The sequence below is a fragment of the Pipistrellus kuhlii genome, unplaced genomic scaffold, assembly GCF_014108245.1.
Source record: "Pipistrellus kuhlii isolate mPipKuh1 unplaced genomic scaffold, mPipKuh1.p scaffold_m20_p_22, whole genome shotgun sequence".
Classification (NCBI taxonomy): domain Eukaryota; kingdom Metazoa; phylum Chordata; class Mammalia; order Chiroptera; family Vespertilionidae; genus Pipistrellus; species Pipistrellus kuhlii.
In genome coordinates this window covers 4,603,650-4,673,679 of record NW_023425521.1, presented here as the reverse complement: position 1 = coordinate 4,673,679, position 70,030 = coordinate 4,603,650, and the positions used below count along the sequence as shown (strand labels likewise).

Here is a 70,030-nt window from a genome sequence, read left to right as displayed (position 1 = left end):
CTTTCTGGACGTCTCCCAGAAAGCCTGAAACAGGAGGCCCAGGACTCAGCTGCCAGTCAGAGATGCCAGGAGTAGAAATGAGGAGTCAGGGCTTCCGCTTGATTTTCTCCTTCTGAGACTTCTGACTGTAAAGGATACTAGGACCCAGTCCCTTCCCTCGAACCAGGCCCAAATCCCAGCCACAACGTCAGGCAGGATCTCACCCCCTGCCCTAACCCATGAGGACACCTCCTATGCCAACCATCTCTATAGCTGCCCCATCCCCTTCCACACGCAGAACTGTTTTTTTCTATCGTTTTTTATTTTTAGTTAGTTATTTACTACATATATAGTTTTATTCCTTTAAGGAAGAGGGAGAGAGAGAGGAAGAAACATCAATGATGAGAGAGAATCATTGATCGGCTGCCTCCTGCATGCTCCGCACTGGAGATTGAGCCTGCAACCTGGGCATGTGCCCGATCAGGAATCGAACCGTGACCTCCTGGTCCATAGGGCCGAAGCTCAAACCACTGAGCCATACCGGCCGGGCTTTTCTATAATTTTTTTTAAATAAACAGCCTTTCTCCATGCCTTTGCTCATGGAGGAACTAGGGAAGCGCTCTCTTAGCAGTCCCATAGTTCCGTCTTTGCTGGTCGATACCCAAATAATCCATTCAAGGCCAAGTTCAAACGTGTCCACCTCTGTGTAGGTCAGAGCCTCGTTGGGCTCCTATAGGGCAGCAACATGATGGCCTGTTATGTTAGTTCACATGGGTTTGGTTCCAGCCCCAGAAGTCTCGTTCGTTCCTCTCCCTCTGTGCTCCGGCCCGGCACCTGCTCCTCTTGGAGTGCACGCTGGTGAGGGGGGTCGGCTTGGGGCACCTCTCCCACTTTAATGGCCAGGGCTGCTTGGTTGAGCAAGGGGTTTCCTCCCCCAGCCCCGATTCCAGGGGTGTCCCTGTCTAGCCACATACTCTGCTGAAAGGGATAACAGGTTGGGGTGGAGGGGGACAGTGCCCAGGGGCTGGTGTGGCTCAGAGAGCAGGGACTCCCGAGTCCAGTGGGAGAGCTGGAAGCCTGGTCCGCTTCTTACCACCTGGGTCCACTTAAGCTATTTGTTATCACTGAGACTCAGTTTTTTGTTCTGTAAAATGGGGATAATAACAATAACCCTCCTTCCAAGGCCGTTGTAAGGAATAAAGAAGATAACGTATGCTGCTGGGTTTTGGGCACAGGCCTAGGCATGGCTGCCTCCCCCCCCCCCCCACCAGAGCATCGGGACAGGCCCTGACGCTTCTCTTTGTAAGCCCCGAAGCGGTCAGCAGCCGGAGAGGGGCGTCTTTCAAGGCTGGAAGTGAGCTATCTCGCTCAGGCTGATTTCAGCTGGAAAACCAGGCCTCAGACAGGAGGGAGGAAAAATTATTAAAGGATTAAATCCAGAATAATCCTATAAGCCCCAGGGGGCTCAGAAAGCAATAAGCCACAGACTTAAAATCTGATCTGTGAAGCCGTGGGGGCGGAATCAGCATCTGAAGGCTGGGGAGTGGGTTTCCAGTGAGCAATGCGGTCAGATAGTTTCTAACAAGTGGCCTCATTTTCGCTGCTCGGACAGCTTTCCTTTTCTTTCTTTTTCTCTCCCCCTCATCTGGTCATGGTTTTTAATAACAATGAGTGAGCTGCAGGACGGGGGGAACTTTAACTAAAATTCCATAAACATAAAAATTTAATTAAAATGCACAAGTTGTGAAATTCCATCCTTGTAAAGTGAGATGTCTTGGGACTGGGCCCTGAGCCCCTGGCTGACACTGGCTTCTCCGTGGGCCCTGATAGATGACCTGCGGCCGGGACTGCGCTGCCAGCTGAGGGAGGCGGTGTGTCCCCCCTCCTCCCGCACAGCCCGCTCCTGGATGAAGCAGGTCCCCAGAGCCTGGCCCAGAAAGGCCGGGAGAGCCACCGGGCTATCGTGGGGGGCGTTTCTCAGGATGAGAGCCAGGCCCCTGTGTGTGGGCCTGGGAGGGACCGAGGACTCTGAAGTTTGGGGGCAGAAAGTGTGGTTTTCACATTTTCCCCAGGCAGAGGGAAGAGCACGGATCTGGCCATGGCAGGCTGGGGTCTTACATTCGAGTCCTGATGATATCACAGCTAGTTGGACAACTTGAGCAGCTCACGTCTTTGTGGGCCTCAGTTTCCCCATCTGTGAAGTTAGTTGTTTAGGTTGGATCGGAGGGAGGGGTGTGGGGAGAGAAGCGGATTTCGCAAAGAGTCTTTTTTTTCTTTTTCTTTCTTCTTTTTAATATATCTTTATTGGTTTCAGAGAGGAAGGGAGAGGGGGAGATAGAAACGCCAATGATGAGAGAGAATTATGGATTGGCTGCCTCCTGCATGCTCCCTACTGGGCATCGAGCACTCAACCTGGGCATGCGCCCTGACCAGGAATTGAAGTGTGACCTCCTGGTTCACAGGTCGATGCTCAGCCACTGAGCCATGCCATTTGGGCTACGGTGAGGGGTCTTAAGGCTTTCACTTGGGGTCTTTGAGGGTAAGGCTCCCTCCCCCACCCCCATCACCTTCCCTGCCTCCTTTAGTCTGTTTTCCTATGAGATTTTGTTTGGACACAGGGTGCCAAGGCTGAACGTGTTTGAGAACCCCTCGGGACACTTCTGGCTGGAATGGGGTGTGAGCTGCTTACACGGTCTGACTCCAGCTTTCCTTGGCAGGTGCCCCTCCCTCCGCTGTATAAGGACCCCCCCTCTCCCCTTCCCCCATCCCATCACCATTTTTTTTTTTCTATCCTGTTGTTTTGAATCATGGAACTCTCCGCTTCATTTTCTTTCTTGGAGAGAGACCTCTTTTACAGACTCGGGAAGATGTCCCCATAAGCCCCAGGCTACCTCTCATCTGCCCAGTCACCCAGTCTCTGGGTGCTGGGATGGGATTGGGCCAGGCCTGGGTCAATGGCTCAGTGGTGGTGGGCTGGAATATTGTACATGGCAATGCTTCAGAAATATGGCACTGGGAAAAGGCAATTCTCTATCTGTACCAAATGTGAAATGGACACCACTGGGCAGATGAAAAACAAACACACAAATACAACAGCATCAAAACAAAGTCAATGCCTGCCTCACTGGTCCTCGAACCGCTAGCCCAGTCTGCAGCATGACTTGATCACAGCATGAGTGATCTCGCCTGTGTGTGTTGAAGCCACAGAGAGGGGCGCATTTCCGGGTCCGGGTCAGTCCAGAGCATAACAGTAGCACCTACAGCGAGCGGGGTGAGGTGGTCCTCAAACGGAACCAGCTCAGAAGACAGCAGGGCCCATGATAATGAGGAAAGTCAGTCAGATCCCCAAGTCCTGGAGGGGCTGGAAGGGGTGCACTGATGTTATTGGAACTAAGGACCGGGTGTCTTAGCTGACATCTGGATCATACACATGAACTATAGGGGTGTCGAACTCAATCAGAGAAGGGGCCAAAATCTAAAATCCAGCCTAAATCGCGGGCCGAATGGTTTACTGAACAGTCATAAACTGTCATTGTGATGGAAACGCAGCGGAGTGCAGTGATGACAGTGTGGTGCAGGCCACATTGCAAGGCCTGGCGGGACGGATTTGGCCCGCGGGCCTTGTGTTTGACACATGTGAACTATAGCGTATAATCCGGGGAATTCGGGGTCCCCTGAAACCCATCTACTGGGGGGCCTCCACCTTGGACTCTGCCTACCTCTTCATCCAGTATTTTCTTTCTTTCTCTCTCTCTCTCTCTCTCTCTCTCTCTCTCTCTCTCTCTCTCTCTCTCTCTCTCCCTCCCTCCCTCCCTTCCTTCCTTCCTTCCTTCCTTCCTTCCTTCCTTCCTTCCTTCCTTCCTTCCTTCCTAAAAATAATTTTTTTATTGATTTCAGAGAGAAAGGGAAAGGGAAAGAGAGGTAGAAACATCAGTGAGAGAGAATCAATGGTCAGCTGCCTCCTGCACATCCCCTACTGGGGACAGAGCCAACAAACCAGGCATGTGCCCTTGCCTGGAATTGAACCCGTGACCCTTCAGTCCACAGGCCAGCGCTCTACCCTGTGAGCCAACCAGCTAGGGCCATCATTTACTTTCTTTCTCTGCACTCATTCACACACTTTCTCCCATGCAGCGGATCCCCAGGCCGAGCCCCCAACCCTAATACTCGGCTGCCTCTAGCTCCTCTGAGATGCAATACACATGCCCCTGGGAGTTCTCTGGACTGTCCTCAAAGCACTGCTGGGCAAGCCTGCCTGCTGCGTGGGTATCAGTTTTCCTCCCCCTCAGGATGAGGTAGCAATCCCGAGAGATAAGAAGTCCGGCTACTGCCACCCCTCCTGGCCTGGCTGCCGAGAGCCCATCCTTCCCGGTGAGGTCATGGCTGGCACACGGGCTCCGCGCGAATGTGCAGCTGTGCGTCGCCCAGCAGGGCAGCTGCCACGATGTGGTCCGGGCCTCAGCCGCCGTGGCGTTTACAGCTGCCTGTCTTTTGGAACCTGACAACCGCAGAAAGGGTGGAGAAAGGGTTTTGAATTTGTCCCAAGGAAATAATTCAGAAAAAAGAAAACAGGCAACAGGCAAGAAGGTGTCCATCGGTATGGTAGTGACATGCCAATCAGCAAAACCAAAAAGAGCAGTAATTCACACAGCCAGCGTTTGCCCTGCACCTGTCCCCGCACCCCACCTGGCGGGCACGTGGCCCAGGTTCACACACTGAGCAGGAAGGAGGCAGAGCTGGGCGTTAAGCCTGAGCTCTTTGGACTGCCTCCTGCAGCCCCACACCCTCCCTCTGGAGGTACCACTTGCCTCGTACCAGTTAGGTGAGCTAAGGATGCTGTCTTGTTTTTTATTTTTATTTTTATCAAATCTTTCCCAAACCCTGGGAGATGGATGTTATTTGAAAGAAGATGAGGACATGGAGGCTCAGAATGGGGATTTGCCCAGAGTCACAGATGTACTTTTAGGTTGGGTCTGATTATTATAATAATAACTATCTGATTATTATAATAATAACTGTAAGTTTTTTTCTTATATATTTTTTATTGATTTCAGAAAGGAAAAGAGAGGGAAAGGAAGAGATAGAAACATAAATGATGAGAGAGAATTACTGATTGACTGCCTTCTGCACACCCCCTATTGGGGATCAAGCCCGCAACCCGGACATGTGCCTTTGACCAAAATTGAACCCAGGACCCTTCAGTCTGCAGGCCGATACTCTATCCGCTGAGCCAAACCAGGTAAGGCGGGTCTGATGATTATCACCACTTGTCTGCTGAGTGGCCTCCGCAGGAGACGGTGTCTTTCTCTGGAGCTGTAGCCCCTATAAGTGCTTAGTATGTATTGTGGTTGCTGTGGAAGTTCAGTAACTGATTCACAGCGGTTTCTGTAACACTTTCCCGGGTCTAACTCTCACTCCGGACCAGGCCTCAAGTTTCTGGATGGGATGGGTGGGGGCTGGGAGCAAAAGGAAGTGAAGGAGAGCTGTACTTCTGTTTGAGGCAGCATCTTCTTTGTGTCTTAACCCCAACAAGGTCATTTGCTTGTGGTCCCATTGTCACCTTTCCCCCACTCTAGGCCCTCGGATCCATCCTTTGTCCCTCAGTCACCAAAGTTTGGACCCAAATCCCTTTTCTTAATTTTCCTTAGCAAAACAGAGATAGCATTGGAGTTTTAAAAAAATATTTCATGAGCCAAAACCGATGTGGTTCAGTGGATAGAGCGTCGGCCTGCAGACTCTGGTCAAGGGCATGTCTCTTGGTTGCAGGAACATCCCCAGTAGGGGGTATGCAAGAGGCAGCTGATCGATGTTTCTCTCTCATCAATGTTTCTAACTCTATCCCTCTCTCTTTCTCGCTGTAAAAAATAAATCAATAAATCAATAAATCAATAAAATATATTTAAAAAAATATTTCATGAGTTACCAAGAGAAGTCAAAGGAGAAGTAAAACCCAGGAAGCTAAGCATAAACCTGTTCTGTTTCTATCCTGGAGATACCTCGCCCCATCACAGCCACGACCAGGCCGGGCTGACTGGGCATTTCGCCCACAGGGCTGGAAATTTAGAGGCTGTGAAATTTCAAAAGAGAATTCCAGAAAGTGATAAAATTACAAATGTTGCAAAATTTACATACTGATGATAGAAACAAAGGGATTTGGCTCTCCCATAGGAAGCTTCCAGAGGCCCGTTGTTAATAACACCCTCTTCATGACTCACAGATGGAAAGTCGAAGTTGGCTGGAGGGTGTGTTCCAGGCCCTCGCCCGAGGCAGGCCGCCAGAATGCCAGTTCAGGGCTCCGCGTCCTACCATGCTGCCACCAGTGACTCACTCCTCACCTCACCTTTCAGAGCTTCCAACTGGTACAGTCTGTGGCCACTTCATGGAGTCTCTTGCTCCCCAACCCTCTGACTGCGTCTGTCCAACTAGAATCATCTTGTTTCCTGCCCTCTCTGGCCTGGGCTCCTGGCCACACCATTTCTCTTTTGTCCAAGACCAGAGACGTTTCTCTGGTTCCCTGGAACCCTCCTTCTTAATTCCAGTCAGTTCAGACTGACGCGTGTCAGCGAGAGGCCGGGCCAGGACTCTGGTGACGCGCACAACAAATTACCTGTGACCCCATATTTCCCAGCGTCCTGTGGGATTTTGACATTTATAAATCCCAAAGTCTTACAACTGCTTCATTACACAATGTCCTTTGCTTCCACAGGAAGGAAATACTAAATGAGCATCTGCTGTGCCCTGGGTATTTCCCCATTTGCTTTCTAATCTAGCTGTAAGATCTAACATAATAATAGAGCAATATGCAAATTAAGCACCACTCCGCTACACAAGCCCTGCCCACCAGCCAATCAGAGCGAGTATGCAAACCAACACAACAAATATGGCAGTTAATTTGCATACACGGAGGAAGGGAGGAGTGAAGACTGAAGACAGCATAGAAGGAAGAGGGAGGGAGAGTGGAAAGCAAGGTGGCTGCAGCTGCTGGAGGGAAAGCACTGGCAGCGGGTGTGGGGCGGGGCAGGGTGAGGTGCGCAGAGGCAGAGGCAGGAGGCAGCGGGGGCAGCGGGGGCAGCGGGCACAGCGGGTCGGGTCGGGTGGGCGGGTCGAGGCGTGCTGTGGTGGTGGCAGCACACGGCCATGGAGATGGTGTGGAGGTGGCCTCGGGCGCAGTGGGGTGGGCGGGAGAGGTGGGGGTGACGGGACAGAAGCCAGCCGGAAGTCTTGCAGGAATATTCCTGCAACAGGTGCCTAGTAATATGATAACAGATGAGACAGCAGAGACCAGAGAGGCCGAGGCCCTTGTCCAACACCACACAGCCAGTAATCGGTGGGGCTGGGATTTGAATGGAGGCTTCTCGGACTCCAAAGCCTAGGCTCCTCCCTTCACGCAGTCTCCAAACGAACACGCACAGACACTCGAGCGTCTCCAGGAGGAGGATTTGGTCAGAGATGAGAGAAGATGGAAAGGTCAGATGGGAATGGACTCCGATCAGGGAGGGGCGAGAAGGTGGAGCAGGCAGGTGACGGATGACCTCGCTGATGGAGGAGGGAGGTGATGGGAGGGTCAAAGGGTTTTGCTTGGACAAGGGATTTGGGATTCCAAGCCTGGAGCCTTTTTCCACTCGGGGCCTTGCTGGAAACACCTCATCTCCCCACATGGGATGAGCTCACTCTTCTATTGGCACTGACTCGCCTCCTCTTAGCCCTGGCCGGGACACACCAGCATTTCTGCAGGAGGAATAAGCAATAACAGGAATCTCATTTTTCTCCCTAAAATAATACCTCTCTGTTCTGCCAGCAAGCAGAGCGCTGCTCCCGCCAGCCGTGCTCTGGAAGCCTGTTCCCCACCCTCCGGTGACCTTGCAGGGTCACCCCTCTCCACGCCCCCACCAGCCTTGCCAGGGCACAGGGGCACTGCTGTCACCAGGGGGGCCGCGGGCTCCTGTAGCTGGTGGCTTCCTTGGCATTTCTCCCTAGGACCTAAGCAATTTCCTACAAGGAAACGAACATTGGAAAAACTATTTTGAACAGGAAGAATTTAATTTTTCTGCAACAGGCTTCTCTCCCCTAAAAAAAAAAAAAAAAAAAGCTTCTTCATTTACCTAAAGGTCTAAACGCCTGGAAATTTCTTCCCTCTGCGCACATTACCCACTTCCTGGCTGCAGAGATGGAAGGACTCAGAGAATTCAGAGGATATTAAACAGATTCATAATGGACCCAGCAGTATAAACATGTCTCAAGTGCAGACAGAAACGCCACCAGTTCCTATTTGGTTTAATGTAAAACATACACCCGTTGTGTCTGCGTTCCCATTTTACAAATAAACAAGGTGAGGAGATGGGCTCTGGAATCGTCCTCGGGGAGCCAGGTGCCTTCATTCCTTACAGTTTCCAGTCTTCTCCTGCCCACAAACAGCTCAGCAAAGAACGCTTAATGTGGCCGTGCAGCCCGCTGCCAAAAGGCAGAGCAAACGGGGGAGGCCCAGCCAAATGGTCTGCAGCCACTCCCGCCCTCCAGGCCCCTAAGAGGGTGTTACCAGCAGAAGAGTCCAGGCAGCGGGAGCCCTGGGTTCAAATCCCACCTCTGCCTCCACCACCAGCAGGCTGTATGAACCCAGGCCACTGGGGGCACCTCTCTGTTCTCAGCTGGGTTTCTTCATCTGTGTATCTCTTTAAATTTTTATTTAAAAAATTTAAAATCAATTTCAGAGAGGCAGGGAGAGGGAGGGAGAGATAGAAACATCAATGATGAGTGAGAATCATTGATTGGCTGCCTCCTGCATGCCCCCTACTGGGGATTGAACCCAAAACCCAGGCCTGTGCCCTGACTGGGAATCAAACTGTGACCTTCTGGTTCATAGATCGATACTCAACCACTGAGCCATGCCAGCCCGGCTGCGTATCGCTCTGGGTGATGGCAAGTACCATGAGACAAGGTGGGTCAACGTTCTTGGTCAAGACGATGCAAGCGGTCTCAGGAACAGCCGCTTTTCCGTTTTAATTCAAAATCAGTATTTCCTACCGCTGGTTCTTTCAGACCCAGAGGCAGAGGGACGTGTCCCTGTCAGTAAATCTAAACACGCCGAGGCAGGATCATTGACTCCGGTGCCAAAATGACTAACCTGGCCCCATAACTAGTTCCGCGTGGGGAAATCAGTGGGTTGACCCCAGGGTTCAATCACAATGCACCGCCTGGCGCTTCCAGCAGGGGCTCAGCCGGCTGGGGAGAGAAGGATGATGATGAGACATCGGAGGATGCACTGCACAGCCAGACTGCCTGGGCCGTGCCGTGTGACATGTGGCAAATCTCCAGCCTCCTGTGGCCCAGGTTCTTCGTCAGCCAAATGCAGAATAACAGAAGGTTCTCAAAGGGGCCTGGGAGGATGACATGCGGTCATCTGTGTGAAGTGCTGAGGACAGCGCCCAGCCCCCCACACGTGGGCTGCAAGTAAGTTCTCAGGGGAACTCTGTGACAGTGAAATGTTTCTAGAGAATAAGAGAAATTCTTCAGATGAGAAAACTGAGACCCTTAAATGTGACAGGATCCCCTGAAGGTCATACAAGTTCAACCAGCATTTGACTGACAGTTTCCAGGCACCATGGTCATAGTAACATTGCATGGTTAGCATTTATTGATCCTTTCCTCCATTCTGGGCACCGTGCTAAGCGTATCTCAAATTTTATCTAATTAAGTCATTGCAGCTCTTCTGTGAGAAAAACACCATTATTCCCATTTTACAGATGAGTAAGTTGAGGCTCGGAGAGGGAAGGGACTTTGCCTGAACTCAGATAGCTGGCATCTGGGATTAGTAGAGCTGGTCATAGGTCTGGGATCCTGGAGTCTACATTCTTCATCCCTAAATGCTCACCACCCTAGGAGTCCCATTCTTTTTATTTTTAAAAAAATATTCGTATTGATTTCAGGGAGGAAGGAAGAAGGAGAGAGAGATAAAGACATCAATGAAGAGATGAAATCGTTGTCTCCTGCAGGCTCCCTACTGGGGATTGAGCCCACAACTGGGAATTACCTGGTTCATAGGTAGACGCTCAGCCACTGAGCCATGCTGGCCGGGGGCAAGACTGCTCCTGATCTCAGTTCAGACTCCAGTCCTCTCTCATTGCTCCCTGCGACCTCTTTCTGTCCTCCGGGCTCACCAGGGCCTGGGCGTGCTATGTCACCGGGTGTGGGAATGGGACAGGACAGCTCTGAGTCTGGCCTTGGGCCAGTACCTCCTGTCCAGGTGGGCATCGCCAGGTCTCTCCAGATGTCCTTTCCCGCTTCTCATTGTGCTTGGTGCATTCTCCCCTCGTCAGGTTCCTGGTCATGTTCTTGTCTAAGGCCCTAAGGTTCTCTGTTTTCAGACAACAAATTACAAGCCTCCGAGTCTTCCAGGGATGTGGGAAGGGAGATGCTTAGCAGCACTGAAGCGTGTGTGTGTGTGTGTGTGTGTGTGCGCACGCGCGCTGTTAGGTGGGATGTCCTTGTGTGTCTGCATTGAAGCCCTTCTATGCAGAGAGAAGCTGGCGGGGGGAGGAGAAGAGGGAAGGTGCTGTGGGTACGAGGGCCAGAGGCCGGTTTCCCAACAAGGAGTCCAGGAACCCTGATGCAGACCTGGCCTTCCAGGTTGTCATTATAGAATGCCTGTCAAGGCTGGAAGGTAAAACACTAGTTAGATTACTAGTGAAACTTGATTTTTAGTTCTTCAATGTTGAGACACCTGCAGGTGGGCCTCCATTCTTGCCCAAGGCCCCACAACCGACAGGAGTGGGCCTGCTTTCCAAAGGCCCTCGTAGCCCCTAACTGACCTGGCCTTGTCAGGTCATCACCGTGACCCCACCAGCTGGGTCTGATGGTTTTCACTCACAGGAGAGGTCTCTGAGGCCCAGGGAGACGAAGGCGCCTGCCTGAGTCGGCATCACTGGCGAGGGGCGGAACTTGGACATGAAATCAAACCCTCCGAAACCCCTTGTTTGGCTTGTCCGACCCCTGGACCCCTGCCTGCTGTGGGGAGCCCCTTCTCCGTGGGGAGGTGACGGCCTGCTCCTCGGGGTGCCCAGGCCGGTGGTCAGCAGGCGGAAGGGGGCCCGCAAGAGGCTGGGACTATAATGGGACACACTCACCCCCACAGAGAAGGCTCTCAACAGGCCAACCAAGAAGAGCGTCTACGTAGAAGGAAGAAATAGGAGAACCTTGTCGCCTGTCAGATTGGTGGTTCCAGACGGCTCCTGTTTCAAAACCATAACCTCACCGAGCCTCCTCTGCCCCCCTAAAGCCCCCCTCTCCCAGCTAACCGAGAGTTTTCCATTGTGGAGGAGGGAAGAAATGCAGCTCGAATCCCCTTTGTTCCATGATTTCATCTCCTTCTCTCTCTTCCCCAGGGGCTCCAGGAAAGCAGTTGGAGGAGGGAAGGTGGGGCAGGGAGAGGGCCAGCACTCTTTTCATGGTCTGGGTTTGGGGCAGGAGGGGGGCGGGCCCAGGAGGGATAACCCGCCCCCCCCCCTCCCCCCCCCCCCCCCCCCCCCCCCCCCCCCCCCCCCCCGGCAGCCAACGAGAGCTGGAAACCTGGGAGACTTCCACCAGGCCACTCGCCTCAGCCCTTCGCCCAGCCCTTCGCCCAGCCCACGGCTTCCCGCCCTACTGAGTTCACCTCCTTGACTGTGTCCCCAGTGATCCGCCATGAATACACTCGCTGCCTGAGTGCAGGCCTCCTGGCTCCTCACGGGACTTTGCAGAGGTTCACAGTGATTGCCTGAGTGAGTGGTCGGCAAACTGCGGCACGAGAGCCACATGCGGCTCTTTGGACCCTTGAGTGTGGCTCTTCCACAAAATACCACGACCTGGGCGAGTCTGTGTTGAAGAAGTGGCGTTAGAAGAAGTTTGAGTTTAAAAAATCTGGCTCTCCAAAGAAATTTAAATCGCTGTACTGTTGACGTTTGGCTCTGTTGACCAATGAGTTTGCCGACCCCTGGCCTACGGGGTCTCCCAGTCTCCATCACTGTCTGCCTTGGGCCCATCCTCCACGCAGCTGCCCACGTGAGCTCTGCATCACCCACGGGATAAAGCCAAAGCTCCCGTGTGGTACTCAAGGACTTCTAGCCCTTTCCTTGCCTCCTCTCCATCCTCGGTTGTCACGGTGTCTGCTTGACACGGCACTGCTCAGCCACCCTGCCCTCCTCAGGGTGCTGTCCTTCACCCTCACCCCACCCAGCAGCCTCACATTCTCTCTCTTTCTCTGTGGCCGCACCACCACTTCTCGTAGGGGCTCCTACAGTCCTTCGTGCTTATCTCGATCCCGTACTTATGCCTTAAAAAAAAAAAATAAGTCACTTATTTCTCACCCATTAAGACCCTGGAGGGAGGAACCTTTTCCATATTTTTACCTTTTGCTTTTCCGGCCCTAGCAAAGTTCTTGGCCATCAGCCCTACTCCCATCCCATGTGCTTTAGGGAAGAAAGGCAAGCAATCTCCTTCCAACCCCGTGGTCTCTCACTTACCTTCTCCAGCCCTTCCTGCTGCCTGATATGATCCCACTTTTCTCCCATTTATAGATGAATGCACACACATCAACTTTTACTTCTTCCCAAACCAAAATCCCCATGAAAAAAACATTTTTTTTTAAAGCATAAACCCACAAGAACAAGGAGACCAGGAGAGGCAACACAAACAACTCAGTCTTACACCCGCGATGAGGAAAACTGAGAGCCGATCAGCTTTTCATTGCTCAGACGCTGGGAATGGTGGCGCTGGGGACCTGGGGAGCCTCTGGGGAGACGGGTGAGTGCTAAGGCAGATGGAAGATCAGAGAAGCAGCCCGTTCCTCTCACACTCTGAAATGCTAGTGGCATAAGGCTTCTGAAGGCCTTTAACCAGCCGATGTGCGGTGCATATTGAACACAGGAAAGGGATTTGCTAGGCAGCAGCTTATAAACATATTTACCCTCAAAACATTTTCTTCCCGCCTTTTAACAGTTCAAGGGAGTAGCGTGGACCATGCTTTTAAAGCTTGCCAGTGGCTGGAGCACATACAGGAGGTTATTCCAAATCTCCACTCAGGTCTGTGTAAGTTCAAGGTAGTGCACAGACAAATAACTCGACTTCCATACATTGTGGAATGATTACTACGATAAGTTGAGCTAGTGTCCATCATTTCTTATAGATACAAAAAAAAGAAACAAATATATATTTTCCTTGTGATGTGGAAACGTTTAGGATCTAATCTCTTCTGTGTGTGTGTGTGTGTGTGTGTGTGTGTGTGGTGTATTATATGTGTGTGTGTGTGTGTGTGTGTGTGGTGTATGTGTGTGTATGTGTGTGTGTGTGGTGGTGGTGGTGTGTGTGTGTGTGTGTGTGTGTGTGTGGTGGTGGTGTATGTGTGTGTGTGTGTGTGTGTTACATGTCATTGAGTTGGCTTTGACTTCTGGCAACCCTATAAGTGAGCGATGTTCACCATGCCCTGTCCTCAACAGTCCTCCTGAGCACCTGTGGACGCATGCCCATGACTTCTTTTATGGAGTCAATCCATCTCATCTTTGGTCTTCCTCTTTTCCTGCTGCCTTCCATGTTCCCAGCATTATTTCCCCCCCACCCCTCAAAGAGCCCTGCCTTCCCATGATGTACCCGAAGTAGGACAGCGTCAGTTTTGTCATTTCTGCTTCCAGCGATGCTTCAGGTGTAATTTGCTCCAGGAGCCATTTGTTCATCTTCCTGGCGGTCTAAGAATCCACAGAGCTCTCCTCCAGCCCCAGCTTTCTAATGTACCCCACGGCAGCGATAGCTATAGCTATCACATTGTAGGTTTTAACACGATCATTGTTAGACTTATCGCTGTTTTCAGAAACAGAGCTCGGCATTGGAGTTTCGGGGGGATAGCCCTGAGGCATGCTCTCTGCTATCTCTGACCAACGAAAGCGGAGCCACATGCAATTCTACATTTTTTAGTTTCCACATTCAAAAAATAAAACTAAACTGGATGCATTCATGATAACAATATATTTTATGGAACACAATATATCTAAAATGTAATGCGTAGTCAAGAAAACACATTTTAATGAGATATTAAACATTCTTTTTTTTTTCTTTCTTTTCTTATTTAGCCTTTGAATTGCTGTGTATTTCACATGTGCATCTCTGTTCAAATACACGTGGCCAGTGGCACCACATAGAACAGAGCCATCCAGACAGTCCCTCAGGGACCCTTGTGCAATTGTGGGTGGTGGGGGGGGGCTCCCTCAAAGGGAGATGGGGAAAGAGTACCCCTGGATCTCCTCTGCAAGAGGAGCAAACCAGATCTCCTGGAAGGAGAGGGGGGAAAGGCAAAAATCTCTCTCATCTGTTGAGTATTAACCTCTGAACCATTTAGCCAAACATTGGCTTCTCTTGTCATTCGATAAGGTGTATCCAGCAAAGGGAGATGGGAAAATTGGGAGGCTGTTCCTTTAAATGACATCAGCAGGGGGTTTGTTTCTGCCGCGGGGGCTCGGAGGGCCCCGTCGGGGCCATCACATCGCAGCAGCACACTCAAGGACAGATTTGCGTGCTTTCCTCCGCCTGGGCGTCCAGGCGTTCCCGGGGATAGAAAAAAAAAAAAAAAAAGCAAGAGGGATTTGAAAATAAAGCCCGTGCACGGCAGACTGTCTGCCCTGAGCCGGGGCTGCAGCAAGGGTGATTACGGGGGAAGGCATGGTTTGTGTCACCGTCACACGGAAACGTCCGTCGGCTTTTCTGCAGAGACACCTCTCAGTCTTCTGGAGGCCCTGTGTGCAGACTTCCGGAGCTGTCGGGGACCCGCGAGGCCATCCTGACTGCCCCGGACCCCCTTGAAGTCAAGTCTCTTGGCGAGATGGACCAGGGAGCAGTCTAGACAGATAGGGACTTCTACAGTGGCCAGCAGGCTTCCGCTGGCAGGTCTGACCTGTTGAGAGGGCGTCAGACCCGGGGCAGACGGGTGGGGACCCAGGATTTGGCTGCTGTTTCTGGTCCAGCCCTCCTTCCTGCCGTCCTTCTGACCTCCCACTGGTGGGAGCAGGTCTTCTCCCCAGGCCCCAGGCCTTCCCGGGCCCCACCCGGGGTGAACTGAGGCTGGAAGGAGTCAGTCTGTCAGGAAAGAATGCCTTGTATGGTCTCGAACTAGTCCCCTCTCTCTGGGCAGCAGCTTCTTCATGGATCAAAGGAGCTGGATGAAATGGTCTCTAAGATCCTGTCCACTCTGCCCGGGGGGGTGTTTGGTCATAGGATTCCTCCAACGGGGAGGGAACAGGCCCTCTCTGCTCCTCCCCGTGACTCACAGCTGACGCATCAGGAACCTTCTCTGCCATCTTGTCTGGACGCATCTTGCCAAAGCTTCAGTCCTTTGCTCCAGTCTCCGTGGTTCCAGATCCAGTGTGGTCTCCCCTGTCTCCTCCCCGACTCAGGAGTCTTGTATCTCATATGTCACGTCTTCCCTGGGGACCCCCTCTCCCCGAGCACGGATGAAGCCCAGGTCCTGGGCTGGGCTCTTTCATGCCTGTTAGCTTATTTAATCTTCCTAACAGCTCAGAGCGATGACAAGTCCCATTGCAGGCGAGGAAACTGAGGCTCAGGAACTCCGGCTTGGCCAAGCTCCCACACCAGGAGGAGGCAGAGCCAGGATTCAGACCAGATCGGTTTGACTCTAAAGGCCAGATTCTTTTCATGGAGCCTTTTAAACACCTCCCTGTGTCACTCAGCCATCTGGGTTCTGCCTGGATGAGGCTCCAGGCTCCTTGAGGACAGGGGAGGCAGGTTGGCAGAGCAGACAGCGCCTGGAATCTGACTCCAAAGACTGAACCTTTTGGCAGACGGGGGAAGAGGAAGGGAAGTGCTTAGGGCTCAAAACTGGTTCGGATGTGATAATAACTCCCGTCCAAGGCTTTCTGCATGTCACTTCACACCAGTCCCATGCCCCATCTCAGGTCATGCCCAGTATGGCTGACCAGCCTGGCTTGTCAGAGAGAGCCCACAGGACACAATGCCCAACAAAAGGTGCCATAATTTCCAACACAGAGAAGATGCATGACCTTGGGCGAGGTCCTCCAGCTCTCAGAACTTGGCTTTCCTCATCTGCATAATGTGCATAAGATCCCCGTCCAGGTCAACAGGCAGCAACAGTGAAAAGACTTCACTGGAATAAATCGATTTTTATTTAATATATTTTATTGATTTTTTTTACAGAGAGGAAGAGAGAGGGATAGAGAGTTAGAAACATCGATGAGAGAATCATCGATCAGCTGTCTCTTTCACACCCCCACTGGGATGTGCCCACAACCAAGGTACATGCCCTTGACCGGATTTGAACCTGGGACCTTCCAGTCCGCAGGTCAACACTCTATCCACTGAGCCAAACCGGTTTTGGCAACAAATTGTTTTTTTCTTACTCTCTCATAGCGCCCATCCCACTGTCACCTGTAGCACATGCCTGGCAGGTATTTGTTGGGCATATACTAGTCACCAAACTCTGGGCAGCCCTTTACTGAATATGTCCACACTTTATGTTACTATTATTTATTTACTTTAAAAAATTGGTTTCAGAGAGGAAGGAAGAGGGGGAGAGAGACAGAAACATCAACAATGAGGGAGAATAATTGATCAGCTGTCTCCTGTACACCCCCCATTGGGGATCGAGCCTGCAACCCAGTATGTGCCCTGACCGGGAATCGAACCGTGACCTCCTGGTCGATGCTCAACCACTGAACCACATCGCCTGGACTATTATTATTCTTTAATTCTCCCAGTAGACCTCTCAGAAGGCAGGGCTGCCCTTGATCTTGGCTCTAGTGTACAGACGGGGAAACCGAGTCCCATTTTTTACGGCTCCCGGCTGGCTGAGGGGTTGGGGTGCTTTTTGCTGACAGCTCTCTGTCTTCTTGTCATGTAGAGGGAGCGGGCCCGTCTGGGCGGCTCAGCGGCCAGCTGTGGCCCAGATGTGCGGCCGGGATGGCCACAGAGGAGGTGGGTGGGAACATCCTCCCGTTTCCTCCCTGGAAGACAAACGGCCGTGGGGCCGCTGGAGGCCCTGAGGCCTCGGCTGCTGAGGAACCGCCGGAGCCTCTGGGAGGCAGCGGGCGCTGTGCTCCTCCGGAGGACAGTCCTCCATGGGAGGCGGCTACTGGGAAGATGAAGCCAGAGGCGGGGGCCCCGTCAGCCGCCTCCCTGCCCGCACAGCGTAGTCCTCTAAATAAGCTTGTTCAGCGCGAGGGCCTTCATCTGGGTTTGAGCAAAGGCAGGCCTGAGAGAAGAGGGAGCCACCCTGGCCAGCATTTTGGAGGCAGCATTAAAAAAATAATAATAATAAAAAAAATATATATATATATATAATTGATTTCTTACAGAGAGGAAGGGAGAAGGATAAAAAGTTAGAAACATTGATGAGAGAGAAACATCGATCAGCTGCCTCCTGCACACCCGCTACTAGGGATGTGCCCGCAACCAAGGTACATGCCCTTGTCCGGAATCGAACCCCAGACTCTTGAGTCGCCAGGCCAACACTCTATCCACTGAGCCAAACCTGTTTCGGCATGGAGGCAGCATTTTGAATGCTCTCCCTGGCCATGGTGTGAACACACACACACACACACACACACACACACACACACAGCAAAGACGCTCATGCAACCAAACCCACGTGGACATGCATGCATATGACCCACATACCCGTGCACACATGCCTACAAACATGCAGGTACATCCTCACCTCCCAGGAGCGACCATGAGCTCCCTTAAGCGCGGGGCGGGCGGGGTGGGGGGTGGGGGGAAGGAAGCTGGGTGTCATATATCACTTCTCTCCAAATAGGCAGTGTCCTCTGCCCAGAGCGGGGGTGGGGGGACGGCCGCCGTGAACTGGCCTCAGGAAGGAGCCCCTCTGGCCCATATTTCACAGACACCGCAGACAGAGCCTGCTGTCAGGAGCGCTGCCTGATTTCCTCCCCTGACCGCCGGCCCAATCCCCCCGACAAAGAGGGGCATTGTGTCCGCCGCCCCACCCTGGCATCTGCTCCGCAGAGGTCCGCCTGGGACGCACAGAGGAGATTTGGGGGCTGAAGGTGCATCCTGCACCACCACCCCCAGAAGGGCCACAAATCCCTGAGCTTACGGAGTCTGGGCCGGGCTGAGGGTCCCCCGGTGTTGCAGACCTCAGCTGCCCCAGCAACCCCCCTCTTCCCAACAATGCTCTCAGGTCCCCAAAGCTCTGGGAAGGGGAGAGGTGGGTGAGGAAAACATTTAGCACGCAGAGGCGGAGGGAGAGGAGGCATTTTAGGGGGAACTGTGCCGCCTCACCCGCTCCCAGAAGAAACACGGCCCCGTCCTTGGCTTCGCCTTCTGTGGGCAACTTCAGGACAGCTGCTGGGAAGAGGCGGTTGTGCCTGGTTTTCCCTGCTTTGGATTGTCCACAGGTTGGGGTGGGAACGCGGGGTGCAGGGGTAGTGCTGAGGGCAGAGAAGGAAGGGAGAGTGGGCTGACCAGAGAGGACTGAGGGTTGAGAACCACTGCAAGACTTCCTGGAAGGACGCTGTCTAGCAGTGTCCTGGGCAGCCCCCTCGGAAGCAGCAGCTCCTCCCCATGGAGGGGTGTGTGTTGGGGTGGGAGGAGGATGCTTTCGGCAGCTGGACTGCCATCATAGGTGTGCTGCAGGCTGCTGCGTGAGGCCACGGTGTGGGAGTAGATGGGAGTTCTGCTCTGGGCCACCACATGAGAAGCAAGTCTGAATCTAGCATCCCCCAAGACCTTGATCTTCATCACTACCCCTACTGCTTCTCGTCAGTGCTGCTTATCTGGACAGTTTGGTGCTTTGAAAACATTTTGCCCATAGTGTCTGCTTATTTTTTGTAATCAAGGTAGAGGAAGGCGTTAGAATGCTTTGTTTTTGTACACCAAGAAATTGGCCCAGAGAGGGTAAGTGGTCTGCTTAAAGTCACACAGCAAATGAGTAAGAGAGCAGATATTGAAACCCAGGTCTCCTCCCCCTTGCTCTGTGCTTTTGTTGTCACTGGGTTGCAGCCTCCCTGAGGAAAGAGAAGAAAACGCTGTCTAGAACATGGCGTGTGTGTGTGTGAGAGAGAGAGAGAGAGGGAGGGAGAGAGACTCTCACCCTACCAAGAGTCCACTCTGAGCCAGGTACTGTGCTAGGCACTCTGCAGATCTGACCCCATTGTCCTGGCGGGGCTGGCTCTGTCTCCACTCATCATGCCCAAAACTTAACACATAGTTGGCACTCAAGAAATATTTTTTGTGGAATGAATGAATGAATAAATGAATGAATAAATCTAAGCCATCAGCCTATGAACAAATACAATCTATTTTTTAGGAGCATTTTTCAACTACTGTTTTTAAGCACCACAACTTCTGCAGGCCACTGGGATAAGAAAACTAAGGCTCAGAGAAATTAATTGACTTGACCAAAACCACATGGCCAGTTCGTGGCAGAGCCTGGGTCAGAACCTCAGTCCGTCAGTCCCTGAAGTGTGTGTGTGTGTGTGTGGTAGGAGCTGGGGGCGGGAAGGTGATAAGGAGTAAGGGATTTCTCTTCCTCCTGTGAAGAGTATATTAAAAGAAAACAACCGAAGACAGCACAGTCCCACCGGGCAGGCGTTCAGCTCAGACACAGGCATTCAGCTCTAGCCAGGTGTGCTGGGTGCTTTAGACAGGATTTGTGCTCTTGGAAAACTGGTTTTAAATCATTTTTTAAACACAAATAAAACCATCCTTTGCAGGCCTAGGGAAGCCTGCTGGCCGATGAGAGGAATTCTTTAGAGACTTTGAGTTTGCCCTACTGGATTTTCTCAAAGCATGGCCAATCAGCGGGATGGTAGGGAAAACTGGCGGACGGGCTCTGGCCATAATCAGCACAGTCTCGATGGTGGCCACCCTTCACGGGGGCTCACAGACCCAGCTGAGCCTGCTCCCTTCCCAATAACGCTGGAGTTGAGCCCGGCAGTGGGCCCCAGCTCTGGCGACAGGCTGGAGTCCTGAGCCAGCAGCCCCAGTTAGAAAATTAATAAAGAATGAGAAGCTCTTGCAGCCAGGCCCATGGTGAGAGACGAGTTAGGTCATGTCTCTTTCTGTTCAATCGGATATTAGTCCCAACCCTGATGTCACCTTTAAGTTATTAAGCATCACCCTCAGAGACTCACATAAGCGGCTCACAAGCCTCTTATCAGGGCAGCCAGGCCTTGGATGCTGTTTCTTTGCAACTGCAGGTCAAAGGGAAGAGGCTCATTCAGGCTCCAGACAGAGCCCAGGCCTCAGAGTGGGGGAGTGAATGACAGATAATCTCAGTCCTGTGGCCAGAATCTGAGATAGTTCCCTTGGGCTACCAGGGCAAGTGTCCAGTGCACCCTTTTTGGGCAAGAACACAGCTTGCCAGACCCAGTGGGCTCTAAAGGCCTGTCTAGCTTCAAGCCAGCTAGTCTAACCAGCTTCTGGGCGAGAGCTTCCCTGTGTGGTCCATGTGGCCTGCAACGGGCACTTGTGACCTGAGAAGCCAGGCAATACCACTAATTTAACAAGTCCCTTATCCACCCATCCATCCAACATCCATCATCCATCATCCATCCATCCATCCATCATCTAACCATCATCCATCCATCCATCATCCATCCATCCATCCATCATCTAACCATCATCCATCCATCCATCATCCATCCATCAATCCATCCAACATCCATCCATCCATCCATCCATCCATCATCTAACCATCATCCATCCATCCATCATCCATCCATCCATCCATCCATCCATCCATCCATCATCTAACCATCATCCATCCATCCATCATCCATCCATCAATCCATCCAACATCCATCCATCCATCATCCATCCATCCATCCATCCATCCATCAATCCATCCAACATCCATCCATCCATCCATCCAACATCCATCCATCCATCATCCATCCATCCATCCATCCATCCATCCATCATCTAACCATCATCCATCCATCCAACATCCATCCATCCATCCATCCATCAATCCATCCAAATCCATCCATCCATCCATCCAACATCCATCTATCCAACATCCATCCATCAATCCTTCCATGCCATAACTACCTATTGAGATCTGTTATGTGCCAGGTATCATGCTAGCAGCTGGGAATCAAATGATCAGAAAAGCACATCTCCTTTTCTTCCCTCCAGCTTACAAAGCAGACAAATAAGCAAACAGCAAATAGGAGAGTTGCAAACTGTGGTAAGGGCCATAAAGGAACACACACAAGGTGGGGAGACAGATAAAAAGACCGCAGTGGCCAGGAATGATGGGGGCATTAGCGAAGGGCATGGGTTTGAGCTATTTTTGAAGGTGTCTATTCATGGTTTGCAGCAAATGGGACTGAGAAGGCAACCACTGAGAGAAGGCACACAGTGAGAGCCCCGTGCTGTGTGGCCAGGAGAGGAGGCAATTGACAATTGCCGCATTGGTAGTTGTAAGGGATTAGTTGGCACAGGCCCCTCTGCCTGGCTGGAGATTCTATAACTCTTAATGGAAAACGTTTTCACTCAATGGAAGAAAGAAAGCCACCCACCGTGAGCTCTCCTGGTTCCAGAACTGCGGCGGTATGGGGGGTCCAGAGAGGAAAGAGTGGATCTCTGCCTGGCACTGGCTCTCTTTGAACACAGGAGCTGTAGGGAAATATGCTACCACTGCAGGACCTGGCCCAGGCAGGTGGGTAGATTTCTGAAGCCCTGAGCATCTCTCCCCATCCCCCACCACTCCTAAGCCCTTTCCTTTAGAAATGGATTCCCTACTTGCTTCATCTCTTTCTTCTCCCTGCCTCTCTCCAAAGGCTCTCTCAAGGATGGAGAAACCCATTACCGACAAGTTACTATCTGGGAATTTTTGGTTGTTTGGATTCCTTCTGAGCCACCATTTCTGGTCATAGTCACTGGTTCACATCAGGGAGTCACCAGGGGGTGGCCTTGCTTCCCCAGGAAAAGCAGAGGGTTTTCGCCAACTAGAGAAGCAGCTGGTTCCAACTGCTACTGTTCACCCAGCGCTGGCCAATTAGACAGCAACACTGAAGAGTGGGAGGAGCTCAGCGAGTGTTTGAAAGAACCAGAAAACACTTGATTGATGTGTGTGCGCGCCCTTATTTCACCATTAGACTTCCCACAATAGATTTTTAACTCTGTTTATTGAAAAAGTTAAAATTCTCTTATAAAAGAGATTTCCCCCCCCCCCTATTGATTTTAGAAATTGGCTAATGGTGCTTGCTGCCTGATGTCAGGCATTGCCTATGATTGAAAATGAATTGAGCCTCATTCCTCTGTGTTCCTTTCGAATTGTCCCTTTAAGTGCTCCTAAAATGCCTTGGTCTGGGAGCCCAAACAGAGGAGAATGAGCAAAATATAGGAGAGAAATGTCATTGCTCTATAGCAGGGGTGGGAACCTTTTTTCTGCCAAAGGCCATTTGGATGTTTATAACACCAATCTTGGGCCATACAACATTATCAACTTAAAAAATTAGCCTGCTATATTTGGTCAAACATTTAACTAACTCACCCCTAATGCCTTGGCAGGGCCAGACCAAGTGATTTCTTGGCCTCACACGGCCCGAGGGCCGGACATTCCCCACCTCTGCTCTAGGGGTTGGACTTCGAGGAGCCACAGCTTTGAAGGATGTTGGCAGTCTGAACAAAGGCAATGGTGGTACAAAGATCAAGAATACAGTGGGTATGAGACATATCTACATAGGAAGTGAAGTGGGCAGGACCAGGTAATTGATTGATTCTGCAAAGCAAGAGGTGAACATCAAGGATGTGTCCCAGGGCTCCAGTATGAGTGAATGGATAAGTTGTTGTGTCACCAACTACAAGGCAGGATTCAGAATGCAGGCCAAGGAGCCAGCCTCGTCAGGGGAATGGAGACTCCCCCTTCGGATATTTTAAGTTTGAGGTGCCTGTAGCCATCCAGGTAGCACAGGGAAACAGGCAGAGGAATATGAAACCTTATGCTCCCAGATGGGGCATAGGGAAGTGTTGGCCAGATGCCAGAATGCCAGGACTCAAATCCCAATGTCATCACTGGAGCCGTCAGTTTTCATGAGGTGGTGCAGCGGTGACAAAAGACCCCCAAATCCCAGTAGCTTACGGCAACAGACTTCTATATCCTCACTGACATATATGCAGGCAATGGGTTCTGCAGCCCAGGCGATTGGTGGAACCCCTCTCAGCCACATTCAGAGGGAAGAGAGCAGTGGCAGAGACCAGGATGGCTCTGAAACTTCTGCTTACTAGTAGGCCAGCGGCCGGCGCTTCTGCTCACTTTCTATTGGCCAAAGCAGGTCACAGGGACAGGCCTGGATTCAATGGCGCAAGGAAGTACCTTCCTCCCCCTGGAGGTACAGCCTCTGGCAATGGTCCTTAGAGGAGAAGGAGGAAAACAACGGGGCCCCATTATCTGCTTGACCACAACCGCTAACAGGCTGTAAGACCTTGGGATGCAGTCTCCTTGGCTCTGCCTTAGGTACCTCATCGTAAGACAGGAATACTAGTGCTACCTCTGAGAACAGCGCCCAACACGGAGCAAACACTGAGCGGATGAAGGTGGATGGGAAGGAGGAGGGAAGGGAGTTATTTTTTAGTGGGTACAGAATTTGTTTGGGAAGATGAAAAAATTCAGGAGAGGAAAGTGCCAATGGTTGCACAACAATGTGAAAGTACTTAATTGCACAGAACTGTACACGAACAACGGCTGAAATTTTACGTCATGCATATTTTACCACAGCACAAAAATGTAGGTAGATGGGGAGAACCTGAAGAGGGGGGAGGCAGTGGACAGAAGGAGAAGATCTTGGGAACCAGCAGGAGGTCAACAGCATGGAGAAAGGAGTCTATACGGGAGACATAGAAGGAACATTCTGGACAGATGAGGAAAACCCCAGAGAGGCCAATGTCCTATGAAGCCGCTGGAGTGAAGCGGGGAGAAAGTGTTAGAGTCCTTGAAGGGGGTCTGTTTTGCTTAGCTTTGGACCTGACCCTTCTCGGTGGTACCTTGATTTTGGTGGGTCCGCTTTCCTCTGCCAGCTCCTGAGGATGGCATTTCTGGTCACTGCCCACACCTGGCCCAGACGGCCTCAAAGCTGATTCCTGGCCAGGTCTCCCCTCCCTCCCTCCCTCCCGCCCTTTTCCCCTCCCTCCCTCCCTCCCCTCTCTAGCCAGTCCTATTATGTCCATTGTTGACATCTCAGGGAAACAAATATTTTTTAATTAAAAAGACATAGAATTAGGGACACTTTTTCCTTGTGTTATTTTTATTACTATCGATGTATATTGTTTTACCCTGAAAAACAAAACAAAAACAAAAACAAAAAACTTCCAAACTTTGATTTAAAAAATTAGGGATGGTTAGTTGATGGTCAAGATTTCTTTATTAACAAAAGAGTTCATCTTTTGTATACAGAACTTTTGACTATTCAATAAGCCAGAGGATAGGGAAGCTGAAAGCTAACATTTTACAATGGGAAACAGGACCGTGCAGTTGTATGGGAGAAAGATTTTTTTTGGGGGGGGGGGGCAGCAACAATTACATTTGCACCCCTGGCCCCCGTCCTGAAGAACCTAAAGGGGGCACCTTTTTCTAGATATCTTCTCCCCTTTGTTGTTGCTTCTAGACACTGGTCCACCCTCACAGGAGCATTGGAGGACTGCACACAGAGCTGTGATCCTTCGCTCTGCAAGGAAAAGGCGTGGGAGCTTCGCATGTTTTACTGGTTTTATTTTTCCAGGAGTTTTCTTACCAAGTGAATTGACCTCGTGCAGTTACCTTGATGCAATCTTAAGAAAACAGATGAAGTATGATTTAGAGGAAGAAATTACGCATGCTCTAACCAGCCATCTCACTTGGCAATCATTTCCCACACAGTGGTCCTTTTGGGATGGGGAGGTGGGGTTCTTTTTTTTTTTTTTTTTTTTTTTTTTACAAGTGAATGATTAAATATACATACAGGAGATCCAAACTCGTGCTGACCTCCCTCTGCGACAGCAGCTGGCATGGGAGATGGAGCACTGGGGCAGGCAGGGGGTCTCTCTCGAGGGCTTCCGTTGTCCCAGGCTGTTCGGCCATCAGGCCTGGACTGTCACCCCGGAGGACCCGGGCAGTCCACACCCATAAACTAGCAGCTCCTCCCATAAAGATAGCATTTGTGTGGAACACGTCAGAGCGGCCCAAACGCAGCCCGTGGAGAACGGGGGGCTGCTTGGTCGTCCCCGTGTGCCGTTGGTCTGGGGAAAGCACAGGACACTGCCGCTGGGGAGCCCTGCTCTCCCGCTCCCACATTCCCAGCCCCTTGCCCGGCAGCCCTAGAACATGGGGGATGCTTCCCAGCCCTCAGTTCAACAATGTGAGCATCTGGGGCGTTTTCCAATCCAGAAGCTGTGGATTTAAAAGGTCTACCTGCTCCATTGGTCTGGATGCTGCCCAACAGTCCCAGCTGTATTTCCGAATTAATTTTGAAAAAGCAGGTGGTGTCCTGGGTCCATTCTCATCTCCCCACCCCCACCCCCCTCAAGTTAAGCCGGTGTGAATGGGCCTGTACAGAGATGTAGGTGCGCCGACATGTTTTCCCGCCGTCTTCTTCCGGCCAGTGTTACTAAGCTTGGCCACCTCACAGCCAACCCATTTGGAGACCAGGATGGTTTCTGATTCGCAGCAGCTGAGTTTCGACCCTCAACCCTCCTCACTCTGATTTTCCCAGGGGTTTTGGGACAACTCAGGGCCCCCAAAGGCTCAGATAGAGAGCCCAGAAAGGAAAGGTGGTCTCGGGGTGTGTGTGTCGGTCATTTCACTTCTTGTGAAGCATTAGCTGTCATGAGTCACCAGCTGGTCCCAAGGCCGCTCCCCCAGCAGGCCAGGTGGTGTTCAGACCTGGAGGAGGAGGCTGGCAGGGGAAGGTGTGGGCAGCAGTCAAGAGACCCTGGAGTTGCCCCCCAGATTCACTCAGGTCTGATCTGGCCGCTGAATGATTCACAAGGATTATGGGAAGAAAAGGCCCTGGGAAAGGGATAGCTAAGACAGCAATGCTGGACAGAACTTTCTGGAAAATGTCAAGGCTCCCAGGAACACTAGGCAGCTTCTTTTCCAAGAGTCACTGCAAGATGTGGGAAGGCTGCCCTGGGGTGGGAGGGAGAAGGGGACATTGGGATTGGGGTGGGGGGGTTGGGTAGGGACTCAGTCCTCAGTCTGTTTTTCTCCGTGGAGAACCTCACTCCGAACTCGGAGAAGCTGCAGAGTCCCCATCCTCGGGGTCCTGCCCGTGAGGGGAGATGGGCTGGCCCCCCTTCACACGCTTCCACTTCATCCTTCGGTTCTGGAACCACACTTTGACCTGACAAAGGAAGTAAAGGAGCCGGGTCAGGGCAACCATCTCCCCAGCGGATACTCAAGCTAGCCAGGGGGCAGCTCCAGGGACCCAGCTCTGAGCACTGCTTGTCCCTCCTCACTCCTCCCAAGGCTCCAAGAACAGAGACCAAAGGGAGGACGTACCCATCTGCTCAGAGGCCTGTCTTGTGTCTCCAGATTGAAGAAAAAAAAAAAAAAAAGTCCCAGGCACACATGGGGACAGTTTTTACAAGTCACTCGTCCTTGGCTCCACCCCCTTCCACATGCCCCGCCCCTCCTGTGCTACCACCCTCTCCCTCTGGCTTCTGTTACCCAAGGGTCTGGGAGCAAAGGAAACTAGCCTCATCTCTGGGCACATTTGTAAAGCTTAGATAACGCTGCTGTTTCGCACATTTTCTCATCCGGGCTGCATCCAGAGTGGGGTTATGACCCGTCTTACAGATGGAGACCCAGAAAGGGTGGGAGACATGTCCCAAGGGTCACAGGCCTAGGACGTGGCAGAGGCAGGATTGGAATCTAAGTCTTCTGATTCTAAATCCAGCCCTCTGGCAGAGTGCTATCTAATACTATTGTTACCACCATCATCATTATTATTATTCCTCACTCCACGTCAGAGCATGGGTGTGGGTGGAATGCTCTAAGGGAAAGCCCAAAACAAAGGGCTAGGAAGTCCTTCTCGGCGAGTGCCCAGGAACCAGCCCGTACCGGAACCACCTGCAGAACGTATTAGAAATGCAGATCCCAGGCCCCCTCCCCGTGATTACTGCAAAGTCTCTCTCCGGAACTCCCACATCTACATGCTTCAAACGAGCACCTAGGTGACTCCAGTCGCACGCAAGCTTGAGAATAACCAGACCAGGGGTTCCAAGGCTGGGTGCAGGTGAGAATCACCCTGGGGGACCTTTACATAAACTCTGATGCCTGAACTCTATTCCAGTCCCATGAAACCAATCCCATCCCATCAGTGTCATTAAAATCTCCCCAGGAGATTGTCGGGTACAGCCACGGTTGAGGCCCATTGGACTGGGCAGAGGGAGAAGACCTGGGGAAGATGCAGGGAGAAGGATGAGAGAGCCAAGGACAGGAGGGATGCTCAGGAGAAGAGGGATGCCCAGGAGAGCAGCAGGGTCCCCAGAGCTCCCACCTGCCTCTCGGACAGATCCAAGTTCACAGCGATCTCGTATCTCCGGAGCCGGGTCAGGTAGTTGTGGTGAGCGAACTCGGCCTCCAGCTCCCGCAGCTGCTCCTTGGTGAATGCCGTCCTCTCCTTGCGGGCTTTGCTGCCGCCCTCCGCTTTCCCTCGGTTCTCCTGGTTGTCTGGCGAGAGAGGGCCCCGAATAGGAAGACGTAAACCTCAAGGGCCTCAGTTCCCTTGGTTAGGAAGCAGCCGAGCAGCCTTTCCCTGTCTCTCTTATTTAAATTTAAAAAAAATATTTTATTGATTTTTTACAGAGTGGAAGGGAGAGGGATAGAGAGCTAGAAACATCCATGAGAGATCAGCTGCCTCCTGCACACCCCTCACTGGGGATGTGCCCGCAACCAAGGCACCTGCCCTTGACCGGAACTGAACCTGGGACCCTTTAAGTCCACAGACCAATGCTTTATCCACTGAGCCAAACCGGCTAGGGCCTGTCTCTCTTATTTTTTAAAGGATGCTGAGAAAGAACCCATGTTGTCCCTTTGCCTTTCCTTCTGGTGTCTTAACCCCCTGAGAAATGGGAAGTTGCTTGGCTCCCTCACCCCCACAGCTTTCTTCCCACAGTACAAGAAGCTGCCTTTGGCTGTTCAATGGCCTCTGCCACCGCCCCAGCTTGACAGTAGTGGGCAAGATGCTCTAAAACAGGTTCTCTGTCCTCAGCAACATCAACTGTTAGAAATGCAGGTCCCAGGGCCTCAATCACCCAAGACCTACTGAGGGAGAGACTCCGGGAGCAGAGCCCAGTGATCCGCTTTCACAAGCCCTCCCAATGACTCTGACTCACCGTCAAGTGTTCAAACCACTGCCCCGGCCCTGAGACCTTGCTAAAAGAGTGTTCTGGTGGCAGCTCCCACAAGGGACTGGCCAGGAGCTCAGACAGTGCCCACCCCCATGGACTGAATGGGAATCTGCCTTTAGCAAGATATCTGCATGCACCTGTCTGTCAAAAAGTGTTGCTTTACGGCCAGGCTCGGAGCAGCCGGGTCTGGTGCGGCCGGGCCTGGAGCAGCGGCTGCCAGGCTGGGAGTGGCCAGGCCTGGAGCAGCAGCTGCCAGGCTGGGAGTGGCCAGGCCCGGAGCACCAGCAGCTAAGTCCACAGCAACTAGGTCGGGAGCGGCAGTGGCCAGGCCCGGAGCAGCTGGTTGTGGAACGAACCAGAGCAACAGAGGCCAGGCCCGAAGCAGCCAGGCCCGAAACAGCTCACTCCTCGCCTGCCCCTGCCCCACGGCTGCCTCTCAGGCATGGCTGGAAACTTTTGCGGGAACTTGAGGGTCTGCTGAATCAAGTGATGAAGGCTTAGATCTGGATGTGTTGAGTTAGTATAGCGCTAGGGTGTTGATCTGTGAGTGCCTTGGGTGGGGCCTGGATGAGGCTGGTTGACCTATTTGGAAATGTCTTTTGTGTGAAGTGTATCATTGGGCATGTGGAGGTATTATTGATATGAGAAAATGCTAAGTAACAGATTTACTATCTGAAAAGGGATTTACTATCAGGGAAAGGGAGGGAGGAAGAGACTGAACATAAACTGTGCACCTATGGATGAGGACAATGGGGGATGGGGAGGGGGCAGAGGGTGGGGTGGGAACCTGGTGGAGGGGGGAAGAAATGAGGAACCTTTGTAATAATATGAACAATAAAGATTGATTAAACATATATATAACTAAAAAAAAAAAAAGTGTTGCTTTAAGCTTCTTTCACCCTTTGACACCAGGAGGAGTCTGGAAAGTTCATCTATGAAGGAGGCTCCCCTTGGCCACAGCAGGGGCTCACTCAGTCATAACTGTTCACAGGGTGCGGGGACCGAGCACAGTACCTGCACCAGTCCCTTCATCCTCACCATCCCCCACTAGAGGAGTTCTAGTGTTAGCCCTGTTTTATAGACCAGAAAACTACCAGAGAAGGGAAGCCAGCCAAAACTGGGTTGGCTCAGTGGATAGAGTGTCCGGTCAAGGGCAAGTACCTTGGTTGCGGGCACATCCCCAGTAGAGGGTGTGCAGGAGGCAGCTGGTCGATGATTCTCTCTCATCGATGTTTCTAGCTCTCTGTCCCTCTCCCTTCCCCTCTGTAAAAAAATCAATAAAATATATTTTTTTTAAAAAAGAGAAGGGAAGCCAGTGGACCCGAGTTCCTCCAAGTCCAATGGCCAGTGAAGGGCGGAGGCAGCCATGAAGCCCAGGCAGTGTGACTCCCATGCTGTTCAAATGGAATCCATGCAGGAAGGGTTTACAAACTGCAAAATATGAACGAATGAGAGGGACGGGGTGCTCCCTCGGAGCAGGGTAAGAGGGCCCTCCCTTCGCCTTTTTTTTGGGGGGGGGGAGGGGCAGGAAGGGGACCCACACACCTGCGCGGTGAGCTGACAATGGGAGCCGCGTGGCGGGTGGGGACGCAGGAACCCGGCTTCCTGCGGGCTCCGCGAGCTGGGGAAGTCTGGCTTCCTCGCCCCGGCTGCACAGACAGGCCGTGCTTTCCTGAAAGCTGCACCCCAGCCCCCTGTCCCTGCAGGGCCCCAGCCCGCCTGGCGGTGCGTGTGTGTGCGTGTGTGTGTGTGTGTGTGTGGGGGGGGTTATCTGCTCTCGGAGGCCCAGTCCAAACTGACCGACCGTGGAGGCCGCCCAGCCTCTGGGCCAACCAGCACACTCCGAACCCCGCAGAGGTGGGGCCCTGGAGACCCCTGTCACCCCGCTTGCTAGTTCCCTTCCCCTGCTCTCCATTCAGTCCGCGTGTTTCAGGATCCGGTCCTCCACCCCCTGGTTACTCGGGGCGGGGAGCGGGCTGTGGCGGCCCGGGGCGCCGGGAGGCAGAGCGATTTGGGCGTCGCACCCCTCACCCTGCGTCCTGGGGCGGGAAGAGGAGGGGGCGCTGCCAGAGTCTCGAGAAGGCGGAGGAGGGCCCACCCCGGGGTTCCCCGATGCCCCGATGCCCGTGCGCTGGGGAACCTGGCGCGGGAGCTGGGCGGGCGGGCGGCCTGCGGGGCGCGGGGTCGCAGGGGCGCAGGCAGGGGGTGCGCTCTCCGCCGGGAGGTCCGCCTGGAGGGGCCTCGGGCTCCGGGCTCCGGGGGAGGAGGCGGCCCAGACGCGCAGCCCCGCCGGTTCCCCGGGAGCCCTGGGCCTTGGCCCGGGAGGGCGGGCGGGCGCCCAGCGGAGGGGCGGCCCCCGAGAGGCTCACTGCCCACCCGCTCGCTCCGTCCCAGGCTCAGCGTCCTCCAGGCCTGCCTGACGTTAACACCGGGTGGTGCAAAGCCCTCATCTCCTTGCCAGAGCCTCTGAGGGAGTCCCTCAGCCTCCCTGAGCTCCAGTCACCTCATCCAGGAATCGGGGGAAATAAAGCACCCACCTGCCAGGCGACTGGGAAGATCGGACGGGCTAAGGCGTGGAAAACGCTTTAGAAACTTTAAAGCACCGGAAAAATACAAAGTTTACTTTCAATTTTTCAACCCCACACATCACCCTTAGGAGGAGGCTGTTATTGTCCCCTCTCCCCGCCACGTGGCCCTGTGATAATTTGATTAACGGCTCTGGCTCCTCAGGGATGGAACTGTCTTTTCTCGCTGCTACTGTCCGTGGCACATAGGAGGCAGGTCTCAGTATAGAGAGGAGGAAGCATCACCCTCGGGGAGGCCCCAGACCTTGCCCCACGTTCTGGGCAGCTTTTAGGTGGCAGAACGGAGATTCGAACCCAGATCCACCTGACTGGTGCTGAGCTCCCCAATCCTGGCATCAGGTTCTTCCTCTTTCCTCTGCTGGTCTCCGCCTCCAGGGCTCTCAGGGGACTCATCCTGGGTTGATGCCCACACCCCATGACCCCTCCTCCCAGGCCTGCTTATGGGTACACAGGTGCCCTGAGGGATCTCAGAAAACAGCCCCCTAACCTCCCCACACAGACCTGTCCGTAATCCTCCTGGCAGAGTCAAGGGGAGGTAGGAAGAGGGCCCTGTGAGCTGGTCTTAGACTGGTTATGTGGGCAGCTGACCACTGCCAGCCAAGCCACGCCACTCCCTCCTCACTCCTCCCCCGTCTCTGTTATCCCGATTTAGGTGCTGGGGCCTCAGGAGAGGAAAAGAGGAAATGGGACCAAGAAGCCTGGGAACTTAGTGTCTGAGCCGCTGGGTGGAGCCTGGGCCTTCTTTGGGCCCAAGTAGGAGCTCTTTGACGTCGGGCAAGTCTCTTTTAAGTCCTCTGAGCTTCAGTTCCCTCATTTGCAAAGTGAGAATAGCTACCTACATCCCTTGCGATCAGAAGGCAGCTGAGAAGGTCAAAGGAGCTGGGCAAGGTGTGTCTAACCCTTGGCACCGGGCCGGGCGCACTGCTGAGCCTCTGAAAGAACCACCAGAAGGGGTTCCATTGGAGATGCTGCGGGAGTGATGATTTAAGGTGGAGGTGAGAGAAGATGCTGCTCCAGGGCTGTGCGAAGGGGATGCCTTTCCCATGTCTGGCCTTTTACCTGTTTTCCCTTCTGCATTACTTTTCTGTGTCTCTGCTTGGATCTGTGTCTCTGGCCACTAGGAGCCATGAATCCAGGCACAGGAACTAGCATTGATCAGGATCCTACATCGGTCCCCTCTGTCCTGCTTCTCTCTCAGGGGCAGCGGTGCCTCTTTCCGGACTGCAGAGGGAGGAGGCTGGTGCTCACTCAGCTGGCTGCTCCAGCCCCTGCACACCCCTCTGAGCGAGCAGGGCCATGATGGAGCCGCCTGCAGTGCCCAGAGAAATGCAAACAGGATGTGTGTGCGATTGTGGTTTCCACCAGGAGCTTTCACACCACCCAAACGAAATTATTTCATAAATAGCTGTCACTGCTGGCAGACCTTCCTACAGCCAGCAGACAGCTTTATCGGGGCTACAAGGAAGCTCAGACAGACTCCGGGGAACACGCCTTTTCGGAGTCCTGTATCTCCAACGCTCACAGCCATTTTACATACCTTTCTACCCAAGACCAGAGAGAAAGCTATACGCCATGCATGCGAATAACAATTTGCAATTGACAACAATGTGTTTCCCCCAGAGATAAACTTCTTTCGGGCTCTCGTATAGACTACGGAATCATAGAATAATAGAGCAGGGAGGGGACTGAGTGATGATCTGATGTTGCCTTTTCAGTTCACAGCTGAGCTCAGAGTCGGCCAGAGACTTTCCTAAAGACACACAGCGAGTTAGTGGCAGAGTTGGACCTAGCACTCATCATTTCTCGATAGGAAGCTATTTCCACATATTAGGTTGCTTCCGGTTGAACCCCCTTAATTGCTCTGTGAGATAAGTAAGGTGCATACTATCCACGAAAGAGACGAGGAAGGTAAAACCCAGAGATGAGATGGCTTGCCCCAAGCCCCTGGGACCAGTCCAGGGCTGTAGCCACTGGGTCACACTGCCCTGGGGAGGAGTTTGAGCATGAGACTGTCCTCACTCCAGGGACCGTGTCTGGGCTGGGTCCAGGTCTGTCTCCCCAGGCCTCCTCAGGGAGAGAGATTTGGGGCATGATGTCAGTAGGTGAGACCTCGGCAAACCCTCTGAAAACGGTGTCTGGCTTCCTTCACAAAGCTCGCCGCTGACATCCTTGTTAGTTCTGATACGTTCACCTTCAGAAGGAGGAGTCAAAGCCGTCAAAATAGACAGGACCTGGATGGCGTCCCCCAAGGCCCGTGGTGTGTGGGCTTCCAGGACCTGCCTGGCTTCCTGGGACTGGCCTGCCTTTCCCCCTGGGCCCTGCCGAACTTAATGTGGGGTGCCCAGGGGGTCTGGGGAATTCGGGGCGCGTTTTCTGGGAGGGAAGCAGATTGTTCTGGAATGAACATGGCTGGCGCTCGGTAGTCGTTGCTGAGAGTCCCAGGTGGGGTGGGCAGTGAGGGCAGAGGATGGTGATGGAGAGCGAAGTGAGTGGGGTGATGAGACGGGGTGTGGGGCTCAGGAGGAGGGGAGCAGAGATGTGAGGAGGAAGGGGGGCAGTGGAAATGAGAGGTGGGAGCAGCGGCAAGCCCCCACGATGGACTGGGGAGGCACGGGGCAGCGCGGGGCCTTGTTGGTGTTTATACGTTCCAGATGTCGTCCTCAGCTGTCACCAGAGGAAGTGTGGGCTTCGGGCCCCGGGCCCCACTGCTCACACTCTGCCTCCACCACGGTGTTTAAGGAAAACAGGGACAAACATGAAATATAAAAGGCCGGGGTGGGGGTGGGGGAGCAAGGCTGGCTAGAGGCCAGGGAAGCCCGATTCAGTGAGTAGATAGGGCTTGGGGGAAGGGGCTGGCTCTGGGGGTCTGCAGGGGTCCTGGCCCCCAGAAAGAAATGCCTGCTCTGGACCTCGCCTGTGTGTTCAGTGGTTAGAGCACCATCTGGTGCACCGAAGAGCCTCGGATTCAATTCCCAATCAGGGCACATACCCGGGTTACCGGGTTGCATCCCTGGCCCAGGCACGTATGAGAGACAATGAATCAATGTTTCTCTTTTTATCTATCTATCTGTCTGTCTGTCTATCTCATTAATGACAACAACAACCATATCACTGGTGAGATTAAGAAGAAAGAAAGGACTGCTCTGCTTCTGGGATCATCCTCGCCTTCCTGGCCAGGAGAGTGGGATGGGATCCTGAGCCCAGCCTGGCCGGCCAGAGGCAGGGCTGAGGCGGTCCCTCAGTTGACCTTCCGATGGCCAGTGGGCTTTGGACCCTCACATCTTAGGAACTGGTCAGAATCCCGCTGCCTCCCTCGGTGGAAGCTGACTTTTTCCAGAGCCTCCAGAGTGTATCTGGGCGGGGCCTGAGCAGGCCCGGGCACAGGGCTTGTGCTGATGCCTCTGGGTTCCGGGCTGGGGTCCTGCTTTGGGCTGTCAGAAGAGGAGAAGCAGGAGCTCTCACCAGGAGCCGGGGGATGCTCGGAGGATGGTGTGTGGAGTTTCTGTCTCTCCTCCCAGGCTGGCCACGCTGGGGCCTAAGATTTCTTCCTGGCTGGGGCTTCTAGGGCTGGAGTTGGGATGAGAGGGGTGTGGCTGCTGTGCCCCCCTGAAACCACACCTTGCCCGGCCCTGTGAGCCTCAGAGACAGGCAGGCCTAACTGCAAAGGCCCTGTCCGAGCCCGGGTCCCTGCCTCACTGGGATGCGAACACGGGCGGCCTGGGGTGCAGCCAGGATCAGGGGAGACCGTGAAAAGAGGAGGGTGCTCATTTGTAGGTTTAGGAAAATGCGGCGAGGGGCCCCAAAGTGCCGGCTCCGGACTTTCTAGCTATGATCTCATCTAGTCCCACTGCAACCCTAGGAGCTACCATTGTCCTCAGCTTTCGGAGGAGGAAACTGGGTCTCTGGGAGGGTTAGGACTTGCCCGGATTCACACAGCCAGATCCCTGTGGGTCCAGGGCTTGCACCGGCTCTCCCTGTTTGTGCTGCAGCCAGTGTGCCACCTGGCAGCACTCCAGGGACCCAGGGCACGCTCACTGAAGTCCATTTGGTTGTTGCCTCCTTTCCTTATTCCTCCATCAAACAGCCCACTTCTTTAGAGACTCATTCCTAAGACTGTCTGCACTTTTTTTTTTTTTTAATTCTTCACCCGAGGATATGTTTATTGATTTTTGAGAGAGAGAGAGAGAGAGATAAAGAGACATCGATGTGAGAGTGAAACACTGATCAGTTGCCTCTCTTATGCGCCCCAACCGGCGATGGAACCTGCAAACTAGATATATGCCCAATCCAGGAATCAAACCTGCAAGCTTTTTGGTGCACAGGACAATGCTCCCACTAACGGAGCCACCTGGCCAGACCAGAGCTGTCTCTACTTTTTTTTAAAAAAATCTCTCTTTGTTGGTGTCAGAGAAGAAAGCAGGGCTCTGCTCCGAGCGGAAGAGCAGCTGGGAGGCTGGCCCAGGAAAGCTCTGAGGTCATGCCCACCTCTGAGGGGCTGCTTTCACGAAAAGGGTTTTAACAGGAACGTTTGTGCCACTGCTTAGAACCCTGCCCTTGTCCCTGTACCCCTGTTTGTGGGCTGCATGGCGACCCTCCTCTCCAACTCCTATTTTGGAAGTCCTGATCCCCAGGACCTCAGAATGTGACTGTATTGAGAGATAAGGCCCTTAAAGGGGTGATTCAGTTAAAATGAGGCCAGTAGGATGGGCCCCAGGCAATCTGACTGGTGTCTTTATAAGAGCAGTTGTTGGTTAAGAAGCATAGACAGACGCCAGGGGAGCCCGTGCACAGAGGAAACACGGTGGGAGGACACGGCAAGAAGGTGGCCATTTGCAAGCCAAGCCAAGAAGCCTCAGGAGAAATCAAACCTGCCGACACCTTGACCTAGACCTTCCAGCTTTCAGAACGCTGAGGAAATAAATGTCTTTTGTTTAAGCCATCCAGGGTATAGTATTTTGTTATGACGACCTGAGCAGACTGAGACACCCCCTGCATTCCCACAGCCAGTGCTTACCCCTGAGGAGAGAAAGCAAAGGCATGAGGGGTGCTTGGCAAGGCCGATGCCAGTCCGCAGGGGCCCTCGCTGTAAATGAGAAAAAGGTGCCCTTCTCTTAGACTGTCTGGGCCCTCCAGCAGCCTAGCGGTGGCTGCCCCCCGCCCCCCCCAATGCTCTGCCACGGTGGGTTCACTTTATTGCTCCGTCAGAGCAGTCCCCCTTGTTCCCCATGGAGGCCCCGGTCCTTGGGAGCCGACCCCAGGACCCAGAGGGGGATTCCTGCAGAGTCAGCCCAGCCCGCCCGTAGCTACCTGGGTGTCCTTTTGACCCCAGCACTCGCCCTGACCCTGGACTGGTTGTATGATTGAAGTGTGGCTCTCTGCACACTTTTTCGTGAGTGAGGCTGTACACGTTCTGATGCATTTTACAGAAGCACATTACATATGGCAGACATCCTCAGGCCGGGTGGTGGAGCCACGCTCAGAGAGAACGAGAGAAAATGAAGGAGGGACTGCCAGGCTGCTATCGAGACCACTGGCCAGACGGTGGATGAGCTCCTCTTGGGTGCAAACGTCTCAGGAGACGCTGGAGAGGCTGCGCAGGTGACTCAGGCACCATTCTGGCCCTCCAGACACTTCCCTTCGAGGGAGAGAGTCACCCGTAGGCATCTAAACGTGTGGGTGCAAGGCCAACGGTGGTTTGATGCTAAAAATGGAGGCATAAGCGAGGTTTGGTCTGTGTATGTGGGGAGGGAGGTCAAGAAAGAATGATCAACAAACTAGAAATAGAAGGAAATTGTCTCAACACAATAAAGGCCTTATATGAAAACTTTATAACAACATCAGACCCAAAGGTGAAAGCCGGAAAGCTTTTTCTTTAAGACCAGGGATAAGACCAGAGATGTCCAATATCACCACGTCAGTTCCACATGATATTGGCAGTCCTCGCCAGAGCAATCAGGTAAGAAAAAGAAATAAAAGGCATCCAAATAGAAAAGGAGGAAGTAAAACAATCTCTGTTTGCAGGTGACATAATCTTGTGGGAAATCCTAAAGATTCCACACACAAAAAATCTCTTAAAACAAATAAACCAATTCAATAAAGTTGTCGGATACAAAATCAACACCAGGAATCAGTTGCATTTATATACACTAGCAATGAACAATCTGAAAAGAAAATTAAGAAAAACAATCCACATTTACAAAAGCATCCAATAGAATAAAATGCTTAGGAATAAACTTGACTGAGGAGACAAAGTATTTGTACATCTAAAACCATAAATCATTTATGAAAGAAATTTAAAAAGACAACTAAATGGAAAGATATCCTATGTTTATAGATTGGGAGACTTAATATTATATCATAAAAATGCCCATATAACCCAAAGTGATTTACAGATTCAGTGCAATCCTTATAAAAATCCAAATGGCGCTTTTTTTTTTTTTTGCAAAAATAGAAAAAATCATCCTAAAATTTATATGGAATCTCAAAGGACCTTGAGTAGACAAAACAGTCTTGAGAAAGAAAAGCTGGATGTCTCACAATTTATGATTTAAAAATACATTGCAAAGCTACAGTAATCAAAACAGCATGGTACTAGAATAAAGGCAGCCCTATAAGACCAATAGAACAGAATAGATGCCCAGAAGTAAACCCTTACATATATGATCAAGTGGTCTTCAACAGAGGCACCAAGAAGTGGAAGTGACTCAAGTGTCAACAGATAGATGGGTAAAAAAAAAAAAAAAAATTGTATATACGTACAATGAAATATTATTCAGCCTTTCACAAGAAGGAAATCCTGTCAAAATGCTACACTATGAATGATCCCAAGGACGTTATGCAAAATAAAATATTTAGTATAAAAGCCAGTCACAAAAAGACAAATACAGCATGATTCCGCTTATATGAGGTCTCTAAAGTAGCCAAACACTTAGAAGCAGAAAATAGATGCTGGTTGCCAGGCATGGGGCAAGGGGAAAGGACGTTATCATTCCACGGACATAGAGTTTCCGTTTTACAAGATGAAAAAATTCTAGGCCAGGTTCCCAAGATGTCGAACCCTAAGGACAAGCCGGCGCGCCTGGCCCCTTTGCCCCCTCCCCTTGACCCCGCTGAATAGGACGCATCTCCGGAAACCTGGAAGGCACGAGCCCAGCGCTTGGCCATAAGACCCCGGCTGAAAAGGGGGGACCTGCCTCAGTACAACGACCCCACTCGCTGGGGCTCATCGAAGGTCCCGCCTTGGCTCCCGGGACCTACGCGAGAGCAGCAAGTGTCTACCCCAACCTCAGAGCCACTCCCACGAACACACTCCTGGGAGCTGTGTCTGGAATTGGGCCCCTCATCTTCCGGCATTACCTTTTCAAAACCGACAGAGATAGGAAAGAAAACCTTATCCAGGAAGGAAAATGGGACCGGAACTATAACATCTCCTATGAAGGCTGACAATGATGACTGTATATATTATGGTTTAATAAATCTACTAATCATGGGAGGGGGGAAAGATGAAAAAGTTCTAGAGATTCTTGCACAACAATGCACCTACAGTGAACACTATGGTAGCACACACCTAAAAATGGTTACGATGGTCCATTTTATGCAGTTTTGACCATTAAAAAAAAAAAAAAAGCAAAGCTTAGGAGATTTCAAATACAAGACGTCTCATGATAAGATTCTCAGGAGAGCTCCGATGTGGTTAAAATTGTTGTGGACAGTGCAGTCTGAAACTCCTGGGGCAGGCAGAGATCAGGTCCTGCAGGAAGAGGGCCGGGGGCCGAGCCCCTAGGAGGCACATGTGTTGGAGCCGAGGGAGGAGGGACAAAGGGAGCCTGATGAAGGCAGGATGAGTCCGGAGAGCCCAGCCTGCTGTGCTGAGCCGGAGCACAGGGGCCCCCTCTTGGGCGATCAGATCCACCTGCAGCCGGGCCCATCGCAGGCGACCTTCCCTTGAACCCCCTCAGGAAATCACCGAGAAATCCCTCCTCCCCGTAAATTAAAGACAGCCACAGTAGCAGTGACAGATGGGGGGCAAACAGCAGCGGCTCGCAGCTGTCTCTGCCAGCAGGGGTCTTAACACCCCTGGCCCCGGGCTGGGGGAGGCTGCGGTGAGATAACCTCACAGTGGTCTTCTAAATCAGTCTTGTGCTGTGAACCACCCGAAGGTCTCAGAGTGGGGGGCCCGGGACCCCGCTTTCATGATCCTTTCCTTGAGCAAAGCAGCCCACTTCCAGGGGGAGCAGCTGAGGCTGGCAGAGGAAGGAGAGGGGGAGCGGAGAATATTCCCTTGGAAACAGACTTTCTGTAACTTTCTGTTCCGGGAAGTTTCTCCACCAGCCAGGAGGGGAGGCATTGACCAGGCACCCTCTCTCCCCCAACCCCCCCTACTCCCCACACCTCGCTTACCCCCTCCACCCCCACCCACCCCCACCCCCCCACGTCCAGCAGATCTCTGAGCTCCAAGCTCCTAATTGATGACAACTGGTTTCTTAGGACCAGCGACGATTGTAAGAGGTTTCCCTGTCTTACACCCCAGACTCAGGAGTTTCTGAGACGGCGCATTTGAAACCTTCCATTCCATTGAGCCCGAGAATAACAGAGATTTGACAGAGGCTGGTTTTGGAGAAAGGGGCTCATACATTCATAGCTGCCGGTTATTGAGCTCAAAGACCAGGCACAGTGCTCATCTCGTGGGTCGTGGGTCGTTGTACTTGACCTCCACAGCCTCTCTCAGTGGGAGGTGCTATTGTTATCGTTTCGTTTTAGAGCTGGGGATACTGAGGCTCCAGGAAGTTAAGGATTTCCCCAAGTCATGCCGCCAGAAGTGGTGGTGCTGACGCTGACTCTGTCTGCCCAGCCGTGACGCACTAACGAAAACACATTTCTGACCAGCGCTGGTTAACCTCCCAGAGATGGCTTAGCCCAGTGGTCGGCAAACTCATTAGGCAACAGAGCCAAATATCAAACAGTACCACGACTGACATTTCTTTTGAGAGCCGAAAACCGACTTCTGCGCATGAGCCACAAAGTTTCATTCGCACTGCACGTGCACGCCTGTTTGTGGTATTTTGCGGACGAGCCACACTCGAGGGGCCAAAGAGCTGCATGTGGCTCGAGAGCCGCAGTTTGCCGACCACTGGCTTAGCCGGGGTGAAGGGGAAGTGTTTAAGGCGATCGATCCCATTTGAGTACAAAATGCATGGGGCGCCTAAAACCTCAGTAAATCAAGAGAAATAATATTGCACTGAAATGTTTTAAAAAATAAAAATGAATGCAAAAAAAAAATCTATGCTGAATAAAACAAACTTTTAAATAAGAAAGAATCCAACCAGTGGCTCGGGATTGGTGGGATGGCGAGGGGGTGCTTTGTGGGCGGATTCCTAGGGTGAGGGGTGAGCCTTGCCACCCCTTCCCCCTTCCTGTACGCCCTTCCTTGCAAAGCTGACCTTTCCTGTCTCCTTCCCTCCGGCTGAATTCCAAAGGGAGACTTAAAGCCACTGAGTGGGTGATAAAGATTTCCAAGCCGAAGGTCTGGAACCCCAGAGAATGAATGAAAGTCAGTCAGCTCGCTGTGCTCGGCAGCCCTCCCGGGTCTGTTGTCGTGAGCCCAGGGCCCCTCCAGGACGGGGCCCTCCCCCGCCCCAGGCTGACCCTGTGAAGAATGAGGAAGTTCAGCAGAGGGCGTCCATGCCCGCCTGGGGTGGTCGGCTGCTGGGCACACGGGTTTACTCCCTCACGCAGTGCCATGGGCCGCGGGCCAAAGGGAAAGTCGTGTGTTTGGGTCTTGCTGAGACACGGCACGGTTTTTCCTGAGCCCAGCCCATGGCGGTGCCCGGAAAGCGGTGGATGCAGCGGAGGGGGGTGTGGGCAGAGAGGGCGCCATGGAGGGGCGAGCTCTCAGTCAGGCTCACAGCCAAGTCTCTGAGAGCCCCTCGGAGAGCAGAAAGAAGCACAGCGTGTCCCATTCTCAGCAAATCTCCAGCCGGGGCTCGGAATAGCTCAGGCCTGAACCGGTTGGAAATCTAAAGGGCCCTTCTGCGGAGCAGCCAGGAAGGCTGTGATCCTTCTCATCCCCGGTGAGCGTGCTGAGGGTGTTGTGGTATTTATCTGTCTCCTTAAGCGTGTTGGACAATCCTCCTCTTTCAGAAGGAGGCTCGTGCTGGAGATCTACTGAAGGGCGTGAGACTTGGGGTCTGACATTCAGGGTTTGAGCTGAGTTCTAGGGTGACCAGTGGCTCCGGTTTGAGGGGTTTCTCAGGACACAGACTTCCAACGCTACCATCAGAAAAGCCCTGGGCAAGCTGAAATGAGTGGCTCACTCTGTTCAGACTCCATTCTAGCAGAGACACCCCCGCCCTTAAACATTAGGCATCTCCTTTCCACACGTAGACAACCTACTGGTAAGACCTGCTGGTCTTGCCTCGAGAACTGGTGGGACTCAAAAGGGCGAATGTGTGTTGTCTGCTGCACCTTGGATTTCCCCGGCTGCAGCACATCCCTGTCAGACAGGCATCTGCAGGCTTCTCCTCCCTCTCAGTGTGAGATTGTGTGTGTGTGTGTGTGTGTGGGGGGGGGGGGGGAGACAGGATGAGACCGTCTTATTCATCTCTGCATGCCCAGGGCCGAGGTCGGGGTTGGCAAAAAGAAACGCTGAGGAAATCTGTGCTATATCGAAAGTGCTTTGTGAAGCAGAGCACAGAACGCTGTCATGGACTGGCTGGCACTCGCATTTCCTCCCTGCCCCTGGTCGGCCCACGGGAAGGTCCTCCGTAGGCTCAGATAGGTAGACGTTGCCGTAAGGGTGGCTGTCAGGAGGGCATAGTGGGCAGCGGGGGCAGGAGGCATGGGTGCTGCCTTGTTCTGGGCAATGTGGGAGAGGGACCCAGACAAAGGCGAACATGCAGTGAGGGAAGCGAGGAGGGAGATGAGGAAACGAGCCCCTGCCACCGGGAGGAGAAGGGATTGTGCTGGGGTCCTGATAAGAGGACCAGCGCCATGCTCTGGCCTCCGGAGCCGAGCGCCGAGCTGGGCTTTCCCTGCATGCTGAAGTCCAGCGCTTGCCCTTGGCTGCCTGCCTCCCTGACTCTCCCTCCCAAGGCCCGAGATCCCTCAGGAGCGCCTTCCCCGAGGGTCACCCAGACCTGAGGATGCTGACCTGCCCCCTGGGCCTGGGCACGGCCCCCCTCGGCAGGGGGAGACCCTGTGGGCTCTCCGCTCCAGCTCTCAGCGCTCCGTCTCCCCTCATTGCCTCTCCCCTCCCAGCCCTAGTCCTGCTCCTCTGTCTCTAGGCTCCTGGAGGCACAGGGGCCTGGCTCTGCTTGACCACCCAGGGTTCTGGCCTTGGTTCTAGCCCCCTCCTCCCCCGCCAGCCTCCGTCCCAGCTGATTCCCACGGTGAGCACACCCTGAGGCTCTGGGACCATTTGGAGCTGGTGGGGGCCTGGCAGGGAGAAGCAGCATGACCCAGAGGCGGCCCGGGGTCAGGAAAGCCCCTCTCTAGCCCTTGCCGGCCTCCACGGAGGCCCCATCCCTGTGGGTCCTGTTCCCCTCTCTGGCTGGCACATCCTCCTTGGGGCCCAGGAGTCCTGGGGTCACAGACGTCCCCGTCACCAGAGAACCCTAGAGCTCTGAGTAGAAGACACCCCGAAGGGAACTCCTTCCTGCCTCTGACTAGTTTAGACAGACCTGTTTGCAAGGCACAGCCAGGGCCGTGAGGCTCAGACTAGGCGAGAAACCTCCTCGAGGCCACACAGCAGCGGCACGGCCAGCTGCTCTCCGGCCACCTACCTGCACCGTCCTTTTTCCGCCTGGATGCCTTCTTCTCCGTCTCGCTGGCGGTGCTCCCGAAGACCTCGCAGTCCTCTGCCGGGCCCCCCGCGGCGTCCACCAGCCCCGGGCTGCTGGCCCCCGGCTCCCTGCAGCCCCCCGCGGGGCCCGGGGTGAGCCTCCGCTGGGTCTCTGAGCCGGGGAAGTGCCAGTCGGGGGGCTGTGGGAAGGCGGGGTGCTGCTCGGCGAAGACCCGCTCCTCCTGGGGCAGGCTGTGCGGAGTGGCGGCCAGGCAGGAGGCGGAGAAGTCGGGGTACGCTGCCGTCGCTGTCGCCGCCGGGAAGTCTGGCTTCTGGTGGAAGGAGAACGGGGTGGGCGGGTAGTGGGGCAGCCCCGAGGCCCCGCTGCCTTCGGAGAGGGGGTTCCGGAGGCAGCCCCAGACGGGGGCCGGGGGGTGGGGGCTCCGCATGCAGCTGCTGGCCACGGGATCCATCTGCGGTCCGCGGCACGCCTCAGTCCTTCGAGGGTTCGAGTCTTACCCTTGTTAGAGTCAATTTTTTTTTTAAATGCAAAAAAAAAAAAAAAAAAAATTAAAATTAAATAGTAGGGGGAAAAAACGTTCAACAGAAAGTTCACCCCAGGAACCAAAACAAAACCCCAAACTAAAGTCTCTTTTAGAAGTCCACACACGTGTGTGTGTGTGTGTGTGTGTGTGTGTGTGTGTACACACTTGCGTCTGCCTTCTCTGCTGGCTTCCTGCCTCCGGACGCACCAGCCTGCCTAGTGGGATGCCCTGTGCGTGTGTTTGTCGCCGGTGACACTAAGCATGTTCACTGTCCCGGCCCAGACTCACGGCCAGCGGACGGCGCGCCCCGGAGCCCTCGGCAAACGCCTGGGAGGGCTGGCCAGGGCTGCGGAGACACACACTTTTAAAGGCTGCGGTGGGGAGAGAGTGACAAATTTCTGAAGTGAAATGTGAGAGAGGAGAGGGAGGGGTTAACCCGCACCCACACACTCCCCTCCAACCAAAACCCGAGCAGGCAACTATTAATCATCAGAAACCTTATATGCACATCTAATGGGATTTGCAGATGGAGACTTTTAAAGAAACATTGTCTGTATTTCTTTCTTTTCTTTTCTTTTTTTTTTTTTGAGGAGAGAGAGCCGCTCACACACACCCCTTCTTTAATGTGCCTCCTGTAAGCACTGTGAAGTTATTTTATGACGCTGTTAACAAAATTCCCCGCGTCTTGGATTTGGAAAGAGCCCCGAGTCAGATCCAGAGTCCGTCAAGTGCCAGATTCCAGGGAGGGAAGCCGGGAATGAGCGCAGGAGACAAGGCTGCTGATGGCGTGTGATTTAAAAGCCCGTCCACCGCCGCCTGCAAAAGGGAAGGTGGATGAAAGGGAATCTTTTTTTATTTGCAGGCCTCCTCGGCCCACAAGGGCCTGTGGTATAAAAAAGACATACCCCGGGGAAAAAAAAGATTTCTCTCTGTCCAAAGTGACATTCTCACTTTCTCAGTAACTTAAAAAAAAAAAAAAAAAATCAGATTTTTCCTTCCTCTCTTTAACCCTCCACTTAATGCCCATTAGCCACACTCTTCAAGTCAAGACTAGAGGGGTCTCAAGTCATTTTTCTCCTGGGGGGGTGGAGGAAGAGGCTCTCAGATAAAGTCCTTGAAGTTTCTCTAAGGCTCCCGCACCTGCTCCGGGCTCCCCAACCTTCACCCCCTGGCGCCCGCCTCCCCAACCCCAGAGGCCACGGCTTCTGCGGACTCCGGGGCGTGGAACCAGGAATTGGGGGTGGTCTCGTTCCCAAAGGAGTTCTCTTTGGCACACGCTCACGTGGGCTTCCTGGCCGGTGCCAATCCCAGGAGGGCCACCTGCCATTTCAACCGGCCAGTCCATGCACTCCATTCCCGGGGCCTGCTGGGCTCTGTGGGGGGATAATGTGATTTTTTTTTGGAGGATGGCAAGACCAGAGGACACAGCTCCTCGCCCGTGGCCCAGAGTCCGTGGACCGGGGCCCACCGGGGCCACAACAGCGGCGCCTCTGCCTCTGGCTCCGGAGGAGGAGGGTCTCAGCTCCCCGGCCCGGAGGCTGCCCTCACGCTCGCTCTTCGTGAAAAAGGCGTTGCGTCCTCCGGAGCGGGCAGCCGGGGGCTGGAGGCCAGCCGAGGCGACGGGGCGTTTCTCCGCGGCGTCCGGGACTCTGCGGCCGCCTGCCCGTTTCTCCCCGCACCTCCCCCCTCGCCTGTTACCGGTGAAGTGAGCGTTGTGGCCTACATTTCACACGTGAGGAAGGTGAGGCTCAGAGGGAGGCCGGGGCTGCTCGGAAGACACGCCGCCTCGCCTCTCTGAGCTCCCGTTCCCACACCTGGGGGGGGGGGGCAGTCCATTCAGCCACCGACCGCTGACATCCTCCCTCGGGCCTTAGACCCTCACACCCACTCCCCCGACGGGTCCCCACACAAGCCCCCTGAGGCCAGCGCTTTCCGCGTCAGCTCCGTGTTCCAGGAAAGGACTGAAGCGCACGGAGACTCTGTGCCCTGCACAAGGTCACACAAGCTGGGAAGGAAAGGACCTGGAATTCAGCCTGGCCCCATCGCCGCAGCATGCCTCGCCCACAGACATTTGAAAATGTCATACCCATACACGCGAATGGGAAAGTGGGTAAGGGGGATACGTTCCGCTCCCGCCCCAGCCTCTCTGAACGGAGACGGAGGGACTGGGGAGCATTGAGGAAATTCTACAAAATCAGCCTCGTACGTACGGTCCCTCGAGGGGCCCCCGGCTGTGCGGCTCTGGAAGGAATCCCCACGGGGGAGGCCGAGGCGGGAGGAAGGGCTGGCTGTCCGCGTCCCCAGCAGAGCCTTCCTGGGGCCTGTAACCGGATTCCCGCTCCGGCTCCTCATCTGGCCCCCAGGAGGCCGGCAGCCTGGCCCTTTGCCCCGGGGAGGGGTGGCCCCGGTCACGGCAGGGTGGTGGGCGGAGAGGTCAGCGGGAGGGGGCCCGGCACCCGGGCGACCTGAGCAGCTGCCGGCGTCTGTCAGACACCCCGCCGGGCACAGCCGGGGGCCCGCCCGCCTCTACATCTTCCTGACAGGCCCCTCTTCTGAGGCCGTTAAAGAACAACAAGGGGCCTCCCCTCCCTCCCGGCCGCCCGTTTGTCAGATGAAGGCCCTGCACCGGCACCTTTAGCCTCCTCCACGTCAGTGTTTCCCCGTCGAGGCCCTGCAGGTCCCAGAGACCGAGACGGACAGGAGTGGCTTTTGGGGGAATAAAGCCCCAGGCCTGGCGGCCGGAGGAGCAGGGCTTCCAGGAAGGGAGGGGCCCCGGTTCTGGTTGTTGTTGGGGGGATGGGGGAGGGGGAGGAAGAGGAAAAGCGGGTGGGAGGAGGAGGGTCCCCAAGGAGCCCTGACTGGGCCGTGGGCTTGGCCACACCTGAGCTCTCCCAGAACCTTCGGAATTTCCCTCCTCGTGTCCTTACACCACAGACTCGCTCCCGTGCGCTGCCACCCCGCCCGCCTGCAGGGGGAGCTGCGGCAGAGCCCGGGGCCAAGGGCAGAAGACTCAGATGGATGGTATGGCCTTGCCTTACATCAGCTTTGTGGTCTCAGGCAAATCACACCCATTTTATTTTCTTTTTTAAAATATATTTTTATTGATTTTTCACAGAGAGGAAGAGGGAGGGACAGAGAGCTAGAAACATCGGTGAGAGAGAAGCATTGATCAGCCGCCTCCTGCACACCCCCTACTGGGGATGTGCCCGCAACCAAGGTACATGCCCTTGACCGGAATCGAACCCGGGACCCTTCGGTTCCCAGGCCGACGCTCCATCCAGTGAGCCAAACCAGCCAGGGCCACACGCCACCATTGACTGGCCGCCTCCTGCAGGTTGGACTGAGCCCGCAACCCACGCACGTGCCCTTGACCGGAATAGAACCTGGGACACTTTTGGTCTGCAGGCTGACGCTCTATCCACCAAGCCAAACCGGCTAGGGCCCGTGTGTGTGTGTGTGTGTGTGTGTGTGTGTGTGTGTGTGTATGTATTTATTTTATTTTTTTTTTAAAAGTTAGTGCTGGCCATCTGATTGTGGCCTGGTGACTTCAAAACAATACCCAGAGGGGCCTGCGTTGGCACCTTGGCTTTGGAAGTCACGTGACCTCGGTTGCCTGGGCTGAGAAGTAGAGGCTTGCGGTACAGACGGGTGAGACGCCCGGGAGGTGCTCAGAAGCGGGCCCTGGGCTGGGCGCCCGCACCTGCGCAGGGAGAGGCTCTGAGTTAGGGCAGCGGACAGAACACGGGGCGCCCAGGGTAAGTGTGTTCCCTGCAATGTGTGGGACATACTTACACTCACCAGTTCCCTGTTGTTTATCTGACGTTCAAATTCAACTGGGTGTCTTTTCCACCCCCGACCCCACCCACCCTCCTGATCCAGAAACGCCAACCTGGGGCAAAGGTCACCTTCGGGGGGACGAAGGCCCAGCCTCACCTGCCAGCCGGATCAGCACTATGAGGAGGACCCTGGACGGAAACTCACAGGAGGAGGCACTCCAGGGGCGGTGTGGTCGTTGGGTGGGTTTGCCTCTGGCTGTGGGCTTGCCGGTTGCGGGAGGGGCCCAGGGTCCCCCAGAAAGTTCTCCCGTGGACGTGGGAGCCGTTGGCGTGAGACAACGCAGAGGGAGGAGGGAGGGGGAGGAAGGGCGTCCAGGTGGGAGCAGTGAGAACAAAGGGGGGTGCCCTGGGCAGGAAGCGCTGAGAGGAGGAGGAGGAGGGCGGCCGCCGGAGTGGAGACGCCAGGCCGGGCGGGCAGACTCCGGGCCTGGCTTTCCGGGCGCGCGGCTGCAGGGGGGAAAGCAGCTAACCAGATAGGACAGCAACCCGGGGATTTATGTGGTGTGGGAACAGCTCGGGTTTCCCTCACTGTTTACCCAGCAGTATTTTTTAAAACAGAAATCAGCGCGCGGGTAACCACAGCTGTGAGTGACTGGCTCTGGCTGCACCGTCTGGGGGAGGCAGCGGCTTGGCAGCGGCTGAAGGAATGTGCCCGGCCCCGGCCAGGGTCTGGGTGGGAAGGGTGGTCCTGGGCAGGTCCTAGGTGGTGGGTGGCTCTGTGTCCTTTAGGATGTGGGCCAGCATCCCTGGGGGAGCTGTGATGGGTCAAGGCCTGAAGCCTTAGAGATCACTCCGTTAGGGGTCATGACCCCGCATGGGGCCAGGCCAGTCCACACCAGCTCGGGGAGCCAGCTGGGCGGGAGGCACAGGAGAGTCGTAAAAGAGAGAGGGGCCCCAATGGCTGCTTGGCACTGGCCCTTTTCCCCTTGCAAGAATACGGGCCTCATTTTTACCAGATCTTCCTGGTTTTAAAAAAGAACCACGATTCCAGATCTTTATAGGTGATCTCTCCGTTTTTACATGTGGGTAATGAGTTTGAAACGCTGCTGCTCAGTTAAAAGCTGCCGATGGGCACAATTTGGTTCTCAAACCGGCAACTTGCCATCTCCGGTCTCCTCCAGGTCAGCCTGCTCCCATTTTACAGATGACAAAATTGAGGCCCGCAGTGGCCTAGTGACTGGCCCGAGGCTGCACAGGTTGCTATTGGGTCCGTGATGCCTGGCCGGTGCTCCTGGCCCAAGCTAAGCAGCTTCGCCGGCTGAGCCTGGGGTCTCACCAAGCTGTTCTCAGGTGTTTCCCAAGCAGGTCTCATTTGCACAGACACGACACCTGCACACACACCCGTAACCTGCTTGCTGCTGGCAGTGACCCTGAGGGAGTGAGGCTGGCATGAATCCGTTTTTTCACAGGTGAGGACATGGAGGCTGGGCGAGGCTGGGTGACTTGCAGAGGCTGGAGCCTGGCCCTCCAATGACAAATCCATAATCTTGCCACCTCCAAATTCTGTCCTCCTTGGGGAGACGGCCTGAGATGGATACTAAGCCCCTGGAAGAGAACGGGGAATACACTTGGGTAAACGGAACGTTCTCTGTAACATAAAGTTAATTGAAAATCCATAGGTTATCAATTTTCCAAGCAAGAGGATAAAATAGAAGGCATTTCAAAGAGCAATTACACAAGGCACGGCTTAATCTTTCCTTGATGGTCCCGAAGGCCGTTCGGGGGCGTGCGGTGCCTCGGGGCCTTGTGAGGAACCAGTAATGACTGCGCGGGGCTGGGAGGCGGGCGCTCGTCCATCCCTCCCTGGCGGTGTGGGGTGATCTGGGAGCCGAGGCCGCACACGGCGGTGAGCGCGTGTCCGTGCTCAGAACGGCCCTCTCCGCCTTTGTCCGTGTCCGGGCGGAGCTGCGGAGAGGGCAGTGTCCTGGGGGGGACCCCGCCAACCGTCACCTCCTCCCACCAAGTGGGGCCAACACCCACTCCTAGGCTCACCCTACAAGGTTCTCCTTCACCCAGGACCTCGATCACACAGGTCAGAGCAGGGCGGCGCTTCAGGTCACGGAGGGCACCAGCTTCCCGTTTCCGGGCAGAACCGTGTGAGGCCCAGCAGGGTGAGGGGCCTTGTCCAAGGTCCCACAGCCAGGGAGAGGGTGCTGGGATCTGGGCGCCCCGATTTCCCCACTCTCCTGCCCACCACACGGAGGCAGGAAAACGCCTTTGGGAAGTGAATGCTTCATACAAGCTCTCACAGGCCAACAGATAGACAGGGTCTCTCTGGCCACAGATTTACCCCCCCACCCCCCCTCCCCCCCCACACACACACTCCCAGCCTCAGGAGAGGGTCACGTGACCCCTTCGGGATCTGGGCTGGGGGCGGCTGGGACGCCACGGTGAGGTTTATGGGTTCGTGAATGCCGGAGCGTTTTACTGCATGGTAATTTCGAGTGCTCAGGCTCCCAGGGCCTTCCTTCTTTTAATTGAAGAAATAAACAACCTCCCGGAAGGCATGCCAGGCCCGGGAGGAAGGCAGGTGCGGTGTGAAACAGGAGAGCAGCCGCCAGGAAGGACTCCGGTGGACGGAGAAGCGGAGTATCCGGGAAGTGGAGAGCGAGCTGGCCTGGTCCGAGCCCCGGGAGAGGGAGATCGCCGGAGGTGCACCCCCCACAAGCCCACGTACACACCCGCACGCCTCCTGCCTGGGCCCTGAGCGCCCCCCGGTGGAGCCCGTACACGCAGGCCACACGCCACACGGAATCAGAGAGCGGCTCAGCACACCAGCACCACGTGCGGGTCCATGACAGATGCTCTGAGACGCTGCTGGGTGTGCCTGCTCGCCCTCACGGCAGGACCAGAGCGGGGCGGGCACACACACGGCCCAGCCACCAAAGGTCCATCCAGGTACCCCCTACACGCTGGGAGGCTCATCAGACTGAGGTTTCTCCACGCCCCTCTGGTCTCCCTCCCTGGGTGTTGTGAGTCCAGACTCTCAGGCAGTAGGACAGAGAGGTGGGCTCTGAGACCCTGGTGCGGGCTGTCTGGTCCCTCTCTCTCTCTCTCTCTCTCTCTCTCTCTCTCTCTCTCTCTCTCACACACACACACACACACACACACACACACACACACACACCGAGCTATGTCCTCAGCCTCGGGTCAGTTTTGAGAGCTGAATGCGGTAGGTTACGTTTTCAAACAGCAACTGCATTCCCCTCTGTCGGCTTTGACCCACGCCACAACTCCCCGCTCAGACACTCAGTGAATGTCCCAGGTCTTGGACCTTCACGCCTGTCACGCCCTGGCCAACGGGTCCTGCCTCAATATCTCTGGAGGAGCTCTCACCTACAGGGAGAAGAAGAGGAAGAAAATCTGGTCCGAGGGTTTAAAGCAAAAACCTTTTAGCGCTCAGAGGAAGGAGACGGCGGGCTTCTGGGACGCCATCTGGTGGCTAATGCCAGAACTGCAGCAATTCTGCAATGAGCCCAGGCCTGAGCCTCTCCCGGTTCCAGAATGTGAGGATTCCCTTCTGACCCTGGAAGGGGCAGGGGGAGAGATGGGGTAGCAAAACCCCGTGACTCCCTCCCGAGGCCCCAACAGCTGCGTGCAGACATGGAGGCGGGAAGGAGCGCTATCTTCAAGTGACTGAAGGCTTCCCCTCCACACAGCTCCGGGCTTATGTCTGCCTCAGCTTCTATTTTCCGGGCTTTAAATGGAAGATGGGTGAAAGCCAGCAGACTGGGTCCTGTCCTCACCACCTGCTGTTAACAATAGCCAACAATATTGATTGAGTCCCTGCTGCCCTAAGTTCTGGAGTGAACAAAACAAACCAAGCTCCTGCCCTCACAGAACTTACCTCCGAGGGAGGGGCAATACACACACCAACAGGAATGTGCCAGGATGGCCGAAACCGGTTTGGCTCAGTGGCTAGAGCGTCGGTCTGCGGACTGAAAGGTCCCAGGTTCGATTCCGGTCAAGGGCATGTACCTTGGTTGCGGGCACATCCCCGGTGGGGGTGTGCAGGAGGCAGCTGATCGATGTATCTTTCTCATCGATGTTTCTAGCTCTCTATCCCTCTCCCTTCCTCTCTGTGAAAAATCAATAAAATATAAGAAAAAAAGAGAATGTGTCAGGGTGCTAAGTGCCAGGATGAAACATACGCAGAGGTGCGGAGAGGCAGTGTGGGTGGGGGCTTGTGTTGTCTCATGTAGGGTTAGCAGGGATGGCCACTCTGAGAAGGTGGAAGAGCAGGGACCTGATGGACAAGGAGGGAGGGGGTGAGCGGGCTGGAATCCGGGTCTAGGCCAAGAGAACAGCAGCTTGTGAACATGCCCGGAGGCAGAGACGAGCTCGGAGAGCTCCAGGCATGCAAAGAGGCTGGAACAGAGTGAGTGTGGCGGAGAGCGCTCGGAAACGTAGTCAGGAACGTAGCGGGGTGGGAGGATGGGTGCACAGGGCAGGCCCCTGTGCACTGTCGCCCCATCTTGTTCCAAAGCGGACGTGAAGGCAGCTCTGGTGTCTCCGTGGAGACACGGCCACAGACTCAGTACCACCCCGAGCCCCAATACACAATGGTAAACTCTGGTGCCTCTCTGTCTGTCACACAGCCTGATGTCAGAGACAAGGCATATTCATATAAAACGACAGAAGAGCCTATAAGACAGCACACGATGTTAGTGCTACACAGGGTGGCACCCACAGGCATCTGCGGCCCGGAGGGTCAGTCGGGGCTGGAGCGCTCACCGCAGTCATCTCGGAAGACTTGAAGGTGTGAGCCTGGCGAGGCTGCACGGAGGACGGGGGACGGGGCGATCAGAAGTCCGGGTCCAGGCTATGGGGGCCCCACCCTCCAGCTCCATTTAGTTCCTCTTCCTGCAAAGCCCGTTTCTGCCCGCTGGGCTTCACTGGGCTTGATGGTGTTGGCCTTGGGAGGACACAGACCAGCAGCTTCTCCTTAGGGAAGAGGCAGGAAAGAGGGGGTGAAAGACAGGCAGGGCCGGGAGAGCTGGAAGGGAACCCCCCCCCCCCCGCCCCACTCTGCTGACCACCAACCCCAGCCCCGAACTCTGTGATTTTATGTTCTTTCTTACCAAAGAAGCTTCGTATTCCTGCATTTAATTTCTTCTCTCATATTGATCATCAGGGACATTTCTCAGCTTTGGATCAGAGACCCCGTGTCAGCAGGGTGGGCAGCCCTAGGCACTTCAGTTACTCCGGGCAGCTTTATAGAGGGGGGATATGCCCCTTCTGTTGGATTCCCTGAAATGACAGAGGACGACTTTCCCTCCTCGACTCCCCTCAAACCCCCCCCCCCCCCTCCCGGCCTTCAGGGGCTCAGGGGTCAGGGCATACTTACCCTGCTATTTCACGGATGGGGGAAAGAGGCACTGAGAAAAAGGGCCATTCAGTGACCCAATACTCAGGCACGGGAACAGCTCCCTCAGCGGCCTAGCACCGTTTGGCCCCACCTGCCCACAGACGTTGGCTCCAGGGCCGCCTCTGAGAAAGGAGCCGCGGCTCAGATGGGCCAGAAAGGCTATATGGACTCCCGGGCCCCGCGGCCTCGGAGCGCCCTCTGCTGGCAGAGCCCTGCACGGCAGCCCCGTCGTGTGTGTCTGCGCAAACACCCAGAAGTCAGAGGGAAGCACCCACCCACCCCACCCGCCGGGACTCTGGCCCCACCTCGGCGCCTTTCAGCTGCCTGATCTCAGAGCCCCGCCTCTGCAGTGAGAATAATGGTGCTTACCTTGCAGGGTCGGTGTGAGGAGTGCACAGGAGAGCCTGTGGGAAGCACCCAGCACCCAGTGGGAGCTGCTGCTGCTAACGCCCAGCTCACGTGTCGGCTGTGAGAGAGACGAGGCCTGAGAAGGCTCCTGAGCCAGGCACAGCGATGATCGGCCAGATGTGGGTGCCGGGCGGCTGGCGTGTGAATAATACATCCAAGGCGGTGGGCCCTCTGGGGCTGTCCGCAGCCCTGTCCTCTGTTTCCTGTGCACAGGGGCCTGCTTTCCATTTCTCTCCTCTATTTCCTGCTTCTTCCGGGGGTGGAGGGGACGGGGAGGGCCTGGCTCTAGGAGGGCAGGATGCCGCTGCCTCCACGTCTGTGGGAGGGTTGGAAGATGCCCCCAGCGCTTAGAGAAGGGCAGCTGTCTGCCACGAATGACCTGGCCTGAGCTTTCCACAGACCAGCAAGCTACCCGGCGAAGGAAAACCGAAGGCACTTTTAGTGGATGGCCTCCAGGAGGGTGTGGGGTGGGACCCCGGGGGAGGACGAGGGGAGGAGTACGCAGAGCGGGTGCTGGCGGTGGGGTCCTGGGTTTGAGGACAGAGCTGGGGAAGGCGTTCTCGGGAAGAGACTTGCCAGCCAGGCCCACGGTGGAGACTCCCACGGTCTGTGCTCAGACACCGCCTGCCCTCGGACCCCCGGCCTGCACCCAAAACGGCATGTTCGCTCGGTCTCCGTCTGTCACCCGGTCACCCAGGGCCCCAAAGCCCGCCCTGGCCACCCAGGCAGGGGTGGGGAGGAGCTCCCACCGCTGTGCTGGGAGGAGGCTGAGGGAGCACAGGGGTCCTGCAGGGTCTAGTGCAAGGCCTACGTCCCCTGGGAGGACCCGGAGGGTGAGGAGGGGCAGCTGAGAGGGTGGGGAGGGGGCGGGGGGGAGAAGACATGAAAGGAGGGGGAGAAGGGGAGAGAGGGAGAGAGGGAGGGAAGGTAGGTTAATCCTCAGAGAGAGGGCAGTGTGGGGGTGGGGGGGAGGCCAAGCCAATTGGCTGCTCCTGGGCGCCGCCTAGCTGTCTGGGTGTCAGACGGGGCCACAGCCCTGTGTTCTCGCATTAGAGGAGAAAGCGGTGGCTGGCAGCGGGCGGCGGCTGGCGGGTGGAGGATGGCGGATGGCGGGAGGCGGATGGATGGCGGCTGGCGGGTGGCTGCTGGCGGATGGCGGAAGGCGGGAGGCGGGAAGGAAGGGAGGAAGGAAGCACAGGCCCGCGGCCCCGTGTATTAATGTGATTTAGGAGACGCACAGGTCAGCCTCTCATGACTGAAAGCCATCCCGGAGTGAAGGTCTGCCGCTATTTCCAGACAGAGCTGTATGATGAGGCGAAATAGCTCAGCTGCTGACCGTTAAGTCGCGTGGCCGTCGTAAATCTCCCCTCCGCGGCCCTCGCCGTCTCCTGCGGAAGCGGAGTCCGGCCGGTGCCTGCCGCTGCCTCCGCGGGACCCCGTCCGTCCGGGCAGCCCCTCTGAGGACAGGCCGGGTCAGTGCCAGGCACCGTGAGGGGCGGGAGAGTGCCCTGCCCTCCCAGGGATCGCGAGCTCTCCCTGACCTGTGTCAGCTCAAGTCCCTGCCACGGCCATGTCCGGCCGGTTTGGGCAGACACGTTCATTTTCCTGAATCGTAATTTCCGTATCTTAAAACGTGAGCAGCCGTAACCGGTTTGGCTCAGTGGATAGTGTCAAACACAAGGCCCACGGGCCAAATCCGTCCCGCCAGGCCTTGCAATGTGGCCCGCACCGCGCTGTCATCACTGCACTCCGCTGCGTTTCCATCACAATGACAGTTTATGACTGTTCAGTAAACCATTCGGCCCGCGATTTAGGCTGGATTTTAGATTTTGGCCCCTTCTCTGATTGAGTTCGACACCCCTAGGATAGAGCGTCGGCCTGCGGACGGAAGGGTCCCAGGTTCGATTCCAGTCAAGGGCATGTACTTTGGTTGTGGGCACATCCCCAGTAGGAGGTGTGCAGAAGGCGGCTGATCTGGTGTTTCTCTCTCCCTGATGTTTCTAACTCTCTATCCATCTCCCTTCCTCTCTGTGAAAAACCAATAAAATATATACGTTTTAAAAGCATGAACAATGACGGCTCCCTGCCAAGGGGTCGGTGAGGGTGAAGTGAGAGGGAGTGCAGAGGGCCTCCTGGCACCACACGCCTGTGTGTGCCCTTTTCTCATGAAGCGTGGTTTGAGCTCCGGCCCCTCTTCCTCCGGTGTCTTTCCTCCTCGGTCTTCGTGGGCAATTCCTACCCACCCTCCAGGGCCTCCTCCCCGGGGCTCTTCCTGACTCGCCCCAAACACAGCCGATCTGCTTTCTGCTCGACTGGACGTAAGACCTTTTGGCAAGGTGGCTTCAAGATTTAGAGGCCAGATGCCTGCAGAGGGGAAGCAACTGTGTGTTGGAGGACCCAGGAAAGGGAGACAGGGTTCAGAAAGGTAGTGGCTGGGGGACTGCGGGATTTGGAATTGGGGGAAATGGGATTATTGGAGTTGGGATTGTAGCTCCTCTCCCAGGACAGCAGATAGGGGAATGAGCCTGTCTGGTCCCTCAGACACTAGGCCTGCAATTCCACTCCTGGCCAGCAGGTGTCAGTGGTGTCCTTGGGGGCAGCTGTATTGCTAGAGGGAGCCCATGAAGCAGAAAGCATTGCTTAAAAAAAAAAAAAAAAATTAAAGACGTTAGAGCTGCAGGTTCTTGCTTCTTCTGCCCTGTCACACTTCGTGGTGATGTTCGTTGCTGTCCCACTCCCCCAAGAATCTACTTTGGGACCGAGCAGGGCTCTGGCCCTGGCTGTTCCTACGGCCCTTTCTCCTGCAGCCAGCAAAGCTAAATCACAAGGCAAATAAATGAGTGGGAGTGACACTACTTGCATCTGCCCTATTTTTTTTTTTTAAAGTTCAATTATCCAAAGCTCCTACTACTTTAAAACTAGTAACATGATAACTATGACATACTTCAAGATGATGTGTGTTGACATAATACTTGGAAAGCTCTCTGAGCTAGAAATGCTGAGCAGATTGCCCTCCTGGGACAAGCAAAAATTCCAGCCCGTGGCTGTCACTGGCAGGCTTTTCCTGGCCATCTTTTCAGAGCGGCAGTAGTGTGCTGTGATTAAAAGTCCGACTCTGGCCCTAATCGGTTTGGCTCAGTGGGTAGAGCGTCGGCCTGCAGACTGAAGAGTCCCAAGTTTGATTCCAGTCAAGGGCATGTACCTTGGTTGCGGGCACATCCCTAGTAGGAGATATGCAGGAGGCAGTTGATCAATGTTTCTACCTCTCTATCCCTCTCCCTTCTTCTCTGTAAAAAAAAAAAAAAATCAATAAAATATATATATTTTTAAAAATATTCAAGCCCATAGCAATGTTGAAAGAATTTTAGAGTGAACACCACACACCTGCCGCCCAGATCCTGCCGAGAACATTCGCTGTATTTGCTTCTTCGAGCATCTACTGGGAGGTTCTTGCCACCTCTGTCCTCAGCTCCTGGACTCGGGTCTCTTGCTGGCGCCTCTGAAGCGTCCAGCCCTGCTCTCTGGACCAAGGAAGGCCTCCGGTGGAGTCAGCCCGCGGCCTGCAGGAGAGACGCGGTGGATGGGGGGGACGGGTGCTGCTGGAGAACTGGCTGGGGGCAGGCTGGGGCCCGAGTTCCCCTCGCTGTGGGATGGAGGTGCAGGACAGATGAGGATGCATTCCAGAAAGCCGAGGAAGGTGTTATTTAGAAGTTTGTGGACTAAGATTCCTTGTAAGTTCCCCAAGGATTTTCTTAAGATGGTCTTCCAAGCTTTTCTCACAAAGGGGGTCTGGTGGGCAGCCCAGCAGCTCTGTGGGGGGACAGGGAGGAGGCTCCAATCCCCACTGTGCAGCTGGGGAAACTGAGCCTCAGCGGTTCCTTCCCTGTCCTACCCGGGGTCCAGGGCTCCGAGAGGCAGACCCGGGGACCAGGCCCAGGTCTGGGACCCCCAGGACAGTCCTCTTCCCCTTGGCCCTGTGTGGGGAGGGGCAGGTGTCCCATTCCCCTAGCTCCACAGTGGGCAAACTGCGGCTCACGAGCCACACGCGGCTCTTTGGCCCCTTGAGTGTGGCTCTTCCACAAAATACCACGGCCTGGGCGAGTCTATTTTGAAGAAGTGGCGTTAGAAGACATTTAAGTTTAGAAAATTTGGCTCTCCAAAGACATTTCAATGGTTGTCCCGTTGATATTTGGCTCTGTTGATTAATGAATTTGCCAACCATGGGGCTAGGTAATTCGAGGGGGGGGGGAACCCCAAACTCTCTCTCTAGGAAAGTCTGGGCTGTGATTTAGCCCTGAGGGTGGGGTTGGGCCTGGGCTGATCACATTTCAAAGGGTTCCAGCTCTTCTCCGGACCTTGGCAGCTTGGGCCTCTGTGGGGGAGGGGTAGGCCCTCACAGCACCCCCGCCCCCCTCCCGAGTGCCGCAGGCAGGGGACACCTGTATTATGGCTCCGGGTTAAAAAGCCCTCAAATCGATAAAGCCCAGTAATGAGTATTGGTACTGCAGAGGCTGCAGATAAACCCCCTTCTCCTCGGCGAGTTCAGTCCCATAAAACAGCTCTCCCCTTTCGATCCTGGCATCCATCTGATAGAAAATGTGGGGAAATTCTTAAAAGGTGACTTGCTAATTGCCCGTAAAATAAAAGGCAGATGGAAGCTTTATTACAGTTGAAGGAAGTCAGGAATATTAAGGTAAAGTGTCAAATAACAATTGATTTTTCCTCAGACATAAAGGGGCGATTTATGGCTTCCTAGTTACTACAAATGAGGAATTATTTGAAGTTCTAAAAAGTATGAGGAGAAATAAAGATTAAATAGAAGATGAAATCATAGGGGTTTCTCTGGGAGGTGACTGAAAAGCCCCTGGGGGCTAGAATTCATGTGCCAGGAGCCCAGCGAACGGAGGGGGGGGGCGGGCGCTTGGCATGGCAGCTTCAAGATTGAGGGGAGCCGTGTCTCTAGGGGTGTCTGCTTTGTTGGGGGGACCTGAGGGAAGGAGACGGGGTTGGGGACAACGACAGATGTGAGGGATTTGGCACCAGAGGGGATGGATGGTTGGAGCTGGGGACACAGGGAAGGAAAGGGTGAGCCGGCTTCCCGGGCCACCACGGCCTTCTCCCAGCCGGTGGGCCCCTCGGGCTGTCCCCTCTGGGCAGCGGTGATGGCACGTGGTGCTCCGCAGGGCCCTGTGGGGACTTCGCCGGGCCTGGCCTGACCCATCTCCACGCTTGAGCCAAAGAGGACTCACATCCTGGCAGCCAGACCCTGTGCCGGGCTCACCTTACCCCGAGGTCCTCAGGAGCCGGCCGGCCTCAAGGGCAAGTGGCTCATCTGAGAGGTGCTCCCCGTGAACCCCAGGGGAGGGGGGCAGGAAGGCGGGAGGGCGGTTTGCAAAGGGTGCTGCTATTAGGCAAGCTACCCTGGGGGTGACTGGGTCTTAATCTCCCTGGGGGACCAGGGGTCCCGTGTGGGAGCCACACCTCGGATGATCCTGCCCGCAGGAGGAGGGAGCTGGGTGCCGACACGCCACCTCCACTCCGTCACTGGTGGGCTGGGGGGGAGAGGGCGGCATTCATTCTCTGGTCCTCGGACAGTCACACGTAGGTCCACTGGGCCCCAGGAGGATGGGGCCCCAGCGGATATGGTCACTGTGTGTGTGTCAGTGCTCACACTGCCCGTCTCGTGCAGACCAGAGTCCCCGCCTCATGCAGGAGGCACTGGGGGTTGGAGAGGTTAAATCTCTCTCACATAGTCCCCCCTGGAAAGCCCACTTTGCCATGGAAGGTGCCGTGTTCACGCTGGGGCAAGCAGCGGGTGAGGATGGGGACCTCTTTTTGGGGGTTCTTTTTAAAAAATATATTTTATTGATTTTTTTACAGAGAGGAAGGGAGAGGGATAGAGAGTTAGAAACATCGATGAGAGAGAAACATCGACCAGCTGCCTCCTGCACACCCCCTACTGGGGATGTGCCCACAACCAGGGTACATGCCCTTGACTGGAATCGAACCTGAGACCCCTCAGTCCACAGGCCAATGCTCTATCCACTGAGCCAAGCCAGCTAGGGCATTTTTGGGGGGTTCTTGTCACACATCAGCCATAGCAATTTCGGTGACTGTAAGGCTGCCCCCTTTCTGAGCCTTGGTTTCCCCACCTGTGCAGTGAGGTGGGCCCATCCAGCCCCTTCACGCTGAATATTTTAGGCAGGGAGCACCCTGGGGGAGAGTGTATAGCTGTTCTACTTCAGAGTCCTACAGAGTGTGTGTGTGTGTGTGTGTGCGTGTGTGTGTGTGTGTGTGTGTGTGTGTGATTTTCTACATCTGGACGTGGTCCTAATCCAATAAATGCTTAGGAGATTTCTATAGAATAGATTAATTTCCACTAGAAAAAAACCATAATTGGCTGATGTTAAGGCTACTGCCCTAACACACCCGCCCGGGCCATATATCTGAGGAGGGAAAAGACGCGATCCGCTCGCACATAAATATGCCATCCCCCCGAGGGCCCCGCGGAGCTCTCCGGTGATTTATTCTTCATTAATAAGCTCCGTGCTATATTAGGATCAGATTTATGGCTCTGTCTTTCCAATATTTCTGACATTTCATCTGCAAAGAATTACAAAGGAAATCCTGAAACTTTGCCGCTTCCCCCTGCTGGCGCCTGGGCACCGTGTGCGTGTGTGTGTGTGTGTGTGTGTGTGTGTGTGTGTGTGTGTATGGGGTTAGCAGCTGGCAGAAGGGGAGTGGGGCACAGAGGCGTGTTTCCGACGGGAAGGAACATTGAGCTTGACCTCGGGTGGCCTGAGGTGTGCCAGTAGCTCAGACTCAGGCTGTGGACCGCCATCGTGGCAACAGCAGTGAAGCCAGGAACATGTCTTAGCCCAGTGGTCGGCAAACTCAAACATCAACAGTACAACCACTGAAATTTCTTTTGAGAGCCAAATTTTTTAACTTACACTTCTAACGCCACTTCTTCAAAATGGACTCGCCCAGGCCATGATATTTTGTGGAAGAGCCACACTCAAGGGGCCAAAGAGCCACGTGTGGCTCGCGAGCCACAGTTTGCCGACCACAGTCCTAGAGGCAGATTTGTGTAAGGAACATCCTGCTGATGCTTCAGGATGATTGTGAAGAATCGATTAGGAAAAATGCTTTCAAAGCTGTAAACCGCCGTGTGGGTTCTGTTGCTGCTACTGTTTGAAGGACTCGCCGAGGCGGTGGGAGGAGAGATGGGAAGTCTGTGGAGTGGCCAGGGGTGACAGATACCCCCACTTCAGAACAGCAGAGGCTGAGGAAAAGGGGAATCAGAGAGAAATGCTGGGACCAGGAGACAGGCCTTGTATGGAACATGAAAGTAAAAAATCACCCAATTACACACTGAGTGGCCAGATTATTATGATCTCTGAACACATAATAATCTGGCCACTCAGTGTGTGTGTGTGTGTTTATTAGCCTTGTGCATGAATTTGTGCATGGGTGGTTTGTTCAGCCTGACTAGCGAGAGGAGACATGGGCTGTTGGCTGGCCTGCCTGCTGGTCGAACTCCTGGTTGAGGGGACAATTTGCATATTAGCCTTTTATTATATAGGATATACACTGAGTGGCCAGATTATTATGCGATCCGAGATCATCATCATCTGGCTGCTCGGGGTAGTGCTAGAGAAGAGAAGGGCTGGGCTGCCCTTTGCTGACTCCCACTGAGGGCCAGCATAGTGCCGGGCAGGTTCTGAGCAGGTGGGGAAACCGAGGCACAGAGCGGGGAGGTAACTTGCCTCAGAATGCCCAATCGGGAAGTGGCAGAACCTGGAGTTGCACGCAGGTGGGGTAATTCCAGAGTCTTCCTATTGAAGCCTGATTGCCCAGCCTTCCCTGGGAGTCTGTGACAATTGCTCCCTCCCAGGCCCCTCCCTCAGGGGTTCTGAGCCCTGGGGCTGCCCCCTCTTTCTTTGGCATTCCTTAGCTGTGCTTCCTTGCTGCTCACGTTCAAATACAACGGGCTGGCACCCCGTCCACACAGTCAAGTCCAGGCATGAGGAGCAGGAACCCCAACAACAGCTCAGACGTAAGGAGCACATACAGGGCCGGGCTCGGGGCTCAGCGTTTTACGCTCACCATGCCACAGAACCCTCACACCAGCCCGGGAGGAGGTGCATCGGCCTCGCTTTACAGAGGAAGACCAAGGCCCAGAGAGGCTGTGTGACTTGCCCAGGTTCCCACACAGCTTGGGAGACCTGAGATCTAACTGTATGTCCTGGGTCCAAACCCTCCTGTCACTCAGCTCTACCCCCCCCCCCCCCGCTGGCATTTGATCTAGTGGGGCCGCGCCCACCTGGAGAGGGAGGTTTTTCAGCTGCAGGATGTCTGTGTCCTGCAGACGGACACCCAGAACCGCGTGCGGGTGAAGGAGGTTTTTCAAATGAAGTATTTGCCCTCCAGGTACCTCTCCCTGCACTCTCGTCGTCACTCAGCGCGGACTGAGGCCCTGCCCTGCCGGTCCTGGTGGGGAGGATGGAGGAGGTGAGTCCCGATCCTCCTCCGGGGCCGAAGTCAGGAGCCCCTGTCTGTGTGCACCAAGGCGGGGCTCCGAGCCGCGGCCACACTGGCATGTCGGACTGAACCATCCTTTTTCTGGGGGTCTACCCTGTGCACTGGAGGATGTTCAACAGCATCCCCGGCCTCTGCCTGCTACATGCCAGCACGCCCTGCTGACAACCAAAATGTCTTCAGACATTGCCAAGTGCTTCCTGGCAGGCAGAATCACCCCACTTGAGAACCACTGCATTAAAGAGAGAAAGGGAGAGAGGGAGGGAGGGAGGGAGGGAGAGGGAGAAGACTTCTGTATCCTCTACCCATGGACTAAATTTCATTGACCGATTCCATTTCCATATAAAGACTTTTTCTACCAGCTGCCATTTTATTTCCTAATAAAGCACAAATAAAATTTAAGGTGCAACTAGATTTTTTTTTTAAATAATGCCTAATGGATTTAGTTTTGTCAGCTGCCTACAAAGTCCCAGTAGCTCAGACAGAAGTGAAAGACCAGTGGGAGGTGCTACAACTGAGTTCTTCTGACCAGCACAGATACCCCTAAAAGCCGTCTCTACCTGGGGTTCCCAGCTAGGCTGCCACAGAATCACCGGGCCTAAAACAACCAGATTCTCCCCTCCTTCTCCTGGAGTTCTGGTTTTCTGGGTGTAGGGTGCGGCCCTGGTGCCTTTGTGTTTAAAAAAAAAAAACCTCTGAAAATAATTTAATGGACCTCCAAATCTATAATATTTATAACATAGTATCTCGATGATTCTTCATGATCCTAGAGCTGCAGAGAGAATGAAAATTCTGATGAGGTGCAGTTCTACAATTGGCCACGAGATGTCGCTTTCCAGCCACAATTCCCGGCCGGTGCACTCACAGGGAGGCAGATGCCATCCGCAGAGAGAAAGATGGTCACAGCTGATGGCCAAGACCAGGGCATCCTGGCTCCTTCCTGGCGGACAGCTTCTCCGTGGATGTGCACTGTCCCTGCTCCTGCCGACCTCCGCCTGAAACCACGCCGCTCGGCAGACAAGAGCGAGGAGCTACCAGCCGCGCCGTGACTGGTTCCTACCGTGTCTGGAGCCACCCAAAGCAGGATTACGAAGGCTGGAGAAACTTCAGAACATCGAATGCAACGGCTTTCAAGCTTTTAACCAAAAATTCGATGTGGTCTTGGACAACTTTCTACTTTCTCTGTCTCAATTTCTTCATCTGTAAAGCAGGGTAAGAGTACATCTTGCACATATGGTTGTTATGAGGACAAAGAGACCATCTCCTGTCTAATAGAGAGGGGATATGCTCACTGACCATCACTCCGTCACAAAGATGGCTGCACCCACAGCTGAGGCCAAGTTCCCTTAAGGAGCCTTAACGAGCAATCAGCAGGGACCTGAGGCTGCACCCTCCCCACTGTGGGGCTTGACAAGGGACTGACCGCAGGCTGTGCCCCCGGCCCTGGGTCAGGCTGGGGGACCTCAGGCTGCGCCTCCTGCCTTGGCACCAGGCCAAGGGACGTCAGGCCACTAGCTCCCCCCGCCCCAGCTCCACGCCAGCGACCTCAGGCTGCACCCCCCGCCCAGGACCGGGCCATGAGACCTGAGATTGTGCTCCCCTGCCTGGCAGGGCTTGACAGGGAACTTCAGGCCATGCCCCCCATCCTGGTGCCAGGCCAGAAGACCTGAGGCTAACCCCCTGCCAGGTGGGGCTTGACAAGGGTGGGACTGGCCGGGTCTGGATCTAGCCCAATGTAGGGGGGCGGGACAGCCCGGTCTGGGTCACACACGATTTTGAAGTGCGTGTGGGAGGGCAGGGACTTGACTCTGGGTCCCCCTTTTAACGTGCACAAATTTCGTGCACTAGTCCACGTGTGTGTGTGTGTGTGTGTGTGTGTGTGTGTGTGTATCACATGGTTATGTCCTCTGTACATGGAAGCTTTTGTTGTCATAATAGTTTTCTATGCAGATGAACTGGGGCTCTTTGAAGGGAAATGACTTGCTCAAGGCCATGTAGTGAGACAGTGCTGGACCTGGGGGTCCATCTCGAAATTCCTGATCCCCCGCCCACCACTATTTCCAATGCTCCGATTCCCGCTTTGGAGAAAAGCCAACCCCTGAAGACAGCACCGAGGATAACGAGATGGGACTTTAACCAGCGAGCTCTGCCTGAGGCTGGCACAGCCTGGCCCTGCTTGGGGCAGAGCAGTGAGGTCCACCCGGGCCTTTCCCGGGCTCACGGGCGAGGATGAATCCAGCCTCCGGGGCCACGAGGAGGGGAGAACATGGCTGTGCCTCCTGGGCGTGCAGGACCCATCAGACCTCCGACGTCAGCACGGGACCCAGCCCCTCCCCTCGGAGAGGTGAGCCCCTTGCAGGAGGCTGTGACCCCTCCCGGGAGGCTGGGAGCCCAAGACTTGGGTGGCACTAAACTGGGAGCCCAAGCCCCTGGACCTAAATCTGGTTCTGAAGCAACGTCCTGTTTGGCCTTCGTCTAATCACCTCCTCATTTTCAAACGGGGGTGGGGGGAGGTCGGATGGAATTATTTGGGGGGCTTCCTTCTGGCTCTCCCAATCCTATGTGCTCCCCAGGTCCCCTTCGATGAGCTGGCACAGTCCAAGAGAGGGGTGAGCTGTGGCCACCCCTCTTCCTCTCGGATCAGGAGGTCAGGGCTGAGGCCTCTGTCGGTGGAAATGACAATATTTACCTCCCAGGCCCACACCTGTGCCCTCCCCCTGAGCTCTGGCCCGCAGTGCCCTGGTGAAGACATCGGCGAGGTGCGGGGCCGTGGCTCGGGCCTCCTCCGAAATGGATACGCTGGCCGCACCCCCTCGAGGCTGGTCTCATTTGCCTTCTTCATTTTTAGACACATTCCAAACTTTTCAGCAAATTACAGTGTTTGCCAACTGGCCGTCTGGAGCCCGGGAGGGGCGCTATTTATAGCAGCGCTGGGACGCTGCCACTCGGAGCGGCCGCGGAGAAGCTGGGCCAGAGCCGCCGGGAGCGGAGCCCTGTGCTCCGGGGAGAAGCTGGCGCCCCTGGAGCAGGGTGGCAGAGCCGGCAGCCCCCGGGCACAGGCCCTGGGGTCTGCCCTCCGTCCCTGCACATCAAGAGAGACGGCAGTACTGGCCTGGCCGACGGGCAGAGTCAAGGTTAAGACGCGTCAGAGATCCGCTCTTGTTCACTCTGACCACCACCCCATCCCACGTCACTCATTCCCTCCCCCACGACCCTCACCGTTCAGGTCTGAGGGCCGGCCCGTCACTCCCTGAGGGAGTCGTCACTTTTGCAAGCCTTGATTTTCCCATCTGTATAGAGGGTGTGCCCGGGCTCTGAGGTGCTTCTAGCCCTCTGTGGGGGACCCACGGCAGGTGCATCATAAATGCGCTGTGTTCCTGCTTGCCCGCGGAGAAGGAATATGGATGAGTGTGACCCTTCTCCTCGAGTGGCTCTGGGCCCCAGGGATGTGGCACGCAGACCAGGCCCCCTTGCTGTTCCCTACAGAGCGTGGCGATTCCCGTGGGGAGACAGCGTCTCCGGGAGGCCGGGCTCAGGCAGTCCGGCAGCATGGGTTCCGGCTGGCTTTCAGGGCCTGCATTTTAACACGCTCTCCGGGGCTCCCCAGACTCGCAGGCTCCCTTTGTGGGGCGCCCAATTTCCAGCAGGAGCTCAATTCTCCGCATTCCCGCTTCTCTCTCCCCCACCCCGGACAACCCTCCCCGCTCTCGGAAAAGGCTCTGATTCCGCTGTGAGCAGCACAGCTCACACCCACAAGGCTGTGGGGTCCCCGGAGCCGGCCCATCAGCCAGAGAAGGGCGGCCTGGGGACAGCAAGGCTGGTGAAGGCCAGCAGCAGAAGACACTTTTTTTTTTTTAAAAGGAAAGGATGCGCACGTTGGTTTTACAATTAAAAAAAAAAAAAAAAAAGAAAAAAGAAAAGAGAAAGAAAAGCCCTAACTGGTTTGGCTCAGTGGATAGAGCGTCGGCCTGGGGACTGAAGGGTCCTGGGTTCGATTCCAGTCAAGGGCATGTGCCTTGGTTGCAGACACATGTGTGGGAGGCAGCTGATCCATGTTTCTAACTCTCGATCTCCCTTCCTCTCTGTAAAAAAAAAAATAAACTAAAAAATGTTTTAAAATAAAATAAATTATCTAAAAGAATAATCAGACCCCAGGCAAGATATACGTATGTGCCTGACAGCCCAGTGTGGGGAGAGGCTTTGGTCGCTGAGGCCTGAGTGGCCCTGCCTGGAGGGAGGGGCAAGAAGGAGACGTGAAAACCATAGTGGGAATATTATTATATTAGATGTCTATTATTATATGTATAGCGAGGGAGAACTAAAGCAAATGTGGCAACATGTGAAGACTGGGTGGCTAGGTGGCAGCTATATGGCAGTTTATAATCTTGCAAATTTCTGTAGGACTTTAAATGTTCAAAATAGGTTACTAATACGAGCAAAATAGGTTATTCATGCCAGCCAAAGCTGCGAGGTGGGGCCTTTTAAGCAGTCTGAGGGGCAGCTGGCCCCACCTTCCTGTCCCTGTGTTTTCTCTCAAGCATCCCGGCCCCTCTCGAGAGCCGGGGCTGTGTTTACTGGCCCCTCAGCCAGGATCTCGCCCCTAGCTTCCTCCGCTATAACTGCTCGCGACTCGCCACAGGGCCCTGTGACGGCTGCGGCTTGCCCCGAGTGCAGTGCCACCCAGCTTCACCGCAGCCTCCAGCAGCGGCCAGGGCCGGGCCAGACAGGGGCTGCGGGGGTGGCCTGGGCACCCGGCAGCCCTGCCACTCTCCTGTCTGTCAGCCAACGGAGGCCGCTGAGGACAGCGGGCAACTGGGTCACTCACTGCTCAGGCCGCTGCCCGGCCAGTGGTCAGGGCTGTGCAGCCAGAGCGGGAGGCTCCCCCAGGGCCTGAGGCGCCCCAGTCCTGGGAACTGAAGCAAATCCTTGGGCTCCCCCTGCGTGACGTGCCTTGTGTGTATGAATTCACTTAATGCGCACATACAAAATGGGGAAGTTATTATTTATTATTATTAATTATTATTATACCCATTTTGCAGATGAGAAAACAGAGTCATGGAGAAGTTAAGCAACGTCCTCAAAATCACTGGTAAGTAAAACAAAATCAGGTTTTACTCTTAATCATGGTGCCATATTGCTAAGTAATTTATATTAATACACTTAATGTATGTTTCATTGACACCTAATGGTTAAAAGTCCCAAAAAGCAACAGTCTCGCTGCTGCCTGATTCACCTCCCGGAACCCCATTTGGACCATTTTTCCTGGGATAAAAGCTCCTACTGCCCATTTATAAAGTAGAAGCCCTTCATGTGGACAAAGCCTTCATGCCTCTTTAATTCACCGTTTCCCCGTCCCCTTTCTGGTACTAGCCCTTCCCCTAAATGCAGTACATGTAGTTCAGGAGGTGCTGACTCCAGATTGCCTCACCTAAGACCAATCATGTGACCTAGAACTGCCAATCAGGTCACTGGATGCTCCAGCTATCGTGATTGGTTCAGGGAGGTCAAGTGGGACCCACCAGAGCCAATGAGGATCTATTCTGGGACTTTTCCACCCCCTGAATTCTTGGGAAAAGGAAATCTCTAATGCTGGGGTAGTTGGGAGAATGAATGTGAACCAGGAGCTGCTGGCAGCCATTGTGTTACTCATTACAACTTCCCAACAGTGTTTTCACTCCCTGTAATGCCAAACCTTAATTTTTCCTGAAGTTCTTCCTCTCACCAACAATATCCTGGCATTTGAGGACTTACCTCGTTTCTCGGATTTTTGGAGTGAAAGGCTGCCGTTCGCTTTGCAGCTTCCCTGGTCTGAGCCTGGCAGGTTTCTAAAGATTTAGCCCGCCCGCCCTTCCTCCCCCGGTTGTTTCTCAGAGGATGAGTTCCCTGCTTTGCTCTTCTCACACAAAGACAGCAAAAGAGTCATATCATGACCCTATCATCCCGCTACTGTCCCGATTTCTAACAATTTTTCCCGCGTCCCGCTGCATTTTTAAAAAGTCCCGATTTTTCCAAAAAATTGTTAGAAATTGGGACTGTCCTGCCAAAAGCGGGATGATCTAGTCACCTTATCCTAAGTGCACAGGAGGCCGGTGGTGAAACAGAGAGATCTCCAAAGTTGGGGCTGGAAGAGACTGATTAGACCCTAAACCTTGCCACTCACTGAGCGTAGTCCGGCAGGTGAGTTAATCTCTCTTGGGCTCAGTTTCCCCATCAGGAAAATGGGTACAGCTGAAGGTTCAACGAGATGTGGTCTTTAGAAGTGTTCTCTGGGCTGTAGAGCATCGTGCTTTCTGATTGTTGCCTAAACAGAGATACAAATGGGTTTCTTCTTAGCCAGGGTGTCACGGAGGTTCTGTTCCCTGTGAGATCCACGGCCGAGCACAGGTCTGCACGGTTCCGGACAAGACCGTCTTTGTCTCTGTGGCGCTCTCCCAGCCGGCACCGGCCACGGGCGGACCCACAGCCAGAGTTTGCAGACTGAGTGATTGAGAATTGTGTCAGGACACATGTGTCTTATTTTACTTACGGTTACTCGAAGGGACCATTCTGGCCACATTGATATTGCACAGATCCCAGAAATCCCAGGGTCCAAGCTGATGGTGTTTGTGACTTAAAATATAGTTTATTGATTTTTCACAGAGAGAAAGAGAGAGGGATAGAGAGTTAGAAACATTGATGAGAGAGAATCATTGATCAGCTGCCTCTTGCACACCCCTACTGGGGATGTGCCCACAACCAAGGTACATGCCCTTGACCAGAATCGAACCCGGGGCCTTCAAATCCGCAGGCCGACGCTCCATCCACTGAGCCAAACCGGTCCCAGAAAGGGGGAGGGGACTACTTTCAACGAAGAATATATTTTTTGTAAATACATTTTATTGATTTTTTTACAGAGAGGAAGGGAAGGAGATAGAGAGTTAGAAACATCGATGAGAGAAACATTGATCAGCTGCCTCCTGCACACCCCCAGTGGGTACATGCTCTTGACCGGAATCGAACCCGGGACCTTTCAGTCCGCAGGCCGACGTTCTATCCACTGAGCCAAACCGGTTTCGGCAGAATATTGAAAGGAAGGTGGGGGACAAAAATAAAGCTGCGTTTTGGTGATACCAGGAGTTATGCACCAGCTGCATCTGCCATCGCGGACGCCATGCGTTAGGGAGCCAGGAGTCACACGCTGTACCCAGGAGGCCTCTGAGGGCCTGGGAGCAGGAGGGGTCCGTCGGCTAAAATCGTGAATGAAACCCCAACAGCCTCCCCAGTCTAGTCGCTTGGGACTTGCCCCGTTTCTAGGGGCTCTGTCTTTGAATGTCGCTGCTTCTCCCACAGGCCTCCCATCCCCCAAGCCCCCTCCCCCAGGCCCCAGCCGTGGGAAGGGGCACTTCTGAGCAGCAGGCCGAGCTCTGTGCAGCCCGGGGCCCAGGTTCCCACCCATGGGGTGGTCTGGACGCGGCCAGCCGAGGAGGGGTAATTACCGTGAGGTGCGGGGCGCGCAGGAGGCCCCCAGACCCCCACCTCCATGCGGCAGGGAACGGCCCCGGACTTGGATAAGACGGTGTCGGCGGGCGCCTGCCCAACCCTTGCTGAGTTCCCAGGCCCCCGGAGCCCTCTTGTAACAGGAGCCACTTGCCCCATAACCAGTGGGTGACCAGGTTTTTAATCTCGGAGGCCCCTTGGATCTCAGCTGGGAGGTGGGATTTGTCAGACGGGGAGGGGAGAGCCGTCTGGGAATGCCAGAGGGCCTCTCGGCCGAAGGGGGTCATCCTGGGGCAATAGGTCTCCCTCCCAGACCCGTCCCTGCCGTCCCGCCAGCCTCCCGCGACCCCGAAACCGCTCGCCTCTTCCCCACGTCTCCAACACGCCCGACCGCTAAACATACCTGACAACCCGGATTCGAAATCAAGATGGCTCATCGACATGGGGTGCCTCTGTTTGACACGCATCTTCCCTTCTTGGCTACTTCCTCTCCGGCCTGCTGCCTGTCGGCCGCTGTCCTGCAGAGATGCTCTGCCTGGCCCCGGAGAGGCTGCCTCCTGGCCGCCAGGGAGGGAGAGAAGGACGCTGGACCAGAACCTGCCTCCTCTCTGCCTCAACGCGCAAAGCAACCCCCTCTCTGGGCCTCGGTTTCAGTCGGGGGACAGACCTGGGACTGACGGCTCGAGGGCCCAGTTCTTGAGACACATGATCCCTTACGACCCCTGCCAGGGCCCCTGTGACACACGCTCTTGTTCTCATTTTACAGGGGATGCGGTTGGCCCAGGCCTCATAGTGAGACGGCCCAGGGCCAGATGAGAAGCCAGGTCTCTCCGACTCCATGGCCGGAGCACTCTCCTCCCCCGCAGCCTTCCGGCGAGCCTGAGGGCAGCTTCCCGGGATCACAGCCCCTCGGGTCCTCGTGTCCTCTGACCACCCAACGCCTCTCCTGGGAGAGGTCTTGCCTACCACCCCCACGTGGACCACAGCCCATCCCTCCCGAAGGTGAGATTATTTTACACCTTCACTTGTTTGGCACCATCTGTTCCCCATTAGAGTGGAAGTCACACAAAGGCGGGGTCTTGGTCTGATGTGTTCACTGTTTTAGCCCCAGCACCTTGAACCAGCCCCTGAAACCATGCCTGGCACCTACAGGGTTCGGTATGTGT

General features: G+C 54.6%; 1 protein-coding gene and 1 pseudogene across 1 annotated transcript; one reads left to right on the top strand and one right to left on the bottom strand.

Moving 5' to 3' along the window:
- Nucleotides 1–24,343: 24,343 nt before the first annotated feature.
- Nucleotides 24,344–43,905, bottom strand: MEOX1 (mesenchyme homeobox 1). The gene is made up of 3 exons (XM_036451263.2): nt 42,692–43,905; nt 27,474–27,646; nt 24,344–26,315 (listed from the first exon to the last, which is right to left on the bottom strand). Exons 1-3 carry the CDS (start codon nt 43,161–43,163, stop codon nt 26,193–26,195), a joined length of 768 nt encoding a protein of 255 aa, XP_036307156.1. The 5' UTR covers nt 43,164–43,905; the 3' UTR covers nt 24,344–26,192.
- On the top strand, nt 37,952–38,374 carry LOC118726450 (annotated as a pseudogene).
- Nucleotides 43,906–70,030: the final 26,125 nt, after the last annotated feature.

Bases quoted from the DNA above. Each gene is read 5' to 3' on its own strand.
- MEOX1 (XM_036451263.2), bottom strand. From the start codon at position 43,163: ATGGATCCCGTGGCCAGCAGCTGCATGCGGAGCCCCCACCCCCCGGCC. The intron at 27,647-42,691 runs GTAGGTGGCCGG...CTCTCTCGCCAG, and splicing joins GCGGAAAAAGGACGGTGCAG to ACAACCAGGAGAACCGAGGG. The intron at 26,316-27,473 runs GTGGGAGCTCTG...TTCCTTTGTCAG, and splicing joins TGGATCTGTCCGAGAGGCAG to GTCAAAGTGTGGTTCCAGAA.